The sequence below is a fragment of the Ixodes scapularis genome, unplaced genomic scaffold, assembly GCF_016920785.2.
Source record: "Ixodes scapularis isolate PalLabHiFi unplaced genomic scaffold, ASM1692078v2 PGA_scaffold0__279_contigs__length_252992795, whole genome shotgun sequence".
Lineage (NCBI taxonomy): Eukaryota > Metazoa > Arthropoda > Arachnida > Ixodida > Ixodidae > Ixodes > Ixodes scapularis.
The window spans coordinates 98,489,875-98,561,963 of record NW_024609835.1 but is presented as its reverse complement, the minus strand read 5'-3'; the positions used below and the strand labels follow the sequence as shown (position 1 = coordinate 98,561,963).

General features: G+C 47.8%; 3 protein-coding genes across 3 annotated transcripts; all 3 read left to right on the top strand.

Annotated features, from left to right (window-relative positions):
• The first annotated feature begins 25,925 nt into the window (after positions 1-25,925).
• On the top strand, positions 25,926-26,873 carry LOC115316785 (sulfotransferase ssu-1-like). The gene has a single exon (XM_029976280.2). The coding sequence runs from the start codon at positions 25,926-25,928 to the stop codon at positions 26,871-26,873; it is 948 nt and encodes a 315-aa protein (XP_029832140.2).
• A 3,153-nt stretch (positions 26,874-30,026) lies between these two features.
• LOC115331630 (sulfotransferase ssu-1) lies at positions 30,027-30,974 on the top strand. Its single transcript, XM_029993746.2, has one exon. It carries the CDS (start codon positions 30,027-30,029, stop codon positions 30,972-30,974), a length of 948 nt encoding a protein of 315 aa, XP_029849606.2.
• A 2,601-nt stretch (positions 30,975-33,575) lies between these two features.
• On the top strand, positions 33,576-46,058 carry LOC120846499 (sulfotransferase 1E1). Its single transcript, XM_040218279.1, has 3 exons — positions 33,576-33,608; positions 33,759-33,878; positions 44,934-46,058. Exons 1-3 carry the CDS (start codon positions 33,576-33,578, stop codon positions 45,894-45,896), a joined length of 1,116 nt encoding a protein of 371 aa, XP_040074213.1. The 3' UTR covers positions 45,897-46,058.
• Positions 46,059-72,089: the final 26,031 nt, after the last annotated feature.

Below are 72,089 nucleotides of genomic sequence, written 5' to 3'. Positions count from 1 at the left end.
TTCATTTTTTATAGAAACGCTGAGAGGCATTCACGATGCTTGATTTCCTGATCAATATCGTTTGCACCCAGCACCGTGATGTAGGCGAATAATCATGCAGAAAAGAGTGACCTTCATACTCAGATCGGATCTTGTCTAAAATAGCGCGTACCGAAGTAAACATTTTCGACGTAGCTTGGTGTTTGAAATTTGTTCTTGACAAAATGCCGGTCAGTTGAATTTGCAAATAAGCGTCACCCATTCTCATTTTTATTTTGTTAAGTAGAACAAAGTAGTATTTCATACTCTACTCGACATTGCAGCTACTTAATTTGTCACTTTCTGACGGTCTGCTTGCGCAATCGTCATAGTTCCACCACGTGCCACTGTGTTCTTTGTTTTCATCCAGCCCACAGACACATAAAATTGTTGTTCATCACAGAAAAGAGGCAGCTGACTAATACATATGTGAGAAGTTGAATATGCGTCAGAAACTCATATGTTATTTAAATCAGCTTGAAAAAAATTTTTTTTCAGGTTCTCCCAAATCACTTACAAACGTGCCTATATAAGACAGAAATGCCGTAAAAGATTTGCCGACCATATTTCAGGTAATTCGTCGGGCAATTATTTATGATGTATATCTTGACGGTGATCGGCCCATTATTTATGTTGAGAAGTCTTCTGGCAGTAATAAAATATTTTTTTTTATTGACATCACTACCTTTGAGTGTGTGAAGTTCACATAACCACTTGAGACCGACACGGGAGGACGATACTCGAAAGTACACCATCTGTTGAATCTGCGGAAATGTGTGTTTTTGTTCGCTCTTTGTCAGTGTCAAACACCGGGTCGTGGGGTATGCCAAAAAGGACAGTGTGCTCACAATATAGATCTGAAGGCAAATACATGAAATGTGTAGAAAGAGAGATAATAAATGATATTCTTCTAAATAATGCCATACACGACATTTTTCTGCAAAAATAACTATATATTTATTTTTGCAGTAATACAGACCATCACGAACCAAGTCGTCAACAGTTAAAAACCTGAAGCTTCAATAAGTCGGGTAAAATAGGGCGACAGGCACTTAACCATCGGCGTATGTCAACGGACTAAGGCACTTGAAGACGAAAAACTGAGTGATATAAACGACACACCGTAGATGGAAAAGAAACTGCTGCTCTCCACGTGAAAATGGTCGCCCCTGATGAAAAAAACCGAATCGGTTTTGAAACGTCGGGCTCCTGTTTAGGACTTGGTTGGTATTTCTCTAATATGTTGTATTTCTGTAATAGAGATGCGTAGAATGATGTTCTTAATTAAACATAAATATCGCAAGGAGCAGACGATACATTTCCAATTTAAATCACATTTTGGAATCGGCTTGCAGGAGCTCGAAACATTGCAGGAAATTATCTCGGGTGGCTAAAGTTTTTTTTTTTATTTTATTAAAGCTTGTTCACACATACAGCGGAGCGCTATGTTAGCGCTACGTGAGCGCTCCAAAGAGCGCTCCCATCTGCCTGTTTGGACGCGATTGAGCACTGCATCGGTGTCTGGTCGTGAACCTCTATAGCAGCGGTTCTCAAATAGGGATCCGCGAAGGCATTCTAGGGGTCCGGGAAGCTCTGCCTCGTTCATGAAGCCCGTCAATGAAAGTTGTTTTTTATCCGATGGAGAAGAAGCGTTCCACTTTTCGGTGAGTTTTTTCGTGTATATATTAATAAGTTTACTTCAGTCCAGCCCTCAATTATAGCCACTTATCAAATCATTATCATAATTAACCTATAACGTTCCCTTCCCCTCGGCACGAACGGAGTCCTCCATCATCTCCGCCAATCAACAAGGGGTCCGCGAAACATCGATGGTTCAGAACCACTGCTCTATAGGGTCGAACAAAAAACAAGCAACGAAACGAAGCTAGATTTTTCGGCCGGGATAAACAAACTATTCATCCCAGAAATCTTAAGTTCCCTGTGAACGTGACTATGACAGAGCACGAACGTTTTAGAAATAGAGCTTTAAATACAATGTTTCCCTTCCAACACAATTTACAGTATTTATTTCGGCGCAAAAACAAAGTACACATCCCTGAACGCTCATTTGCCGCCTAAATGTTGCACGAGCGGTCCGAACTAGATGCCAAAGCTTCAAGACTAACCGTTATCTTAATAAAAAATTAAATGATAAAAAAAAAAAACAACAGGCGAAAAAATGGGGCTCGTTTTTGCCCGCTCTGGGTAATTGTCACCTTTCAGCTCCATATGTTCAAGAGCTGCGTCGGCCGCCTTTTTCCCAATACAAATTTCAGAAAATCACTGATAACTTTTTAATCAAATACCGGTTAGTTCCAAAACTTTGGTATCCGGTTCGGACCACTAGCCTGCATTTGAGCGGAGAACGAGCTTTCGGCGTTGCGTAACTCAGTTTATTTTCAAGGTGAAAACAACACTTAGGCCCCACGGTCTGATCCCAACCATACAGCCCATTTTTTTTCCGCAGAGAGTGACATTGCGCGCACTTGTGAGGTTAATATCAGCAAAAATTACTTGCCAACAAGTTACTTCCTTGATTAGAAATTTATTTGAAGTAAATGTCACAAACACCTTTACTGGCATTCTTTGGATGGAAGAAGAATGCAGTATCGTCAGGAATGCTCTTCAAATAATAAATTAAAACGACAACGCAGCGTCACGGACATAACAAAGGTCACTAAATGACACACGTAAACCTATTTGAAAATCAAGCACTTTATGTGTACTATTACGTAAAAAAAAACTAACAGATGTGACTGATCGTGTTTCGTTAGTTTCATGCTATTGGCATTCGACGCGCTCGTGTTCGATACTTGACACTGTAACACTTACTAAACCCCAATTCTTGCCACTTGAGGCTTATGCCAATTTGTGCTAAATTACATAAAATTATTCGCGTATGATTTAGGCCTTTTCGACCATAAAATTGTTCAGACACCTCTCTAGGCAACCCCACTCAGTGATTGGTCGACTTGCTGATAAAGTGTGCAGAAAATTTAACACCCAGGCCACGTATATACCCTTATCTCCTTTTCGGTCAGATACCACACTTAAGAATAACGGATGCTATTACTGAAATTACCAGAAATTAAGCGGTGACTTGTAGGTTACAGAAACTAGAGGATGAACTGAACTCCTCTCCTAGATGAGAGACCCGCAGACTGAATTCATGCATGCAATTAAGTTTCTGTTTACAAGTATCTCAGCAGCGACACACAAACATCTCATATTTTCCCATATGAAGTTGAGATCGCTGGACAATTAAAGTTCGGTGTATTGTAAAGAGCTTCACATTGCGCGATTTCTGTAAGTCACCAACAAATTCAGACAAAAAAAAATCTTAACCGGAACAGTAGTACTAACACATTTCTCCATGACAACTCACCTTACAGAAGGCAAGCAATGTTTGTTCATTTATGTGGTACCTACATCACCGGGTGGAGATTAATAATTATACAAAAGCGAACATATAGCGGAACAAACAAAAAAAAAAAAACATACAGGAAAAACATGCCCATATATACTACAATCTTATGAGAACACGACAAACAGCAAGCACGTGTCGTACAAAGTAAACCATCAAAACAAACTATAATAACATAATTTTATAAAAAAAAAGGATTGAACGTTAGGAAGCTCTACCAGTGAGTCCGGCAGGACGTTTCAGTCACTAATTGTTTCGGGGAAAAAAATGAACATTTTTGAACATCAGTAAGAGCGAAAAATTCTCTTATCTTTTTCTCTTGCTAGTCCGAAGAGCCACAAAATGAAGTGCCAAATGGAATCTTGATATATCTATCCCGATGCTACCGTAATATAGGTTAGTGATGAACTTGACACTGAGGCACTTTCGATTAGTTGTAAAGGCTTCCATTCGAGCTGGAGCTTTAATCGAGAAATACGACCGGGAAAATTATAGTTATTTAGCACGTGTATCGTAACCGTATTTTGAATGTTCTTATTTGCGTGTGCGGGTCCCAAATAATACAAGTATAGTCCAAAAGTGGAAGGACGTAATAAATGCAGAGGATTTCTTTCAACTGAGCTAAACCTTTTCTGAGATTGCGACCTAAAAAGTGCAGCATGCCGCTGATATTAGAGCACAATTTGCCTCACGAGATTATTCCATCTTAAATTAGCGGTTGTGCGGACCCCGATATATTTGCCTCAGTACTTTTACAATTTTACGTTTCTAGCGAATTGAACATGAACACATTTGGATACATTAAGATACATTTTCCATTTATCACACCACACTGTTATCTTATTTAGCGCACCCTGTAGAATCTGAACGTCGTCGTCGTCGGACACTTCTCTGTACAAAACGCAGTCGTCTGCACACAACCTGATACTCGATGTAACTCCATGCGTGATATCATTATTAAAGATTAGAAAAAATGAAAGACGTTTACAAATCTCTAATGCAAAATTACAGCGGAGCTATTGAGGAGGACGTCGGGAGGATACGGAGGGGAGGGGCTGCCCCTCCTTCTCCTCCGTACCCTCCTCTCCTTTTCCTTCCCTCCTCTTCCTCTCATCTTCTTCTTCTCCCGTCCTCCTTCCATCCTCCCCCCTCCTCCTATCCTCCTCCTCTCCTTCTCGCGTTAAATTTCCCCGCTAAATTTTTCTCTAAATTTAGCAAAACGTTCCCCAGGAAACTTAGCGAGCTAAGTTTTCCCACAAAATTTATTGGGGAAATGACGTCACGTTACCTCAACCCCAATTTTGTTTCCCCGCTAAATTTAGCTAAGAAAACGACGTCAGATGACTTCGTGTCACGTTACGCATGAACAAATTCAGTTTCTCCGCTAGATTTAACGGGAAAATTGACGTCACGTGACCCCAACACCAATTCAATCTCCCGCTAAATTTAGCGGGGCGTTTATGCCGATGGCGACGGCAGCACCGCGAAACGCTGAAACGGGTGCCTAAGAGATACGCTCTAAAAGAAGTGGGCCGAAAACAGAGCCTTTTGGAACACTTGAAGTTACTTCTACATATGATGAATGCACTCGTAGTTCTCATTGAACGTTGATTGGGATTGGTTATTAACGTCATTGTGAAATTCCTCTCATATATTATATCATAACCATAAAAATGAGATCTCAGACGCCCTGACCGAATCAATTCATCTGCATGAACTACCATATGCTTGAGCGGACGTGGCATATCTCGATCAACCACCCATTTAAATCCCATCTCCAAACAAAAAGGGTGGCTTCTGCAGCTTATTTGCTCCAACTGCGCATTTCAAAATTGACCAAATGACCTAAATATATGCGTTAAACTATATTTTTTAAAGTTGCAGTTACTTCTTGGAACATTTGTAAAGATTAAAAAAGTTATACAGACTGCTTAACAGCCAAACTTATGCAATTACCTCGCACTTACTTTGCTATTACTTCCCACACTAACGCAATAGCGAGGAAGCCTATTTGCACAGCGTGCAGCATCTAAAAGCTTTGTAAGATGGCTAGTTTACGATTTTCACTTCAGAAATGCCAAAATCAAACGTGCTGAATATTTGCCTCAGTGGACACGGAAAACAATATAAAGGGGCCGTGGAACGATACTCGCTTGGAATATTTTTCACTTTATGTGAGCTTACTGGCAGTAGTTGGACCGAAGCACACTCGCACACAACGCCAATGACCAAGAAACGTCTTAGTTGCGGTGTCATGTCAAGGAAAAACGCCGAGCGTTTCTTTTCCATTTCTCCTTCGCTCAAATTGATGACGTAGCTGGTGGACCGCAGTACCCACAGTGACGATATTTAAACGCGAGTTTTAAATAGGCCCTGATCATTGCGGGAGTACTCCAATTTTGCTGGTGATAATCAATAGCTCGACAAGCATTCGGTTAGGGGCCGTGTCAAATCACTGCAGTCACAACAATAGTCGAACCCTAACAATGCCAATGGGCTCCAAATCACGTGGCCGATTTCTCTGGCTGTGAGATTAAGGGGTGAGCGGCGGTCGTTTTTTTTTTAAATATTTTCTGTAACTTCTATTGCGTGTGGTGAAAAACGAAAACGTGTTGTGTAGATCATTAATATTAGAGATTCGTTCTGAACGGTATTTGCGCTAAGTACGAAAATTGTTGCATCGCCCATTTGAGTATGTTTCGACTATATCTGATAAAATCGGAGACGCAAAAAACGTGTGCTCGGATGAGCTGGGTAGATGCTGTCCATGTGTCACGTTACGCGGTGAAAAAAGAAGAGGAGGCAAGAAGTGGTGTCAGGCTAGGCGGCAAAAAGTGAAGAGGAAAAAAAGAAGAAGCTCGAGGAGGTTCTTCTTTTTTTCCTCTTCACTTTTTACTCGAGCAGCAGACGGATTCGACGATGCCCCGAGAACGCTGCATACCTCGGCCGTGAACCGCAGATGCAAGCCAGCTGCACCGTAACTCGGACCCGCAGCCCTCTACAGGGATCTAAAGTATCAAGGCGGTGACGAACCCTTGTACCCAGCGGATAATTTCTCGGCATAACCTGGGCCACCTCCAAAAAAGCCCGGAGATACCTCGGCAGCGATCCCCGGTAAAAAGCAACCGACTTCGTCGAGAACACATCATCAAGTTTCAACGGACACCGGTTACCCCAACGCTTGATGTCATCAACCTGAAGAGGGACGTGAGAATTCAAAACAATTCAACCTTGAATTCGAGAGAATTCAAGGATCGGTGGCCGAGTGGTCTAGCGCACACCAGCTCGGAGCACGTGGCGCGAAAGCTAGTGCTGCAGAACCCAGGGATCCTAGGTTCAATCCCCACCCCTGCCCGTTTCGATCTGGACGAGCATCGTACCGGCGTGCGGTCGTGTATCACTACTGCGTGGTGCACGTTAAAGACCCGAGGCTAGCAGTTGTACTGCACTGGCTAAATTGCTCATCTACAGCGACTGACTCGTCGCAAATTTAGATGGCTGACCAACTACACGCTGTATAAATATCCCCACAACCACAATTGTTATTACTACATGCGGTACCTCAAACAATTTAGACAAAAATGACCAAGTTTAGTACATAATTGACGGTAGATGGATGTTTGGATATTTCTTCGAAACTCGTCTTGAACAACAATAATCATATCTTAATACGACACTTACCTAGGCTATACATAGATTATTCTTAAAAAAGTTTAACATCTCTACCATAAATAGCTTCGGCCATAGCGCGCTTCAAATATGGCATAAACGACAATTGTCGAAAACTCGTCGTCCTTCTTCGCTCCTTCGGGAATTTATTTCTTTAAAACCAAGCATGCCAGATGACTGAAATGAACGGCATTGTCTTTCACAAGGAATGCGACACCGCATGTAAAAATGCGAAAAAGAAAATTACGAATGTACCTCACTGCTTGAATCCAAATGAAATCACCGGCCCGTCTTTCGAAGTTCGACAAACTTCAAACTTTTACTCTAAAAGTGCGAAGTTCGTCGAACTTTTGATTTTTAAGGAATCAAAAGTTTACAATTTTTGAATCCTTTAGATTAATAGGTTCGAAAGTTCGAAAATTATCGAATTTCTTAGCGTAGAAAGTTGGAAAGTTCGAAAAGCTACGAACGTTTAGTGCAAAAAGGTCGAAAGTTAAAAAATCATGGAATCTTTTTGTCTATCAACTTCAAACATTCGACAAGCATCGAATTTTGGAGCGTAATAAGTTTGAAATTCCGAAAAGCGCCGAACTTCTTAGTTTAAGAAGTTCGAAAATTCGACTTCCGTCGAATTTCTCAGTACGGAATTCTCGAAAAATCGCAATCTTTCGAACCTTTCGATCACTTCATTCGATCATCGAACCTTCGGTTCGAAAGAAGTTCGCGGCATTCCTACACGAGATGTGATGTCAGCGGAAAACTGATCTATTCTGCGAACCCCTGCCCGACGGGTTGGCGTTTCCTCAAAGTGTTATTGCGGCGAAGCACCCTTGCGGGTCGCGTTCCGTCTCGTGCGGGTTTTTGTAGAAATCGTTGGTCCCAGACTTGTACAAGTAACAAAAAAAAAAAGAAGTAAGGATTTACATTGACAATTATTCGAGGCTAAAATGTAACTAACTACTGTTACAATTACTTTTCATAAAAGTAAGTGACTGTTACTTCAAACAAAAAAAAAAAGAAAGCCGTTTACAATTCCCTGTAACGCCGGTTAGAGCGCAGCTCTTGAGGAGGAAGATGGAAGCATACTGAGGGATAGGTGACTCCTTGAGGTCACGTGACCTCAGGGGCTCACGTGACCTTTGGGGGTCACGTGACCTTGGAGGTCACGTTACCTGAAGGGGTCACATGACCTCAAGGGGGTCACGTGACCTAGGAGTGTCACGTGACCTGGGTGGCTCACGTGACCTCCTTAGGTCACGTGACCCCCAGAAGTCACGTGAACCCCTGAGGTCACGTGACCTTAGGGGGTCACGTGACCTCAAGGGGGTCACGTGACCTCAGGGGATTACGTGACTTCTGGGGGTCACGTGACCTCGGGGGGTCACGTGACCTAGGGGTGTCACGTGACCTGGGGGGTCACGCGACCTCAGGGGGTTACGCGACCTCTGGGGTCACGTGACCTAGGGGTGTCACGTTACCTGGGTGGGTCACGTGACCTCGCGGTTACGCCGACGGCGACGGCGACGCCGCTCAAGCCGGAAACAGGCCCCTAAGAGCTGCGCTCTAAAACGTAACCCGTTACTTTCGCGGCGTTACATCAACTTCAACTCCAAGGGTAGACATATATTAGAATGCAAATATGCAGACCAAAACGCATATAGCGCGGGTCGACCGTACCACAGCGCATCGTTTCTAGCTAGATGCAAGGTAAGGGAACGGCAGCGCATCGTTTCTAGCTAGATGCAAGGTAAGGGAACGGCGGCGCAGCGTCCCTTCACTGCGACAGCCAACGACAGTGAAGTCGGGAATTTACTACTTTACAATGTTAAAAAAAAGCTGAAATCAGTTATTTATTCTTATTACATGATTTAAGGAATCTAAGAATCACACAACATGTTCATCGTCAAAATACGAATTCTACCGACAATACTGTAGCAAAGAACAATACAACCATTACCACTTTAAACACGGTCTCAAAAAGCTATCGCATGAAAAGGATTTCCGGGATGTGGGCAACCTGCAGCGTTTAGAAGAATAGGTGAAAAACAGCGCACACTCGAATAAACTTTTAGAGCGCAGCTCTTAGGGGCCCGTTTCCAGCCTGAGCGGCGTCGGCGTCGCCGTCGCCGTCGCCGTCGGCGTAACCGCGCGTTGCATGCAACAGGTTGCATGCAACCTGTTGCATTTTGTGCAGTTTGTTGCATGCAGCTCAGAGAAGATGCAACAGGTTACATGCAACAGGTTGCGTACAACCTGTTGCATCCTGCGCAACCTGTTGCATGCAGCTCAGTGAAGATGCAGCAGGTTGCATGCAACCTGTTGCATCTCGCAAAAAACGCCGCAACGTCGGCGTTGGCGTAACCGTCACCCCAAGGTCACGTGACCCTCAAGATCACCACAAGGTCACGTGACCCCAAGGACACCCCAAAGTCACGTGACCCCCAAGGTCACCCCAATGTCACGTGACCCCGAAGGTCACCCCAAGGCCACCTGATTTCCCGAGGTCACGTGACCCCTCCCCCAGGGTCACGTGATCCCCAAGGTCACGTGACAACCAAAGTCACGTGACTCTCCAAGTCACGTGACCCCCCTGAGGTCACGTGACCCCCATGACGGCATCAGTGACGTCAGTGATGACGTGACCGGCATCCGCATCGTCATCGTCATCATCACTGATGACGTCACCGGCATCCGCATCGTCATCCTCATCGTCACTGATGACGTCATCAGTGACGTCACTGATAACGTCATCGGTATCCGCATCGTCATTGTTACTGATGACGTCATCGGCATCGTCGTCGTCACGTGACCTCCCAGGTCCCCCCCCCCCCCAAGGTCACTTGACCCCCCCAGTACCCTTCCCTCCTCCTCCTCAAGAGCTGCGCTCTAATTCGGCGTTACAGGGAGTTGTAAACGGCTTTCACTTTTTTTTATTTCCAAACAATGAGAGGTGCTCTAATATTTGGAGAAGCATGCCAATTACTGTCACATCCTTTTCAGTCGATTTACTTGTCAAATTTTATTTCAGCGGAACAGGGAGCCGTCCGCTCCTGTTGTGATATTATATTAACTGTCGTAGTCACTACAACCGAAGAGTGCAGTGTTAATTGACTCGAGCTTTTGGAACTCCGGAAATAGTTTGATGTCCTCCTCTCCGCGTCTTGCAAAGAAAGAGTGAGGGGACAAAAAGAATAAGCGCGCACTGATCCGCTTTCCAAAATTGCGTGCCCTTCAACAGACTTTTTTTTTTGGTTAGAAGTGAACATATTGACGTTGGGAGTTCGCCTAATATTGCTTGAACCTTGAGTTTAATTTTTTTTATATCAGTGTGTTTCCCCGTTAGTTGTGGGCAAGAATGCTGCAAAATGCAAACAACCCAGTCCCAAAAAGAAAGGGAGTAATAGAGGTGTTAGGCGATGTGAAAAAAATATTTGAGCATCTGAACACTGCTAGGTTCTGCGTTTTGTAAGTGCAAGTGAGATTATGATTCCAATAAAGCTCAGCTTACACACACAAAAAAAGTTTTTTTTAATGATTTTTGTTTGTTTTTTAAAATTCCCCATTTTTTTCTGTGAATGAAAACGAAAATGTAACAGATTAACAGTCATTCTCTCACCTACATAGATAAGTAAATTACTTTAAAATTACATCGTGCAGTATGTAAATATTCCCTTACGAAATTACTGATCAATGTAACGAATTACAATTGATTTCTTTACTTATAACGGATTACGTACAAGTCTGGTCAATCCTCATACTTCAGAGGAGATATCACTACCCCACCGCTCGCCCACATTTAAAGTAAAATTTCGCGTTTCCCCCTCCCCTTCTTGCCGGCTTTGATATCGACTGGAATTGAATCGCTGCTGCAACCCCAACAGCGTACAGCGTATAGAACTTCTTGACTTCCTCATTTACAACTTCGTGATGCCCGTGAACAAATAAAGTCTGTTTTTGGGGTGTTTTGCTGCAGAGTACATAAAAATGCGATAGCATTTTGATGTTTTTTTTTTTTTTTAAGGACATATTTTGTTGCTAAAATTGAAGCGAACCTCACTCCATCAATCAGTTCTTGGTCGTAGCAGAGCAATCATACCTATCTTCTCTGCCCCTGGCTAAATGCTGCTGTATTTTTTCCAGCGTCTCGGATTAGCACTACGAACCAGAGTGTCGAACCGATATTTTTATTGGTTCGGTTCGGGTTCACGGCTTTCGGTTCAGTTCCGGTTCAGTTCCGGGGTGCAAAAAATAACGGTTCAAACCGGTTCGAACCGGTTCGAACCGGTTTGAACCGCTAAATTGAGAATATATTTTCCGCGTTGTTCTGTCAATAGGCGCTATTTAGGCCGTGAAACTAACTGCTGTAAACGATCTGATTTTTGCGAGGACCTATTTTTGAGAATTTCGCGAATCGCCTACAATTCGCGAAAAATGGGTCCCGCGAACAATTTCGGTAAAATGTAAACAGATTGAAATTTATATTGAGATTCCACCGCGTTGAGAAAATTACAACCCGCGAATTATTCCAAAACTTCAGCTTTGACCTAAATCGCGAAATATTGAGCCCACGAAAAATAGTCGTTTACAGTATATAGTTTTTTTTTATTGTTTGTTCAATTCAGTTTTATTCTCAGGTACCAAAATGATAAAATTCTGTTATTTATTCCTACACAACAAGAAAGGAAAATCTACATTAACATACAAAACGTCGTGTTTATACGACTCAACATCCCTTCGTTTACCAGAGTCACATATATTGTACCTGAATCGAAATGTTTTTGGAAGTGAAGTAGGTTGCCTAAAATACCCGTGATTGGTACAACTTTGTATCGCAGTATTAGATGTTGAATCGTGGTTTTGCCCTTGAACTAAGGAATTAATTACAGTGAATACAATCATGAAATGGGCACCTCGTCGCCATATATATCATGACGTGTGTTTTACGGAATACGTTTCACAATATATATATATGATGACGAGACGACTGAGCTTAAGGGAATATAATTTTCAAAATGTCACGAAAGTCACGGGACAAGTCCTTCCAGTCTAAATTTTATAGGAACACTAAGCGATAATCGCAATGCTTGTTTTTCTAACTAGCATATTGTTTGCTCTCAGCACCATGATGCGGGCGACGAATCATGCGAAAAGGAGTGGCTGAAATTGTTCACTCTAACCTATGAGCACCTTAGTACTGAGATCGAATCTGACCTGAAACAGTGCTTACCCATGTGAACATTTTCTTATATTGAATAAACTGGCATAGCCTGGATGTTGAGGTTTGCTCTTGACAAAATGCAGGTCAATTTAATTTGCAAATAAGCATCACCCTCGCTAATTGATGATTTTTGTTAAATAGAACAAAGTGGTATTTCATGCTCTACTCAATTCGGAAGCTACCTAATTGGACACTTTCTGAGAGTTTAAGTGTGCAATCGTCATAGTTCCACCACTCGTTCCAGTAAAAAAAGGCGATAGTAAAAACACATAAAAAACGCGATAATAAACTTCTATATATTTGAGAAGTTATATATGCGTGAGGAACACATATAGTTATTTAAATTAGCTTCAAAATAAAAAAAAATAAAAACATTATTTATATCTTTTCAAAATCACCTATAACGTGTCTATAGAGGATAAAAGCGCCGAAAAATATTTGCCGAACATCTTTCAGATAATTTAAAGGCGCATTTACTTATATATCTTGGAGGTGAGAATCTTCTATTTATGCTGCCAAATCTTCAGACAGGAATTAAGTATATTTTTATTATCATCGATAAATTTGACTTTATGAAGTTCACATAACCGCCTGAGACCGACACGGAAGGACGATACTCGAAAATACGCCAGCTGTTGTGTCTTCGGCAACGTGCTTTTGTTAGCTGTTTTGCAGTGTAAAATAGTGGGTTGCAGGGCATGCCAAAAAACACTGTGGTCACATGATATATTGGAAGGCAAATACACGAAATGTGCAGAAATAAGGAGATGACACGCAATTTTTTTCTAAATAATCCCTTACACAACGCTTTACTGAAAAAGAAATGCATAGAAATGCATAAAATGATATTCCTAATTAAACATAGATTCCGCGCAGGGCAAACAAAGATTTTTTAGAATCCTAATATAAATCACTTTTGGGCATCAGCTTGCCTCAGCTCGAAACGTCGCGGGATACTACCTCGGGAGGCTAATGTTATCTTAGGTTTTACGTGCACTTGTTTTGAGACCTTACTTCATGACTCTGTTCTTTATCAGTCATGTGCTCCAACATTTCATTAGGCTGCCGTATATCATCGCGAGACTACTATAAATACTACACAACTTTACACATTGGACGTCTAGTGCTGGTGTTGCGAACGTCGCACTTCACCAGAAAGCTGAAGTATTTAACATGGTTTGCACGTGACGTAATCGCACTAGATACTGGTTGTCATTGCGAGTTGTTCTTGCTGAGAAAATCAAATCCGGTTTGGCAAAATGCACGCTGCAAAAGTTTCGCGCTCAGTGCAAGCTATGTATTTGAGAGGCACACATTTTTCTTGTTGGTACATCGTCGTTAGGCACGCCGCGAGTGTCTGGCACGACGAAAACGTGCTTTCTGGCAAGAGTGTTTTTACAAATAAAAGTTGTACCAACTACCCATCTGTCACTATCATTTCCAGGCCACGCTTTCTAGTCTGCGCCGAAAATGTGGGGCAGAGGAATCTTTACGACACAGTATGCTTTAAAACTACCCTCCTCCCCACTCCCTTTTTTTTTAGTGTCTCCTCAAGATACTTTTTATTCCTCAGGGATTGCCTGCTCCGTATTGAGTGGTGTTCACTCGACAATTATATTTGTGTCACTTGTTAACAGTAGGTCTTCCTTGCTTTAACTTTGCACCAAACTGTGAAGGTTAAACAAAATACAGGGCGGTCGAAACTTGGAGAACTTGAGAGCGACACTCGTGTGAGACTTAGAGCGGCTGCCGACGTTCGGCTATCCCCGTGAGGCCACTAGGATCTTTCTTTTCAGGTGTCCCTCCCGTACACACTAATAGTTCCATGTAACGTCCGACTAATACGTCACATTTAGACCCTTTAACACTTCTATTCTCGGGACAACTTTCTGAGGCAGTTCAGCAATAACGAAAACATGTTTGGGAGCCTCAATGGTGTGCATACATGTAAAATGGGTCGTGCAGCATCTTTTTTTTTTACCTTAAGTTCAATAAATACCGCTAAGTTGTAATCCTTGACGTTGATAACTTGCAAAAGCATCCATTAGTTTGCCCCTCCGCGAAATGGCAGACAGTCGAAAGAAAGAAATGAAACAGCTTTCCCCTCCTCAACCCACAATTAGAACTATCAGCCACGTGATCTGATCCTAATATATACACTGTCAGTGTTTATCATAGTCATACGCAGGGTTGGCAAAGCATAGAGCATGGGCTGATCTTCAGATATAGCTTTAGTTGGGCTATAATGCCCGAGCCCCACTAAAGCGACAAACAGAAACAAACGAGAGCGGCTAGCCTTAAAGGGGCAGTCAAGTGGTTTTTGAGTTCGTGTTTTGATAATGACAGCTGAATTTAGACGCCTTAAGTATCCCTAAAAACCAAAAAGTATAGTCATACGGTGATTATTTCTTCAATAAAAATGTAATTGAAGGCCACCAAACCTCGGATCCATCCGAAAATGAAACCACTCTCATTGGTCGTCGCACGCTTATCAAAAGGATCTCGGGCCAATGGCGTTGAACGACGTTCCGTCGCGCAGTGATCCCGAGGTAGCCGCATCGGCCGAACCTCTTTGTCATTCGAGCTTCGATCATGGCGGAGTTCTCTACGCTCGAGGACCTGACGCCGTTAGAGGTTGAAGTTCTTCGGCGGACAGCCGACCTGGGAATGATTTCCTATGACGCCACTCCGACGTGCGATGTGGACGATAGCAGCGCTTCGGAGTCATGTTCGGGTTCCGAGGACGGCGAAACGCAGACCTTTTCGGGCGTTCTTCGATTTGCGGTTGGGGCAAGTCGTAACCAAACCAACGTTTGACATCGCAGCGTTACCTCTGGTACGTGATGTCAAACGATGTCGCCACGTTGACTTTCGCCTCGGGAGAACGGGGGCGAAGGCTGGTTCAGACATGTGGAACGAGCGCGTACCTACGACTGCGTCCGTTGCAACCGGAACGACAGCACTGCGCCGCGCGTACACACACCTGTAACCACTACAACAAGCGCAGCGGGTCGTCAGCACGGCGACCGCTTCTGTACGCCGCCGTCAGCTGTGTCAGCGGCCCCTCTAAAAAAGGGGACGCACTGCTACTCAATGCCGTAACAGAATATAGACAGACAGTTTTCTAGTCTAAAGCTTTATTATTTTTTTCTTGATAGGCTTGCAGGGTACAGCGAATGAAAATGATTTCGTGATCAGATAGACGTTGCGAGCGTTCAGGATTGCTAACACTAATCACTTTTCTCCGGTGATGAAAACGCGTGAAAATTCGTATCCTTTATACGGTACGCGCCAGTAATACCTTGAACTTGAGCACACGCATGAAATGCGCCAAATCAGAAATCCGGGCGATGTTCGAGGACACAAATGCTTAGGAAGCACCACTGTAGTCGAAGTAAACAAACACGACGGCACGGGCGTTTCTGCTGTCTTGAGAGTGCCGCCACGACATCGCCGCAGGAGTAGGTGGATGTTCCCTTCTAGTACGTGCTGGGTTATCATAGCGAAACACGACGAAAATTCACAGTCAAGGATAGCGCTTTTACGCGGAACGATGAGCTTTCACCAGGCCGTCCATTCCGACGATCACCACCGACGCCACGTTTGCGGATAGAAGGAGCCGGCCGGCCCGCGACCGGCACGACCGGCCTGCAACGCGCGGATACATGCGCTTCCGCGCATCCCTGGGGAACGGGAAATTCACCCCCCGCGGAGGAAGGCAAATAGAAAACGTAGTCCCTTGTTTGTGAAACGATAATTGCGCTATCGCGTATTCTAAACTAGAAATATTTTACGTCTTGTGAAATTATCATGCACAACATATTTAAATGAACTGAAAATTGTTTTTTTAGCGAAACTTTAAAAAGACCGCCAAAATTTTCAAACATACGATAATTTCATTGGTCCTCGCAAGTACAGAAAAGAGTCCGCACGTATTTTATTCCTGCGTGATTAATAGGCGTTTCTGCCTTCTAAAACTGAAGATACTGATTCAGTGACACTTCCTTAACACCATCGCACCAAAAAGTAGCTTCTCCAAAAACCGCTTGAGTGTCCCTTTAAACCAGAGTATTTCGCGATTTGACAGACTTTGTAGAATAAAGAAGGCTATGCTCAAACACGAGTATCATGCACACGATTTTACCATTTGCAGGCTTGTAAACACTCGTGCTAACTTCGCGAGCACCGAACAACTCAAAGCCGTATAAGGGTACCATCGCGAATATGCTGCATGTGTCTGAGGCTTGTCGCTTTCGTTTGTTTCTGTTTCTAGCTCTAGTGGGACTCGGGCCCATCATAATCTTTGAGTTGAACACGAGCGTTACCCGAATGTTTGGCGATACTGGTTGTCATGAACCAGAGCACTTGACTCGGGATAATGACAATCGGGTACATCATGGTGTCACGTGACTCTCAGTGTGAAGTTGTGATGTCATGTGACGTCACGGTATCAACAACGTTAATAGATCTAGCGACGTCCTCAATTCGAATCGACTTAAAGCGGTGAGTCACGTGACGTCACGGGGTCACGTGATGTGACATTACTTGACAGCATGTCTTGACATCATGACGTCACGTGACATTGTGACACATGGCTAATCACAGTGCCAATAAGAGAGCGCCGCAAAAAACCAGGATTTATTTTACATTGCAATTCTGTATATGACGATTTGATCAATACTGTCACGGGTGGTGACCAAAAGAAAACAGGAAATAAACAAGAAGAAATAAACGTTTAATGTGGCGAACTTGTGCCAAAAATAAAAGAGTACAAAAGGTAATAATAGAGCGTCGCGGGCGTCGAAGTCCGCGTGGCAGCAGAGTCGAACGCTGGGGCGAGACTGACTCGACAAGGTCGCGGGCGGCCTCTTATCTAGAGTGCGCCGCTATCTCGAAGATTCGGCGAAAGCGGTGCGAGCGTCGCGTGATCGGGGCGAGAATGAACACGCACTTTCTAGAAAACAAAAGCAGGGATAAATGATTGAAGTTACGTGCGGTACATGAATAAACGGGAACTTTCTGGAGGACCGTGACCGAGCGTTGCTTTCTCAGCCTTGCGCGCGGCATTACTCCCCCCTTTAAAAGTGCATCGCCCCGATGCAGTGTAAAACAAATCAAAATAAAAAAGAACGATAAACTAAAGAGTCTTTTGGAGCACAAAAGGTCCACAGTCCTATCGAGCGTAGTACGGCTTCAGGCGCACGACGTGGACGACCTCAGGTCGTGGTGGGCGGCGTGACGATGTTCGTGTTCCGTCGGGCATCACCTCGTAGTTCAGCTCGCCGAGGCGGCGAAGTACCTTGTATGGTCCAAAGTACCGTTTCAGCAGTTTCTCACTGAGGCCGCGGCGACGGATGGGCGTCCATACCCACACCCTATCTCCGGGCTGGAAGTGGACGTCCCTGCGACGAAGGTTGTAGCGGCCGGCGTCGACGCGTTGCTGGTCTTGAATCAGGAGTCGGGCGAGCTGGCGAACTTCTTCGGCGCGTTGAGCAACCGCCTGGGCGTCGTCGCTCTCGTTGTCAGATGGCTCATGGGGCAGCATGGCGTCCAGCATGGTCGTTACCTTCCGACCATGTACCAGCTGGAAAGGGGTGAATCCAGTGGTCTCTTGAACCGCCGTATTGTAGGCGAACGTGACGTAGGGCAGCACCTCGTCCCACGTCTTGTGCTCTACGTCGACGTACATAGAGATCATATCGGCGATTGTCTTGTTGAGTCGCTCGGTCAGCCCGTTGGTCTGCGGGTGGTATGCAGTGGTTCGACGATGGCCGGTGCCACTGAGACGAAGGATCTCTTGCGTCAGCTGGGCCATGAACGAAGATCCGCGATCTGTAATCAGAACCTCGGGAGCGCCGTGCCGGAGGACGATGGACTCGATGAAAAACTTGGCGACTTCCACAGCAGTCCCTGAAGGAAGAGCTTTCGTTTCGGCGTACCGCGTGAGATAATCTGTGGCGACGATGATCCAGCGGTTCCCCGACGTCGAAGGCGGAAAAGGACCAAGTAGATCCATTCCGATCTGCTGGAAGGGTGTAGTTGGAGGAGAAATGGGCTGCAGAAGTCCGGCCGGCCTCGTCGGCGGTTTCTTGCGTCGCTGGCACTCGTGGCATGATCGTGTGTATAGGTGGACGGTCTTGGGGAGCTTCGGCCAGTAATACTTTTCACGAATACGGGCCAGTGTCCGGCTGTAACCAAGGTGTCCGGATGTCGGGTCGTCGTGGCAGGCTTGGAAGATCTCCTCTCGAAGGTCACTCGGGATTACCAGCAACCAAGGTGTGTTGTTGTTGCCGAAGTTCTCTTTGTAGAGTACACCTTGTCGGATGGCGAAGGTCGGCAGTACTCGTGAGAAGACACGTGGCACGGTACTCCTGCCCCCTTCCAGGTGCTCGATTAATGCGCGCAGCTCAGGATCGTCCCGTTGACGTCGTGCCATATCGTCGGTGTTCACTGCTCCTAGAAAGTACTCGTCGTCATTGTCGTCGCTGCAGCCGGAAGGGGTTTCGACGGGGGCTCTGGACAGGCAGTCGGCGTCGCTGTGCTTGCGGCCTGACTTATAGACCACTGTCATGTTGAACTCTTGTAGTCGAAGACTCCATCGAGCGAGGCGTCCTGACGGGTCCTTCAGCTTCGCAAGCCAGCAGAGCGAGTGGTGGTCCGTGACTACACGGAACGGGCTGCCGTACAAGTACGGACGAAACTTCGTTATTGCCAAGACGACCGCAAGGCATTCTTTCTCAGTTGTGGAGTAATTTTTCTCCGCCTTGGACAATGTCCGACTTGCGTAGGCGATGACTCGCTCGATGCCTTCTTGCACTTGGACTAGTACTGCGCCCAGTCCCGCGTTACTTGCGTCCGTGTGAATTTCTGTTTCCGCATCCTGGTCGAAATGTCCAAGCACAGGAGGAGTCTGGAGTCGTCGTTTCAGTTCGTCGAATGCCTGCTGTTGCTCCTCGGCCCATTCGAACTTCTTGGCGTCCTTCGTGAGAGTCGTAAGTGGTGCGGAAATCCTTGCGAAATCCCGAACGAAGCGTCGATAATAGGCACAAAGTCCAAGGAATCTTCGCACGGCCTTCTTATCTGTCGGTGCTGGAAATGCCGCGACGGCGCGAGTCTTCTCGGGGTCTGGGCGGACGCCTTCGTTACTAACCACGTGGCCAAGGAACTTCAGTTCGTCATAGGCGAACCGGCACTTTGACGGCTTGAGTGTGAGTCCGGCGGTCTGAATGGCTTGAAGAACAGCTCGGAGTCGTCTCAAGTGCTCGTCGAAGTCAGCTGAAAATACTACGACGTCGTCAAGGTAGACGAGACAACTCTGCCACTTCAGCCCTGCCAGTACCGTGTCCATGACACGCTGGAAAGTTGCTGGCGCTGTGCATAGTCCGAAGGGCATCACCTTGAACTCGTACAGTCCATCCGGCGTGACGAAGGCTGTCTTCTCTCGGTCCCGTTCGTCGACCTCGATTTGCCAGTAGCCGCTCTTCAGGTCCATCGATGAAAAGTATCGAGAGTGGCGCAGCCGGTCTAGAGTGTCGTCGATGCGGGGGAGTGGGTAGACGTCTTTCTTCGTAACCGTGTTGAGCTGCCGGTAGTCCACGCAGAACCGAAGAGTTCCGTCCTTCTTCTTAACCAGCACGACTGGAGAGGCCCATGGACTGCTTGAAGGTTGGATTATGTCGTCATTCAGCATCTCTTGAACTTGCTGATGGATCACCTCCCTTTCCTTAGCGGAGACTCTGTACGGCGATCGATGCACAGGGCGCGCGTCGTCCTCAGTAACGATGCGGTGCTTGGCAACCGCGGTCTGGCGCACCTTCGACGACGTCGCAAAGCAGTCGCGGTATTCGGCGAGGAGGTTAACCAGCTGACGCCGTTCAGGGTCCGGAAGCTTAGGGTCAATGTCGAGCTGCGCTGGCGACGTACTGTCTTGCTGGGGCGGCGAGGATTCGTCAGTGATCGCAGTGATTTCGGCGGGGTTTTGGAGTTTCTCGACGTGGCCCACGGCTGCACCTTTCGTGAGGTGTTGCGTTTCGTTTCGGAAGTTCGTCACGAGGGCCACAGTCCGCCCATCCTGAAGTTCAGCTACTCCCCTTGCGACGCCTATGCCTCTTCCCAGGAGCAATTGGAGGCTTCCCTCGAGAAGAACTTCGCCACAGGAAGCTTCATCGATCCCGACAAGTACGAGAACACTCGACCGCGGTGGTAGGTTTACGTGGTTTGCGAGGACTCGGACCGTGGGTGACGTCGCTTGGGGTTCCTCCGCTGGTGGAGCAGGTTTTCGTAGCGTCAGCCGGTTTGTTCCGAGGTCGATGACGGCGCCATACTCGCAGAGAAAGTCCATTCCGAGGATAACGTCCCTCGAACAGTCTTGCAGAACGACGAACTTGACAGGGCACGTTTCACCGTGGATCTCGACGCGAGCAGTGCATCTCCCGACTGGTGTGATGAGATGTCCTCCGGCGGTTCGTATTTGGGGTCCTTCCCACGGCGTCATGACTTTTCGAAGGCGGCGGGAGAGCCTCCCACTCAAGACTGAGTAGTCTGCTCCGGTGTCCACGAGTGCCGATGCGTCGTGACCGTCGATGACGACGTTTAGGTTGTTGGACACCGTTGCAGGGGCGTCGTAGCGATGCGTGGCGTCGGGAGAGTGGGAGCGCTCCGGCGTTCTTGGAGGCTCTTTACGTCGGTCGTCTTCGGCAACTCCACCTCCAGGGGTTGCCGCGCCTAGTTTCCCCGGCGAGGAGCGAGGGGCGACAGGCTTTCACGTCGGGGTCGGTGCATCGGCGAAGCTGGACGTCGTGGTGACGGCGACCGGAACTCTCGGCGTGACGCAGGCTCGGGGGACTGGGGTCGTCGCAGGTACTCGTCGATCTCCCGAGGGCGTTCACCATACCGGGGGCGCGGGTCGCTTGGATGGAATCCGCGCAGCCCGAGTCGTCGGTATGGGCATCGGCGGTACACATGGTCAGCTTCCCCGCAGTGGTAACACAGCGGGCGTCGGTCGGCCGTCCTCCAGACGTCTGTCTTCCTCGGCGCAGGTCGCTCTGGGGGAACGTGCGCCTGATCTTCCGGCCGTCGGGGGTACTGCGGCGTTGGGGCGTCTCTTCGGGGTGGCGCCGTGGCTTGGCGGGAAGCTTGCGGCGGTCGTCGGGCCATGGCGGCGTAGCTCAACGTCGGTTCCTCCGGTGTTACCCTGGTGACGGGAACCTCTGGTTGGAGCGCGCGATGCACTTCTTCTCGGACAGCCTCGGCGATGGAAATGGTTGGCGGACGGCTGGTGGTTGGCAGCAACCTTCGCAGTTCCTCCCGGACAACCTCCCGGATAATTTCGCGGATGTCCGTACCAGGCACGTTTTCACCGCTAAGCAGCGCGGTTGCAGTGACGCTTGGCTGCCGCTGGTAGTGGGAAGCGCGCGCTTGGAGGGCGCGCTCGATGTTTGTCGCCTCGCTGACGAAGGCGTCGACGGTTGCCGGCGGGTTGCGGACGAGGCCTCCGAAGATGTCGTCCTTCACGCCCCGCATCAAAATGCGCAGCTTCTTTCCCTCGGTGGCCTGAGGATCGGCGCGGGAGCTCAGGCGGAGCACGTCTTCCACAAAGCTCGTGACGCTTTCATTGGGGCCCTGGGTCCTGGTTCGCAGTAGGTCCTCGGCTCTCTCTCGGCGGTGGTGGTTGACGAACGTAGCCTTCAGGTCGGTCTTGAGGATGTCCCACGACGTCAAAGAGGACTCATGGTTCTCGTACCAGTGCTTGGCGGTTCCCTCAAGCGAGAAGTAAACGTTGTGCAGGCGTTGCTCGTCAGTCCAGCCATTGTGGCGGGCAACGCGTTCATACTGGTCAATCCAGTCTTCGACGTCTTCGTAGAGTTCACCGTGGAAGGGGGCAGCCGTCCGCGGTGCGACGGGCATGTAGACGACGGGAGAAGCGGCGGGGGCTTGCGACTGGTTGGCCATCGTCGTCTTCTGCGGCTTGGGCTTGTCCAGGAGCAAACCGTGCTCAGGATCCTCTCCCTTGGTGCGGCGGCTGGTCCGAATTTCAGGTTCTGCGGTGAGTGGTCTTCTCACCGAGCCGGGAATCGGACTTGCACTGCGGTCCCTTGGAGGAGAACGCTGCACGGGCATGCGGTACCCAGCACCTCCACCAAAATGTCACGGGTGGTGACCAAAAGAAAACAGGAAATAAACAAGAAGAAATAAACGTTTAATGTGGCGAACTTGTGCCAAAAATAAAAGAGTACAAAAGATAATAATAGAGCGTCGCGGGCGTCGAAGTCGGCGTGGCAGCAGAGTCGAACGCTGGGGCGAGACTGACTCGACAAGGTCGCGGGCGGCCTCTTATCTAGAGTGCGCCGCTATCTCGAAGATTCGGCGAAAGCGGTGCGAGCGTCGCGTGATCGGGGCGAGAATGAACACGCACTTTCTAGAAAACAAAAGCAGGGATAAATGATAGAAGTTACGTGCGGTACATGAATAAACGGGAACTTTCTGGAGGACCGTGACCGAGCGTTGCTTTCTCAGCCTTGCGCGCGGCAATACGTAGAGGAATACACGTGCCAATAATAATAAATTTGTAATACTAACAAAAAAAATACCGTGAACCGTTTTGAACCGGTTACCGTTATATTTTTTCCGGTTCAGTTCCGGTTCAGTTCCAAGATGGCGGCGAAGATTTCGGTTCGGTTCAGTTCCGGTTCGGCTAAAAATAACGGTTCTGTTCCGGTTTTCGGTTCGGTTCCGGTTCGACACCCTGCTGTGAACAGTTGTTTTGGGGATCTCGAAGAAAGTCGCCTCCGGGAGGGAATCGAAAAGCTGGAGAAAGGCTAGACCAAGTGTGTCCAGCTTCGGGGGAATTATGTCGAAAAATAAAGAAATAAAGTATGACTTAAATAATAAATATATTGTTTTCATTTTCATTCCGGAGACATTTCAATCTACCCTCGTATTTTAAGCAAATCTGAATATGAAAACAACCAAACCAGCCTTACAGAGAACCATGCCTATTTCCTCCAGCAGATAATTTAAAAAAAATATAGATCAGTTGTTAGAATGCTATCTGAGAAAACCAAGAACGCGTGAAGGGAATTCTCTGAAATTTTATCGTAATCAAGTGGTATTAAAAAAAAAAAAAACTGCTGGCGTTGCACTTTTAATCTTTTTTAATGCTTTGTTCCTATGTTTACCAGGAGCATGCCATTAAATGTCGTCGGTGCGTTATGATGTGAAACCGAGTTGCGACACTTCAAATTCCTATAAAAATGACACTTTTTGAATAAATATAAAAAAAAAAAACATGAGTGTACTAATTAAGAAAGAAACGTAAGTACAGAACCATACAAGTCCTTCATCCATTCATTAAAAAGCATAAGAACGCGACTTGCATCCATTACAAGTTCAGAAAATTAGAACGCGTAGAGGCTTTGAAAATATCAAGACTTGCGCTTTTTGGTTTTTTATTCTGCGTGAAGTTTTTACAAACGCACGTAACATTCTGCACTAAGACACTGATGATGAATTGGCAATTTATTTGTAAGAAGAACGAAATACGTGCCACGAGCACAGACACATTTGCACCGCAAACAGGAGCATTGGCACAGCTGGCACCTGTATTATGGTTGGGGCGTCCTCCGACTTTTTTGTAGCCTCACTTTGAAAGAAATAATGGCTGCGTATTCATTCAAACTTTTCTTAAACTTTATAGTTTGTCAGAAAGCTAAAAGTTTAGAATTTGTTTTACAACAAAATTCTAGACTGCCCCATAATAGAATACCTTACATTAAAAGAAAACTTGCATACGAACAAATAACACAATTCATTTTAGAAATTTTTTGAAGAAAAAAAGTTGTTGAGGTTTAAAGTGTCAAGGTGCGTCAAACAACTCCCATCAGGCATCACAGGTGCTCACAAAAACATAAACAGGATAACAATTATCCAGGATTCCTGGTATGTTTACAACAAGAAGGTCATTTTTGCAGGTTTTTACCAGTTCATATTCCACACGCGCATTTTCATATGCAAAGTCAACGCAAATTAAGCCTTAGGCAACTACATACTTTGAGATCGGGCTGCAATAATAGTACGGTAATTCTGGTTCAAGCTCCATATGTCAGCATCTACTTCCGGAATGCAACGCGGCATTCCAATGATGCCTCGCGCGAAACTGGATTCAATTCCCAAGCTTTTGGCGAGATCTTCATTCGACTTGACGATCTCAAACAACCGACTTCTAGCGAATCGGATCGTAACTGATTCGATGCGCATGACTTCCCATATGCTCGATTTAATGCGCCACGGCCGCATCCATATAAACGCAGCAATAGTAGATTAGTCCCAGATGATGTGTAAATATCCTGTAGTTAGCACACGCTCTTAAAAAAAGGCAAGGCCTTGATCGTCTAGGGCTGTAAACCATATCAGTCACACAAACAAAGCACGGAAACAAATCGTTCCTCCGAGACGTCCTCGCATCCTAGGTTAATTGTTATCTACATTTCGAAAGAGAAACCTCTGTCCTCACTGTCACGGCCAATCGAGTCATAAAATACCGAGTCACAAGGAAGTCAGTTGGTGAAGTCATATTTGGAACGGCGACACCCGAACCACTTGATGGAGAACGGACAGGAACGTAAGTTGAATAGTTTAAATTGACGTAGTTCTCAAAGATGTCCTTTTTCGAGATTTTGGCCGTGAAGGCAGTCGAGCTCAGCGAACTCTGGAGCACAATATTTGTGGACTTCGTTGTAAATACTTTAACTCACGTTTTTTTTTAGATGATTCGGCTACACTCTCAGACGCTATATTACACCGTGGTACACTCAACACACATATTATTGGTTTTATGAGTGCCTAAACAGATAACGCCTCGATGGAAAGTGACTACAGTAATAGAAAACTAAACCATAACTTCACAATTCAAGTCACGCCCTGCTTCTTTTGTGCTGTCAATGACCATACTTTATTGCCGGAGCTTCGTGGCCAGTAATTTTATAACCGGAAATAGTGAAATACTTTTGACCTCGAAATATGAAAGCGTTGCTTAAAACATTTCATTTGGCAAAAACGCCTCCACTGCTTCGTTGTCCGATACGACATACCTCCAAATGTCGAGTGTGCAAGAGAAAACAATGCGTGTTGTTTAATTTCGGAAACAGTTTTTTAACCAGAAAGCAACGTCGTTACCCAACTTCCCTTATAAAAGATTTGCAATTTCAGAGGGTACCATGGCAAAAAGCGTTGATAAAATAAAAAAAAAAGCCTCGAAAAGCCCCTTCCTCGCCGTCCCCCCTCTCAAAAAAAAAAAAAAAAAAAAGAATGAGCACGGCGGGTTAGTAATTAAACGTTTTTAGGTACAGATTCCAATTCCGCAAGCAGTCATATTTTGTTGCTTCCGTTCTAAAATTACGGGCCACAGAAATTCTGATAAAACGAATTAAAATCACCCTGTGGAAGGCAGAGAACATGGGCTAACTCCTGACTGATCACAGGAATTTATGGTGTCAAAATTATTATTTTTTTTCAAAATCCGCTAACTTGTGCCAATTGGAGGGCCGGGAACCTTAATATTTCTACCTGTGTCTCGTAGAAAACAAAGCCCCAAGGAACATGCCATTCGGAGGGTGCAAAGACGTGGACGGGGTGCTGGTCAACTCCTTCTTTTCCGAAGAGAACTTGCGGTCAGCGCTGACCTACAGACCAAGACCTGGTGACATATTTGTGGCCACATACCCGAAGTGCGGGACGACATGGATGCAGTACATCGTATACTGCATCATCAACAAGGGTGTCCCACCCAGAAACCACGCTGAGTTCATGCTGCGATCGCCTTTCCTCGAACTGCTCGGTGCTGAGGCGGCCGAAAGAATGCAGAAGCCAGGAGCCATCAAGACACACATGCCATTCGAAAGGCTGCAGACCTGCGCTCACGCAAAGTACATCTACGTAGCGAGGAACCCTTACGATTGCTGCGTGTCGTACTACTACCACAAGAACGTTGCGCCTAACCCAGAGTGCCAAAAAGCTTCGTTCGATTACTTCTTGCGCATGTTCCTCGAAGGACGAGTGACCTTCGGACATTATTTTCACAACTTAGTGTCCTGGTACGAACATCGCCATGACCCGAATGTGCTCTTTCTGACCTTTGAGGACCTCAAGAAGGACACAGCGTCCTGCGTGCTCAAGATTGCAGATTTCTTGGGAAAAGAGCACGGGAGGGCGCTCCGTGAGGATGATGGACTGCTAAGGAAGGTGCTGGAGATGACGCAAGTGGAGAACATGAAGAAGGTCTTGAATCAGGACCCGAAGTCGCTATTCAGAGAACTTCTCTCTCTACCTCCTGACAAGGCTCTTGCCTCCGCGGAGGTGTACAGACATATTTTGAAAGATGAGCCCGAAACTCGTCGTCTCAGGGGAGATTTCATCCGTAAGGGCGTGGTGGGAGACTACAAGAGCCACTTTTCGGCGGAACAACTGCGCTTCATGAAGGACTGGATTGCCGAGAACACTCAAGGCAGCGATGTCATGTGTCTCTGGAAGGATCTCGACCTTCCATGAAGAGCACAGCATAGAAGACGTTGAGACACCGTAAACGACAGTAGATCTTCGAGAACACAGCCACAGATGACATGCGTGTTTAGCCACGCCGCAAAATATTAGACGAGCTTAGAATATTTGAGCAACCACGTTGACCTAACGAGTAGAACTTGAAGGAAAGGAGGAGATGAAAGCGAGCGGGGACATCGGAACACCGAGCTCTGGTTATAGAACAATTAGAGGGTAGACGTAAAGCTAGCTGCCTGTTTCTACACGCTTTTCGAACGCCTTTGCAGATTGAGTAGGGATAAAAGTAGCTCCAGCTGGATTTGCATCTACCCAATAATCATTTCAGCCATGTGTCGGTGTTCTGACGTCCCCTGCGCTCTCGCCTCCTCCTCTCCCCCAGTTTCTACCCGCGTAGGTCGAGACACTCGGAGCTTCTGCCCTAAAGATAAGGACTGTTTCTTCCAGTATCCCGGCGTAGCTTTCGACACTTCGTACAGTAGAAGTAGTTTCTTCTAGAAAATTATCATGTTATGCATGTAGCTTTCTTTTGTATAGTTTCTGTAGCTGATGCTATTATCGAATGAATAAAAGAAATAAGCAACCTGCCAAAGAGAGTTTCCTGGATGTGATATATATATACGTACCAACAAACGCGAGATTAAGTTAAAGAACGGGTTCAAAGAGCAGATAGTTTGCATCGCCGTAGCTTGGCTCCGACCAAAGTTTAATCTGATTCGTTCTCTTACGGTGGGCGAGCGAGGAAATAGCTCGACCACTGGAGTGTGGGCAAACGCTTTTATTTATCCATTGTGTGCTCTAGCTTGCGTGACTATCCTCTCGCGTTGACAACGCGAGCGGTGTCAACACGACCGCAGGGGAGACGGGGGTTGGCAACCCTGAAATCCCTTTTACCGCATCTGTTTCGGCGACGATATTGCCGATTAAAGCCGAAATAGAAGAGTAACAGTTTACGCTATCGAATACGATACTCTGAACCAGTTCAAACAGCTGTGCAGTTTCCTTAGTGGCAGAGGCGGGAGAAGTGGCGGCGTTGCGATCGCCGATAGTTAGGTTCCTGTCTACGGATCGGTGACACGTCTTCGGAGAATGTTCCATGGCAGTATACTGAGTTTTAGTAGCGTTGGCTGTACTACTGTTCCGCGATGAGGTGCCCGCAACGTTGCCAAAAGGCTGCCCAGCTGTTTTCTAATTGTTGCGGGACAAGTGAGGAACACCCGCAAAACTATGCCACGCAGCTGCGGCATAACTGACTCTGGCAACAAAAGCAAGACATTGTTGCCCCGATCATGGGGAAGCACTGTCGCGAGGAGCGCTGCCTCGTCATGCAGTGCAAATGTTGAGAAGATGCATGCGGCAACAGTTGGCAAAAACTGATGTACAGCTGCAGTCCCGTTGTTGCGCGCAACGTTTGCCGAATAGGTTTGAGCAACAGTCAACCAACAATGGTGCCCAGTGTTTCCGCAACAATTCCTCGAAACATATGTTCCATCCTAGCGCAAAACTGTTGTGTCGTACGGTTAGAACACATCTGGAAAGCAATGTTTGGCGACTGCATTCTGGCAGTATAAATGCAAACTGTTTTTGAATCTGCCACGGGAACAGTTTGCTGACTGTAAAAACGGACGTTGCGTTGACTGTAAACTTTGTTTTCCGAAAGCAAAAAAAAAAAAAAAAGTTGCGTTGCCACAATATTTTGGAATCAAAGGGCCCGGCGCTAACCGCAACATCAGTCGAATAGTAGCAAAACAGCAGCTCTGCACTCTCGCAAATGCAAACGTGACGTTGTTGGCGGAGCTGGTGTTTAGTGATAATGTTTCGCCTACAGCTGCGCTGGTCTTTTCCAGAATGTTTAGCAACATCAGGACAGCACTCATTTTGCTGGGTAAAAGCAATGTTCCGGTAACTGTTGCGAGCATGAAACAGTCAACGGTTGACAGACACAGCTGCCGCAGTGCTTTGGCAGCGGACACTTCTGCAGTCTTATGACTGCTGCTACAACATTGTAGCGCGATTGCAATAGAACTGTTTTCATGTTGCGAAACTTTGTTGCGCCGACTGTCTCCACAACATAAACTGTTACCTGGGGAAGTCAGTTGGTGAAGTCATAGTTGGAACGGCGACACCCGAACCACTTGATGGAGAACGGACAGGAACGTAAGTTGAATAGTTCGAATTGACGGAGTTGTCAAAGATGTCCTTTTTCGAGATTTGGGCCGTGAAGGCAGTCGAGCTCCGCGAACCCTGGAGCACAATGTTTGTGGACTTCATTGTAAATACTTTAACTGATACTTTTTTTAGATGATTCGGCTACACTCTCAGACGCCTGTGGTTGTATACTGCACCGTGGTGAATTCAACAGACATATTATTGGTGTTATGAGTGCGTGCAGGCAATTGCCTTGATGAAAAATGACTACAATATACAAAACTAAACCATAACTTCACAGTTCAAGTCACGCCCTGCGTTTTTTACGCTGTCAATGACCATACTTTATTGTCCGAGTTTCATGGCCAGTGATTTTCTAACCGGAAATAATAAAATACACTTGCGTTCGATATATGGAAGTGTTGCTTAAAACGTTTCATTTGGCAAAAAACGTCTCCACTGCTTCGTTGTCCGGTAGAAAAGATACGACATAGCTCCAAATGTTGAGTGTACAAGAGAAACCAATGCGTGCAGTTTAATTTCGGAAACCGGCTTTCACCAGAAAGCAACGTCGTTACCCGACTTAGCTTATAAAAGATTTGCAATTTCAAAGGGCACAGTCGCAAAAAGTATTGATAAAATACCAAAAAAAAAAACGTTTTCTTAAAAGGCCCCCCCCCTCCCCCTCCCCCCTAAAAAAATTAACACGGCGGTGCAGTAATAAACGTTTTGAGGTACAGATTCAAATTCCGCAAACAGTAATATTTTCTTGTTTTAGGTTCAAAAACTACGGGCAACAGGAATTTTGATAAAACAAATTGAAATCCCCCTGTGGAAAGCAGGGCACGTGGGCTAACTACTGACTGGGCACACAAATTCATTGTGTCAAAATTATTATTGTTTTTTTTTTTTTCAAAATATGATAACTTGTGGCGATTGGAGGGCCGAAGATCTTAATATTTCTACCTGTCTCTCGTAGAAAACAAACCCCCAAGTAACATGTCATTCGGAGGATCCAAAGACGTGGACGGGATGCTGGTCAGCTCATTCTATTCCGAAGAGAACTTACGGTCAGCGTTGACCTACAGACCAAAACCCGATGACATATTTGTGGCCACATACCCGAAGTGCGGGACGACATGGATGCAATACATCGTATACTGCATCATCAACAAGGGTGTCCCACCCAGAAACCACGCTGAGTTCATGCTGCGATCGCCTTTCCTTGAACTGCTCGGTGCTGAGGCGGCCGAAAGAATGCAGAAGCCAGGAGCCATCAAGACACACATGCCATTCGAAAGGCTGCAGACCTGCGCTCACGCAAAGTACATCTACGTAGCGAGGAACCCGTATGATTGCTGCGTGTCGTACTACTACCACAAGAACGTTGCGCCTAACCCAGAGTACGAAGAAGCTTCGTTCGATTACTTCTTGCGCATGTTCCTCGAAGGACGAGTGAACTTCGGACACTATTTTCACAACTTGGTGCCCTGGTACGAACATCGCCATGACCCGAATGTGCTCTTCCTGACCTTTGAGAACCTCAAGAAGGACACAGCGTCCTGCGTGCTCAAGATTGCAGATTTCTTGGGAAAAGAGCACGGGAGGGCACTCCGCGAGGATGATGGACTGCTCAGGAAGGTGCTGGAGATGACGCAAATTGAGAACATGAAGAAGGTCTTGAATCAGAACCCGAAGTCGTTATTCAGAGAACTTCTCTCTTTACCTCCTGACAAGGTTCTTGCCTCAGCGGAGGCGTACAGACATTTTTTGAAAGATGAGCCCGAAACTCGTCGTCTCAGGGGAGATGTCATCCGTAAGGGCGTGGTGGGAGACTACAAGAGCCACTTTTCGGCGGAACAACTGCGCTTCATGAAGGACTGGATTGCCGAGAGCACTCGAGGCAGCGATGTCATGTGTCTCTGGAAGGACCTCGACCTTCCATGAAGAGCACAGCATAGAAAACGTTGCGACCCCGTAAACGACAGCAGATCTTCGAGAACACAGCCACAGATGGCATGCGTGCTTAGCCACGCCGCAAAATATTAGACGAGCTTAGAATATTTGCGCAACCACGTTGACCTAACGGGTAGAACTTGAAGGAAAGGAGGAGATGAAAGCGAGCGGGGACATCGGAACACCGAGCTCTGGTTAGAACGATTAGAGGGTAGACGTAAAGCTAGCAGCCTGTTTCTACACGCTGTTCGAACGCGTTTAAAGATTGTGTAGGGACAAAAGTAGCTTAAGCTGGCTTTGCATCTACCCAATAATCATTTTAGCCATATCTCGTTGATCTGACGTCCACTGCGCTCTCGCCTCGTCCTCTCCCCCAGTTTCTATCCGCGTAGGTCGAGACACTCGGAGCTTCTGCCCTAAAGATAAGGACTGTTTCTTCCAGTTTCCCGGCGTAGCTTTCGAAACTCCGTATAGTAGAAGTAGTTTCTTCTACAAAATTATCATTTTATGCATGTAGCTTTCTGTTTGGAGAGTTTCTTTAGCTGATGCTCTTATCGAATGAATAAAATAAATAAACAACCAACAAAAGAGAGCTTCCTGGCTGTGATATATATATATATATATATATATATATATATATATATATATATATATACGTACCAAAAAACGCGAGATTAGCCTAAAGTACTGGTTCAAAGAGCAGGTAGTTTGCATTGCCGCAGTTAGGCTCCGACCTAAGTTTAATGTGATTTGTTCTCTTACGGTGGGCGAGCGAACAAATAGGGAGTTTTAGTAGACCGTGTTTCCCCCTCCGCGAGGCCTCCGCTACGAGGAAACCGCCACTGCGCCTGCGCGCCGATGGCCTTGGCTGTTGGGTTCCGGGTAGCGGAGGGGCCTTAGCGGGGCGGGAAACACGGTCTACTAAAACTCGCTAGTAGCTCGCGCATTAGAGTGTAGGCAAGCGCTTTTTTTATCCATTGTGTGCTCTAGCTTGCGTGACTATGCTCTCGCGTTGAATCCACGAGCGAAAGTCCTGCGTCAAAATGCAGACACAAAACACATTGCTACCTTTTAGATTTTGAATTCGTTTCACTGCGAGGGCTAGTACGCATCATCAGTGTAATCCGATGCTTGGACCCTGGCTCTCGTTGGTTCCACCGTGCTTCGAGTCAAATTGGATCGAATCTTTATTTAACATCGCACTGATGATTGAGGGAGGGGAGGGGGGGGGCAAATAAAAATGCACATTAGAGATTCGCTACAGATGAACATGGAGAGTGGCAACATCCACTCTGGAATTTACATAGGCTGTGTTTACATGGATGCGACTGTAGCGCATCGAATCGATATTTGACTATTTTGATTGGTAGCAAACGGGTAGAAGAGGGAGAATTATGAAAACAGGCTGCGTGAGATTGGGTTCTGCTCGATTCGATGAGCTACGATCGCATTCGTGTAAACGTATCCATAGACGCGTGGTTGAAGCCGTTTCTCCTCTCGACTGGGCTACATCCACGCGCGTGGACGTAGCCTCTACAATGATGGAAATCATAGCAGCTGTTAGGAATGCAGAGCAAACAGACAGAAGGCAACACACCGTAGAGTTTTTATAATGTACGCTAGAGGTTCAACTGGTGCTACTGTCTATGCGACTTTCGGGATGCAAATTGAAGCAGATAGCAACCACCCTACTCTTGCGGTGCTCCTGTGCATTCCTATATAGAAAAACACGCGTGCATTTTGTCCCTTCGCCGGAAAATAACATGGATCACTTTTGTTATTTCGGTCGAACCAAAGAGTAAGTACTTTTATTATCATTGTAGAAGTGTAATTGCTTTAGTTAGAGTATTTTTCTTCGCCAGTGAGGGATGTTAAACTTCGCTATATGTAAGGCCCAAACCTCTGTTCCATAGCAGGTGTGTATAAACGAGCGACGATTCTAAGCCAAATAACAATCGAAAGGAATGTAGAGTGTTCGCAAGATACGCCAGCATTCCGGTGGCGCCTATACATTGCTAATATGCCCGTCCCATCAGTAAATGAAAATGACCGCGTCGTGCATGTTTACATCTTTACGGGTTATGATAGGTGCTTATTTTTATTATTTCCTATTCCGGGCAGCTTTTATCGGGCACTTGTTCTCTGGCGTCTTCCTATTTTCAAAGATTTCCCCTCGCGGGCGATGCTTTGAACGCAGAACAAAAGAACACACACACACACACACGCACACACAAACACACACACACACAAACACACACACACACACACGCTGGAGGCACTTGCACCCAGCATGGCGCCGCGCAAGTGCTAACGTACAACGTCTTATCTTGTGCGGTTAAACGGCAGATGCGCCGTCTCCATTTTTGTACGGCCGAGCTGGCCGGCAGTCCGATTAAGATAAAATGTAGCCCTCCTTGCGAGCTCTTATCTGAGACAACGCCGAAAAAGCCCAAGTTGTTGCTGTCGAAACGTGATAGTGAAGCAGAATGGACTCGTTGGCCGAGGTCACTTGGAGCCGTTGACGGACCCAACGATGTTCCTCTTCTGAAGCAAAAAACGAGCACCGAAAGCTTTCGTCATGACTGCAGCGAAATGTCTACGGCAGCCAAGTCCGAAGGAGCCGACGTACGTATGGCATTGATGAACGCTGTATCGATATAGATTGATGGATGGATGAATCCGGCTGAGCCCTTTGGATCTGGCGGTAGCTTACGCCACCTAGCCATTTTGTTTTACCATTTAAGCTTAGAATATTTAAATGTGAAAACTATATTCACTCCGCACTGCACAGCAAAGCAAGCAAACCCCTTTCGAAAGACTGCCCTCTGTTGGCAACTGTGGAATCCCCGGTCACGGTGGTTGGATTGGAAGGCAAAACCACACCGACAGCAAAAGGTGATGAGGGCAGTGACGTTGCACTTTCGACGCTGTTTGATTGGCTCGTCGGCTCCCAGCGTTGGCCGCCCTCCGACCTTCTTTATCGTATGGAATGACTTGCACGTTCCACGATGACAGTTGTTGCGCCTTCGTGCAGTGGTTTGGACCTTCTAATAATCGGTACGTGACTTTCGAAAGGAGTTCATGAGGATGTTATGTGACAGTTCTTGACGGCAATTCAGGTCGAACGAAGGAAGTAGAGGAATTCATACTTCTTGCTGTGTTCCGCAAGGGAATGTCCTTGGCCCTCTTTTTTTTCAATTTTTATTCATGACCTCGCTTTTTATACAGATAAAAGCGTGAGTATTCGTTTATTTGCGAACGACTGTCTATTGTTCAAGGATATTAACTCTACTAGGGACAACGAGGTAGAGGGCCTTAGAGCGATAAACCGGGGTTCCGGTCTGCACTCGAAAGTGACCCCCATAAGGCGGCTGCCATTGTACGCAAATTTGACCACGCGTCACATGACCAAACCAAATACGTGACGTCACAGAAAAGATGGCAGCGCCCATGCAGCGGCTGGCCCCAACTGGGCCGGAGCTTGTCGGATGCTTTGTTGGTTGTCGTTCGCCTCAGCGAGTTGATTTCAGACGCGGAAGCCGTCATATGAGGCCGGTCGAAAGCGAGTTCAGAGTTCAGCGTGGTGCTTGACGTAGGTATAACGTGAAAATACGGAGGAACGGTGTTCATTTCGCTGGTGAGCGACTGGGATATTGCCACGGAAGAGACAATCTGACCTACGTTGCTCGGACCTCGGATTGATTCGGATACCGCTAGGATAAAATTTAAGGTGACGTTTCTGTGCTCTCGTTGACCATCGTAATCTTCGAGGTTTGCAGTGAAGCGTGTGCAATATATTTGGATCCACAGTTTAGCGACGGATATTGCGTGAGTCGTGCTTGGCGGTGTGCAATCGTGGTGCAGCTTCGGTCAAATGACCGAGGCCTCACTTTGGTTGTGCGGCCCACCGGAAGGCTGCCTTGAAGCTGGTGGTTCCCGTGCCGTGCTGAATGATGCTGTGCTGCTTCCGAAATTGTTCCGGCGTAGACGTGCACTTTCACGGAGCCTAGGTGTTGTAGTTGGTATTGATCCCGCTAGTCTGTCGCACGTTTCGTCAACACAAACGTTTCATCCACACTCTGCAGTGGCTCATTAACAAAAAAGTGGTCCTACATCCATTTCAGTTCATTTCGTCCACGGCAGTCGCCAAACCCCGAAGGAGAGGATTTATTCGGACAGAATACCACTAAAGCAATGCAGCTTCTTCAGTGGTCAGGATAGACTCTCTTCTGCGAGTTTTGTTATATTGTCACGGATCCTTGTTCCAGTCCTATCATCTATCAATATTCACTATTCTGAAACACTGCAGGTCATGCTTGGCTGTCATCGTATGTTCTGGTGGAGGTGCTGGGTACTTTACCCATAGCCCTTCACTCTGTGTGAACCCGGCGGCTCCTCAGCCGAGTTGCCCGAATATGAGACACGGGTGGCTGACTATCCTCCGTCTTATACCCCCGGCGAGCCGTAAGCAAAGTCCTAACCCGAGCCTGGCAGAACAACCGCAAGACGAGCGAGTACCACAAGGAGTAACCTCGGTAATACACTTTGAAGCACCTGAAATCCGAGCCAGTTGCTGCTACCAGGAAAAACCACCGGAATTCGGTCTCCTGCCAGAAAATCCGAAGCTGACTAAGCCAACAATGACAACCCTGAAGCAGCAAACTGCATCCCCTCCCACCATTGTTTGCATGCCCGTCGCAAATCACACTCCGACGCTTTTTCACGCAAGGTGTATGAAGACGTCAAGGGCTGGATTGAACAATATGACAGTGTCGCCCGCCACATTGGGTGGACAGACAACCAGCTCCTGCAGAACTTATACTTCTCGTGGAAGAAACTGCCGGCGCTAGTCAGAGAGCCATGGGTCCTCCTTAACATCATGGGAAGTTTGCAAGATCGAGCTGAAGCGCGCATTCGTCAGCCAATATCGAAGGGAGAGAGCCGCATTCTTGATTCTGTCCAGGACACTGCCCCAACAAGAGCGCCACGGCACTCGTGGAGGGTGTTTTGGGCTTGATCGAGCGCCCACGCCCACGCCGACCTTGATGCTACAGAAGACAAGAACCTAAGAATCCCATGCCCCTCATGTAAGGGACAACACCTTCGGCAGCCTTGTCCGCAACCCCCCAACAACAGTCGAAGTTTTCGTATCACCGAGGCTTCCAACATTGAATGTGCACTGCATGCCCGAGCCTGTCACTATGAACAACGTCCCGGCGTCTCGACACTCGAGTTGTCCAGCTGCTACTTCGACGCCAGCCTCCCAGGCAGCCACGACATCATCCACGACGTTGTCTGGGAGGAGATCAGGAAGCTATTTCCTGCCATCAGTTGCCCGGCTTTTATTTTGACTGCCGAGATTGTTTCGGAACAAGTTTGACAGGTATTTCAACCGAGACTTCTGCGAGCGAAGCGGCATCTGACAAACCAAGGACAACTTACCCCACAATGGCACAACGACCGCCACCGGCTGCCCCTTAGTATTTAATGCCAATTCAGTGAGACACTCCAATGCCGAAGCATTCCCGACATCGTGTGTAGGTCTGTGCTCAACAAAGTACACCGAGGAAAACGTAGGTGATGCGAATGGCCGACCGAAAACCACTTTGCTACCACTGCATGAAGCCGACCATATCTACCAAAGCTGCCCGTACTAATGGATGGGTCTGCGAGGGTTCGTGCCGAACGACCCTCAATCACGTCTCGAGGAGCGACCACGGGAGATTGAGGATTACCTTCGGCGACCTTTGTCCCTGATGACGAAGGTGCTGAATCGAAGATGCTGAATGCCTGATTACCCCTAAGCTCCTGATGTTCATGACCTCAACGAGATGTAAGCACGACAAAGAAGGTGAGCGGCAATGCAGTGACAGTGGATTTTTGGTGTCCGTTGTCGTCCAAGGACAATACCTAAAAATTTGCTGACACCAATTATCTGTGTCCACTCCACGAAGCACACAATTTCCAACTTTGAGAGAGAATTAATGAATGGGTCATACCAGACTGGCAGACTTCTTGCATGGGGTTGCACTCGTTCAACCTTTCCTGAACATGTGGTGCGTCCGAAAACCAACTCCAGTGATGTAAAAATGTTATTTATTGATTTATTCCCTCCAGGGTCCTTCATTGGCAATGCAGAGAGGATACTTAAAACTACACACATGATAATAACATTAAAGCACACTGCTGTAACTTGTTAATTTGAAAAACAAACGCACCTCTAAGCATATAGTTTAATAGTATGTAGTATGTGTTGATGCATTGGTATATAGCATGTCACTTCCTATATGTATGACACAACAGACCATTTGCAGAATCCCATCAAGCAACACAACTGTCACCATTTTTTTCGGCGTAAAGCACACGAATGGGCCCCAGTTCACGTCGAACGCTAATGCAGCATTCGAGTCCAATAGGTGCTGAGCCGAATTCACAGGGATGGCGGACATAACATTCTTGTCGAACAAATGCCCAAAGTATGAAAGCTTGGGGTAATTAGAGTAGTAGCTATTGTAATTTGTTTCAGCAGAATTTGGCAGATGGCAAAGGCTACCGTCTCGGTGAGTCAATACACACGTTGGAGAGAGGCACATGACAACATGTCATCAGAGTGCTCGTCTGCACAGATTTGTCACACACCTTCGCTCCGTCTCTCTGATTGGCTCGAGAGGGGCTGTGGCGGTTGGCCTTTTCCAAGTTACGGTGATACGAAGTATAGGCAGCCGACATTTTTGAAAAGAGTCTATTGAAGAGACCGAAAGGAATGGTAGTCGACATATTTCAACAAGACTGCTCTCCAGGCAAGGGTGAAGACAAATATGAATCACAATATCCAGGTAATTAGAACAAGTAAATAATTGACCGACTAATACAATGCACTCGTGATGGAAAAGAGTATTTCTGCAATAAATCCTACGAAAGAGAAAAAGTGCGCAGTTAATCTATGCACGCACCAAAACAGTTGTTCTTACAGCAAGTCGAATAGCTTTGAAGCAGGTGCCTGCAACGATTTAATCTTCTTCACACTCAATAAAACGTCATCCTCGTAGCTGAAAATAAGTGCACTTCGTACTCACACACACAAAAAAAGGAAGAAAAGCGATCGAATGAAAAATTGTGGATTAGCACAAAAGGTAAAAATCGCAGGAGCTTCCTCGCTAAAAGTTGCTATGGTTGTTCGGTGACGGAGGGCTGAAACAACTTCCCCTAGGCCCTAACGCGACGTATACATTTCGCGTAGATTCTCAAATATTTCAAGGTTAAAACAAAACTAAGAGAATGCGAAAATTTCATGTTAAAAGCACTCAAAAGTTCTATCGATCCTCGATCACATCCCGGAATTCGAGCACCGGTACGGCGATGCAGAGCTGATGCTGTCTCACAGGCGTTAATATCCAGATGATCCAGAGCGATCTTGCGTAAAAACGGTATAAAGTCTCATTCCTTCATATTTTCTTATTATACCCTGCGTCAGCCAACACGAAGAAGCCCGAAGTCGTCGGAAAGCAGCTGCACATCACGGCTACCGCGAACCGAACAAACTCGCATCCGCCAGCTATGGGTGCTGCCATCTTACTTGTGACGTCACGGCTCTTCGGAGGTCACGTGACGAGTGGTCACATTTGCGTACAACATGGCGGCAACCGGGGGGGGGGGGGGTGCCACTTCCGAACTTCCGGTTTATCACTCTAAGCCCCTTAACCTCGTTGACTAGGGACCAAGTTGTTCTGAACGAAAGTCTTAATGCAGTTTCTAGCTGGTGCGATCGTTGGGAGATGAAGCTTAACCAAGAAACGTCCTTGTACATGCGCATCACTAACAAAAACTCCTCTCATCAGTGTGAATACTTTATTGGTGATAACTACATCTTATCTTGGTCCTCACACATTGAACACGTTTGTGCAGCTGCCCGTCGAAAACTGGGTATGATAAGGCACAAGCTTAAGCACGTGCCTTCTCATGTGAAACTTTTAGCCTATAACCAATAAGAACGAAGTTAGAATACGCCTGTACAGTCTGGGGTCCATTCACAAACAATATATCAAGATACTGGAAGATGTTCAAAAGCAAGCAGCTCGTTTTTTATTTAATCGCTACCACCCGCATGACTCACCTGCTGCCTTAATTCAAAGTAACAACATCATCTCTCTTGAATCACGAAGGAAGCTAGCTAGACTAAAATTTCTTTATCAACTCTGGTTTAAAAAACTCCGGCTTGAAGCGTCGTCCTTTTTTCACCCATCCTCGACTAGGTGCACAAGGCATGACCATCCGTATAAAATAACTCCAGTATTCGCTCGAAGAAATGCATTTAAATACTCCTTTTTTCCCAGAACCATAACAGAATGGAACAACCTACCTCATCACATATTTATATCTGACAATGTTTTGGAGCCGATTGAGCGTTTGTTTGATGTGTAACTCTTCGCAATGTGTTGTATTTTCCTGTTCCCCACTACCGCCACCCCTCCCAACTTTGTTGTTAGCCATTACATGTGCTTTATTACAATTTTTGCATAATTTTCCCCTGTTCCCCTCTCCCATTTTACGGATCACCTGGTGTTGCGCTTTTTTGACTCTCAAAAACCCCAATCCTGCTCTCCAAGCAGGATTGGGGTTTTTGACCCAAATCCTGCTTGGGCCGCCAATTGGCCTGCAGTATTCCTAAATAAAATTTTAAAAAAATTGCATTTATATGGCCAAACGTGTTCATACGTTTGGAATACAGCTTCGTTGGTGACATCACGCGGATGGCGTCGCGGTATTCGCGCGACTCGTTCAAATTTTATATGGTTCACCTTAACTTCATCGCGGTGTTCATAACACTATGACGTCACGCGACATTGTGACGTCACGGCGTCACTTGACGTAACAGCATGGCACGTCACGTGATACCGTGACGACAGGTGGCACCATAACGTGCAAGAGAACCTATAAGGGCTATGCAATTGGAGCGCTTTCAGGATATACCAAAAGGAAAAAGCTTTTTTTTTTTTTTCAGTGATGTAATACAACTTTTGTTGGGTAATACTGGAGTTTTGTACTGTTCCGTAGGCCTGGCATTTGTACTCTTGCCTATAGGGGGAGAGATGAAATTCTGCTAGAATCATAACCTTGCTGCCACTTACATGCAAACCATTTGGGGTTTTCGTTACCGCACGTTGCCTGCAAAAACATGGCCACACAAATATTTCGCTTTCTCGAATTTTATAAATCCGTTTGTGTTTTAGTACATAGCGTTTCACGCAATTTTATATTTTCGAGTTTCTTTTTTTTTTTTTTTTGTATAACTACTAAGAATATCGAAAACAGTTCAACAACGTTAGGCAATGAAATGGCAATCCAACGAAAGCGACGCGTTCCCCTAGGAAACTCTCCAGACTCAGATTAGGAAACAAAGTGCATTACAGACCACTTACGAAAGTCACGTGCCGATTATCAGAAGGTTAGAACCACACGCATTATGTCGGAACAACTGCACAGTAAAACGCGCAAGTCATTCCATGGATAGCGAACGTCGTAGCGCGGCCAAAGATAGGAGCCTACGAGTCTATCAAACTCAAGTCCCCCGATGCAACAAGTGACGACGACTAAACGAATGACGAAGCACATTTCGTAGAAACAAAATGACGTCATTCAGTTCAGTCGTCTGCTGTGCGCCGCCATTCGCTTCCTAAAATCTGCACCGGCACGCAGTCGGCGCTTCAAAGAATGTCGCTACTTCTAGAAACCTGTTACAAAGGAACTTTATATTAAACAACTTCGAAAGTGCAACATCCTTGCGCTCATCGCCTTTTTGTGTGTGTGTGGGTGAGTTTTTGCGATTAACAATAAACGACAGAGGTTCAGGTGGAGCTAGTGTGCTGTTGCATATTGAAGCAGACAACAACCATTCTAAATTTGACTTCCGGTAATGCATTCCTATGGGAAAACGCAAATGCAATTTCTCTTCGCGCTCGATTATAAGAGCAAATATCATTTAGTGTTGTGACAGAATAAAAAGTTTGGAACGTTTTACAATCGGATGTACAAAAATATGTGCCACTTAGAGCGCTTTTCTTTAGATTTCATGGCGTCGAACACTGCGCTAAAGGAGCCCAATTCACATGTATAATACGTGTTGACGTTACAGACTGCTGTTATAGAGCACGTATTTACGCCTATAATAAATTCTATATGAAGCACACAAAATGAATAAGCTTGAAAAAACACCGAAACGGTGCTCATATATACCAAATCCAACAATCAAAACAGACGACAAGAACGAAGCATGGAGTTATGGGACGAAGAACATGTACTGGTTCAGTACGTGTTCTATTCCAGCTCGAATGCTATTACAGTTTGAATTAACCCTACACACTTTTTAACTGTTCATCTTGCTCGAATTGATAGCTTGTATTGACATATCATGCTTTACAACACAGACCTGGGCCTCATTTTTTGCCAAATTAAACATCATTCAGTAATAAAAAAATCAATTAACTAAATCAATCGCACTTTTATAATGCGAATAAAACGACATAGTACACTTTACAAGTAAAAAAACTATAGCTGATTTCTAATATTCCCTGGTGAAAAGAAAACTATCACGTACGTTTTCCCGTAGGAATGCAGAGGAAGACTGGGAAAGTAAGACTGGTTGCTGTCTGCTTCAATTTGTAACCGGAAGTTTCGTAGACACTAGCGCCAGCTGAGCCTCTAGCGTCTATTGCAATGACCTTATGCTTTTCTGTGTGCGTGATTAGCTCAACCGGTGACGGCAAACGCAAAAAAGAGCAAAACAAAACAAAAACAAAACAAGCGCTGTGACGATGCATTATTGAGCGCTGCTTGATTGTGTCCGTCGTGCCGTACCGTCGCTGCGCCCGGACTTCAGCTGAAACGAAGAAAATAAAGAAGAAAAAAAATGACCTCCATTTCTTTCTTCTCGCCGGGATACTGCGCTCCGGGCAGATAAAAACGACCTTTTCCATCTGCCGCTGACGTGCGAAAATGACGGCCTCCGACGAACTACAGTTTCGTGACCGCTATCCCGAACTTTCTCCCGTTTGCCCGAACACAGCAAGGAGGAAGACTCGTGGCAGCCCTTTCCCGCTTTCTCTCTCTCTCTCCCTCTTTCGGTAATACGGTCTATTGGCGACGTGCGCGATCGAAAGCGTCGCTGTGGTCAGCCTTCCGCCGTTGGCCGAATGCTGACTACGACGTCAGTAAAGGATTTCTCTTCGACGGAAATAAGAGAAATGGAAGAACTTCAATTTCGACGGTGCTGGTAGTGTTTTTTTAAGAGCGCGATGGTTTCAAGCTTCCACCATGCTCCTTACAAACACCATCCAACTTGTCGTTCGCAAGGTAATGACGTCACGAAAGGTAACCATAGGAGGGCGCCACTAAAACATCTCGCCATTAATATAATGAAACTTTCGTGACCTTGTCTTGTACCGCTGGAAAGGCTACAAGCGCGAGCACCTCGCTCTAGGGTACATCTCGGCGGCACAAGCTCTCGGGCACCAAGGGCAGCTGCCAACCACTGATCTCCATTGTAGTGGATCGCGAATGGGGAGCCCGCCGGTGTCGCCGCCGGCGGCCCTTGCTTGACACCAGGCAATTCACGCAAAAAAAAGTAAGAATATTGAAGCATGCACGCTGTGCTAAGAGGCGGGTATTTTATGGTGCGCTGCGATCCTTATGTCGGGTGTTTGCAGATCGAATCGGTATTTGTCAAACGTTCGAACGCCGATGAAAAAAATCAAACGTACTGGAGCACCTACGGCTGAGCCGGCAAGCTTCCTCTCGTATTGGAGTAAACAAAGGAACTTGCCGTCAATGAGACCGTCCTCGGGGAAGCCCAGAAGTTGATAAATGACAAAGAAGTTCCACCTCGGCAGCGGCTTCCGCGTAGCAAAGCCTTCGAGCTTGTCGTCTGCTAAACCCAACTCAACGAAACCGCCACCGACTCCACGGTAACTCTAGGTAACTCTCGTCTCAGTGAGCTGCACTAGAGCGGAGTCACTCTCGACCACAAAATATTTATTTATAAGAACTGCGCGAGGGTTGCCAGTTTTATTATTTGTACGCAAGCTATTTGACCGGCTTATCAAAAAGTCTCCGAAACGTTTCAGTGCCGACAACAACTTAGAAACGGGGGAAACGTCACTTTTTCTAGTTCTTCCCATAGAGTCCCACGCATTGGCTGGTGTCAATCAATGGCCGCCGGTGGCGACACTCGGCCCCAGCTGCCGAAGACGCGGTCCGCGATCCAGCCTACTACAATAGAGATCAGTGCTGCCAACGCTATGGGCTCGCGCTTCTAGCCTTCACTGCGGTACAACATAAGGCGAAACGGAGTATAGTTGGTACTAAAATCCCTAGATAAGAGCTTTCTACAAGCAGGCGACATTCTTCGAAGCGCCGACTGCGTGGCAGTGCAGGTCTTAGGAAGCGAATGGCGGTGCACAGCAGAGGTTTGAACTGAATGCCGCCTTTTTGCTCCAGATGAATGTGCTTTGTCATATGTATTGGTTGTTACTTGTAAACGAAGTATCAAAGGACTTTAGTTGGTACGCGTGTACACGTCCTTGTCGCACGTGTCTACGTTTTCGTCCTGTTTCCACTCGCGCCTTTTAACCTTCCCTAAGCTGAGACTGCAGGGAAAGCCACGAGCACGTTGGACCAGTCATACGTCGATCCTTCGTGACGTGATCACGCTCTCGCCCACTGCCTCGCGCGCAGAGCTGGGTCAGGTGATGAAAGGGAGGCGTTTGATTGGTCTGGCGAGAGCGTATCTCCCACCGCAGTGTGTCTGCTTAGGGGTGAACGGGGTGTAGTGGTGTGGACTGCAAAGGGAGACGGGGGTGGTGTCGTGACCTACCCCAGGATTTGTAACGAGGCTCTGAAAAAAGTGCGCTTGAAAACCAAATGGAGAAGAAAAAGAAATACTGAGGAGCATTTGCTACGATTCAACTGAATGTCCAGCAGACAATATATCAGAAAACTTCGTATAATGAAGATTCAGGATTTTTATGAATCTTGAATTTGCGTGCTAGGTATAAAACTGGTAGATGAACAATCGCTATAAAAAATGAACGAATTTAACAGAAAAAGATTATATATGCAACATGATCATATGTGACCTTGGGAAGGACCATTTATTGGAACAAATTATGGCCATCGCACATTAACATACACTCTTCCGACCATTCTCAACCAGCTTAGCGTCATACATATTGAAATTAACAATACATCGATGGGCAGGGGTATCTTTATTTAACGTGTGTTAACTATGAAACTTATGTTGGAAGATTATTTTTCTTGTTTTGTTTACGTGTGTATGTAGTGTGCACTTTTCAAATGTGAAGGTTTTTGTCCCACCTCAAGAGGACACTCTAACCGCTCATTCAAACTGGAAGCGGATCCGCGTTCGCAAAGCGGTTGCGAACGCGGTTGTATAAAGATCCAGTGCAATTGCACGCGCACTCGATGACATCAAGTGCGCGTGCAATTGTACTGGATCTTTATACAACCGCGTTCGCCACCGCTTTGCGAACGCGGATCCGCTTCCAGTGTGAATGAGCGGTAAGGCTTCGTCCAATGACGCTAGTGGAAAGTGATTTTAGCACCCCTCCCCCGGCAACAAAAGAAAACGTACTAAAGCGAACCGGAAGCAGGGTGGAAACCTTCGTTTCCGTTAAGCTAATAGTGTGCAAAGCAAACAGCGTGTCCTGTTGTGTTGACAGCCCTTAACCCGGAAGCTGACATCTTTGTTGTTTTGTATACATTGCGCACTGACTCCCCTACTTCAGAAGACCCTGTCTTTGCTGCCGCGCTGAGCTATATACTCGTCCACTTTGACTGACTGGAAGTTGCCCCCGCAGTGTTGTTTCCTTACACAGTTCCCCATAATGTTCTCTTGTCGAACTTATGGTGCTAATTCTACAATTTCTGTTGCTGAAGGGTCAAGACAAGCTTGGAGTAACATCGCCGTTCTACAAGGAAGTAGATGGTATCTACATCAGCTCTTTCTTCAAAGAGGACAACCTCCGATCGGCGTTCGCTTACAAACCACGGCCGGACGACGTCTTCGTCGCTTCCTACCCAAAGTGCGGTACCACCTGGATGCAGTGCATCGTCCACTGCATCCTCAACGATGCCGTGCTACCAGACAACTCCGTAGATTTTATGCTGGCGTCGCCTTTCATCGACTTTACCGGCGCCGAAGGTCCGGATAGAATGTCTCGACCGGGGGCCATCAAGACGCACCTCCCTTTCGACAAGGTACCGTACTCTCCTCAGGCAAAGTACATCTACGTCACCAGGAATCCTTACGACTGTTGCGTCTCGTACTACCATCATATACTGAGTACACCTCTCAATCGGCCCGAAGACGGGGACTTCGGACAGTTCCTCGAAAGATTCATGAGGGGTCGGGTAAATTGGGGGGACTACTTTTACCACCTACTCTCCTGGTACGACCATAGACACGACCCCAACGTCTTGTTCGTGACTTTCGAAGAGCTCAAGAGGGACACGTCTTCGGGGATTCTCAAGGTCGCCGACTTCCTCGGAAAGCATTACGGTTGTAAGTTGAGGCAGGATGAAGCTCTGCTTCGGAGGATACTCGAGGTAGTCGAGGTGCGGGAGATGAGGAAGATATTTAATGATGACATGTTAGGCATGATGTCACGGTTTTTGTCGCTGCCCCCCGAGAAGGCTCTACGCTCGCTTGAGGTTTGCAAGGCTCCGCTTGGTGCAGTTCAAGACGAGCGGAAGAAGGAAGAGTTTATTCGAAAGGGCGTCGTCGGCGATTACAAGCTTCACTTCACGACTGATCAGGCAAGCAGAATGAAGGACTGGATCACTACTAAGACAAAGAATAGTGACGTCATGCTGTTGTGGAAAGATATTGACCTTCCGTGATTGCGTTTTCAGCTAGGTACCCAGAGACATTTAAGTCTATGGGTACCTTTAAGTGCTTCATTCCCAAACGTGGTTTTTGTACAGCGTGTAATATAGCTCAAAGGCGTATCGGTCTGTGTTAATTCAATTGATCTGCATTCACTATAAAAACAAAATTAAGCGTTATCTTGATTCTCGTAGTGCTCTTTACACGACGCGCACTCACTACATTAAAACTGTATTAAGTTAATGTGTTTAACACGCATGACATAACGAACGTTGGTGACGTAACACAAGTGTTTATTTTATATATAATGCCGCGCCCAGGGCTGAGAAAGCAACGCTCAGTCACGGACCTCCAGAAAGTTCTCGTTTATTCATGTACCGCATGTAACTTCTATCATTTATTCCTGCTTTTGTTTTCTAGAAAGTGCGTGTTCATTCTCGCCCGATCACGCGACGCTCGAGCCGCTTTCGCCGAATCTTCGAGATAGCGACGCACTCTAGATAAGAGGCCGCCCGCGACCTTGTCGAGTCAGTTTCGCCTCAGCGTTCGACCTTGCTGCTTCGCCGCCTTCGACGCCCGCGATGCTCTGTTGTTATTTTTCTATTTCCTTTTATTTTTGGCACAAGTTCGCCACATTAAACGTCTATTTCTTTCTGTGTATTTATTGTTTCTTTTGGTCACCACCCGTGACATTTTGGTGGAGGTGCGGGGTACCGCATGCCCCTGCCGCGTACCCCTCCGAGGGCCCGCAGTCCAAGTCCGACGCCTAGCCCACGAAGAACCAACGAAAGCACTTCCGAGATCCGGTTCAGCCGTCGCACCCAAGGCCTACACCCGGAATTCGGACCTCTGCCGCCCAAGACTAAGCAGCCAACGAGACCAACGATGGACAGCCAGTCGTCGCAGAACCCGTCCACCGCCAGCGTCGTCATCCTGCCCGTCGCACCCCGGACTCCGACGCCTTTCCACGGGGAGATCCACGAAGACATCGAAGACTGGCTGCGACACTACGAACGTGTAGCCCGCCACAACGGATGGACGACCGAGCAGTGCCTCCACAACCTTTACTTCTCGCTTGAAGGCACTGCGAGGCACTGGTTTGAAAACCACGAAGCCTCCTTCCCCACATGGGAGTCCTGCGTCGCCGAACTCAAACGAACATTCATTAACCACCATCGTCGCCAGCGAGCAGAGGACCTGCTTCAAACAAGGGTGCAGGGCCCCAATGAAAGCCTGACCAGCTTTGTAGAGGATGTTCTGCGTCTAAGTGCCCGAGCAGACCCGCAGGCCGCTGAGGAAAAGAAACTTCGAATCCTCATGCGAGGCGTCAAGGCAGAAATTTTTGGAGGCCTGGTTCGCAATCCCCCGACGACCGTCGATGCATTTGTGAGTGAAGCCACGAACATCGAGCGCGCACTGACGGCCCGAGCAAGCCACTACCACCGACTCGCCGGCGCGCCTACTTCTCCAACCGTCGCAGCTACACTTCCGGACCTGAACACCACCGGTGTCGACAGCCTTCGGGATATCGTCCGGGATATCGTCCGGGAAGAGCTCCGGAAGATTCTACCTGCTGCAGATCGCCCAGCCTCACTGTCACTCGCCGACGTCGTCCGAGAGGAAGTTCACCGAGCTTTCCATCCCGAGGTTGCCGTCACCGCAGCAGCACAGCAGGAGCCAGCCGTAAGCTACGCCGAAATGCTCCGCCGAGCACCATCAGCACCGCGTCCGTACATGGCGCCTCCCCGACGTGTGCTTCCAGAGCCGCAGCATTCCCGACGCCAGGAAGATCGGGCACACGTTCGTCCAGAACAAGTTGCGCCAAGGAAGACCGACGTGTGGAGGACGGCTGATCGACGCCCGTTGTGCTACCACTGCGGGGAAGCCGACCATATCTACCGACGATGCCCCTACCGCCAGCTCGGCCTACGAGGGTTCGCGCCCAACGACCCTCGACCACGTCTTGGAGAGCGACCTCGGGACATCGAGGACTACCTCCGCCGCTCTTCAACTCCTGAGTCGTCTCCCCGCCGAGTATTCCGTTCGCCATCTCCCCGACGCTCGCCATCGCCCTTCCGCCGGTCTCGCCGAGACAGCCTGTCACCCATTGCGTCCCGTCGGGAAAACTAGGCGCGGCAATGCCGGGAGGTGGTGTTGCCAAAGACGAACGATGCCAAGATCCTCCAAGATCGTCGGAGCTCTCCCACTCTAACGCCGCAACGCCCCGAAACGACGTTTCTGTAACAGTGTCGAATAACCTCAACGTTATCATCGACGGCCACGACGCGACAGCACTCGTCGACACCGGAGCGGATTACTCCGTTTTGAGTGGGAGACTCTCTCGTCGCCTTCGGAAAGTTACGACGTCGTGGGATGGACCACAGATACGAACCGCCGGCGGACACCTCATCACGCCTGTCGGCAGGTGCACTGCTCGCGTTGAGATCCATGGTGAAACCTGCCCTGTCAAGTTCGTCGTTCTGCAAGACTGTTCGAGAGACGTCATTCTCGGAATGGACTTTTTGTGTGAGTACGGCGCCATCATCGACCTTGGGGAGAACAAGCTGACGCTTCGGAAACCTGTTCCCTCGGCGGAAGATCCCAAAGCGACGTTAGCTGCAGTGCGAGTCCTTACCAGCCACGTAAACCTGCCGCCGCTGTCCAGTGTCTTTGTCCCCGTCGGGACCGACGAAGCCACCTGCGGGATAGCACTGTTGGAAGGAAGCGTCCAACTTCTCCTTGGACGAGGGATTGGTATTGCAAGAGGCGTAACCGAGCTCCAGGACGGGCGTACCGTAGCCCTTGTCACCAACTTCCGGCAAGAGTCGCAGCACCTTACAAAGGGTACAGCTGTGGGCTACGTCGAGGAAATTCAGGACTCGGCCGCCATCGCCGTGATCTCAGAAGACGCCTCTCCGACGCACCACAAGGGAACCACGCCGTCAAAGCTCGACATCGACCCATCCCTCCCAGGCCCACAACGACGACAGCTGACTGACGTTCTCGCTGAGTTCAGTGAGTGCTTCGCCACATCGTCAAGGCTACGCCAAACAGCGGTTGCGAAGCATCGAATTGTTACTGACGATGACGTGCCCCCTATTCATCAGTCGCCGTAGCGAGTTTCGGTGAAGGAGAGGGAAACCATCCAGAAACAAGTTCAAGAAATGCTTGACGACGATATTATTCAGCCTTCAAGCAGTCCGTGGGCCTCTCCAGTCGTGCTGGTGAAGAAGAAAGACGGAACCCTTAGGTTCTGCGTGGACTACAGGCGGCTGAACGCTGTTACAAAGAAAGATGTCTATCCGCTTCCCCGCATAGATGACACCCTCGACCGTTTACGCCACACCCGGTACTTTTCGTCGATGGACTTGAAGAGTGGCTACTGGCAGATTGAGGTCGATGAACGGGACCGCGAGAAGACTGCCTTTGTCACGCCCGATGGACTTTACGAGTTCAAGGTGATGCCCTTCGGACTCTGTACGGCGCCGGCGACTTTCCAGCGGGTCATGGATACTGTACTAACGGGACTGAAGTGGCAGCCCTACCGAAAAATCCGGTATAACTTTTCACTATCCGGATTATGGAACCGGAAATTTGTTACTGGAAACCCGAAATCCAGATTGCAGACAAAGGAATAATTTCTGAAAACCTAAATTCCAGATAGAGTCCAGATAGAATCCAGATAGATTTCCGGTTCCATAATCCGGATAGCGAAAAGTTATACCGGATTTTTCGGTAGGGAGAGCTGCCTCGTTTACCTGGATGACGTCGTCGTTTTTTCGCACGACTTCGACGAGCACTTGAAACGGCTTAGGGCCGTGCTCCAAGCCATCAAGACCGCAGGGCTCACACTCAAGCCAACGAAGTGCCGCTTCGCCTACGCCGAACTTAAGTTCCTTGGTCATGTCGTTAGTAGCGAAGGAGTACGCCCTGACCCCGCGAAGACATCCGCCGTAGCCGAATTCCCTCGACCATCGGACAAGAAGGCCATCCGCAGATTCCTGGGGCTGTGCGCGTACTACAGGCGCTTCGTTCAAGATTTCGCAAAAATTTCGGCGCCCCTCACACATCTTACGAAAGACGCCGTGAAGTTTCACTGGGCAGAAGAACAAGAACGGGCGTTCGACGAACTGAAACAAAGACTTCAGACACCTCCGATCCTCGGACATTTCGACCAGCACGCCGAAACCGAAATTCACACGGACGCAAGTAACTCCGGCCTTGGTGCGGTATTGGTACAGCTACAGGAAGGCACGGAGCGAGTTATTGCCTACGCAAGTCGGACACTGTCAAAAGCGGAGAAAAATTACTCCACGACGGAAAAAGAATGCCTCGCGGTTGTATGGGCGATCACAAAGTTTCGTCCGTACATATACGGGAACCCGTTCCGGGTGGTCACAGACCACCACTCGCTCTGTTGGCTTGCAAACCTCAAAGACCCTTCAGGACGCCTGGCTCGATGGAGTCTTCGACTGCAAGAATTTGACATGACCGTAGTCTACAAGTCAGGACGGAAACATAGCGACGCCGACTGCTTGTCCAGAGCCCCCGTCGAAACGCCAGACTGTACCGACGTGGATGATGACGAGTGTTTCCTAGGTGCCGTGGACACCAACGACATGGCAGGACTTCAACGAGACGATCCGGAGCTCCGCGCCCTGATTGAGCATCTAGAAGGACGAGGAAGTACCGTTTCTCGTGTCTTTTCACGAGTCCTGCCGACCTTCGCTATTCGAAGAGGTGTACTTTATAAGAAAAATTTTGGAACCAGTAATTCGTCGTGGCTTCTGGTAGTCCCCACCAGCCTTCGAGAAGAGATTCTTCAAGCCTGCCACGACGACCCAACTTCAGGACACCTCGGTTACAGCCGAACACTAGCCCGAATACGTGAAAAATACTACTGGCCCAAGCTGCCGAAAACCGTCCATCTCTACACGCGATCGTGCCATGAGTGCCAGCGACGCAAGAAACCGCCGTCAAAGCCAGCAGGTCGCCTTCAGCCGATTCCCCCTCCAACCAAACCGTTCCAGCAAATTGGAATGGATTTGCTGGGCCCTTTTCCACCGTCGACCCTGGGAAACCGCTGGATAATCGTCGCCACAGATTATCTTACGCGTTACGCCGAGGCGAAAGCCCTTCCTTCGGGGACTGCTGTCGAAGTCGCGAAGTTCTTCATCGAGTCCATCGTCCTCCGGCATGGCGCCCCCGAAGTCCTGATCACAGACCGAGGGTCATCGTTCATGGCGCAGTTAACCCAGGAGATCCTTCGTCTAAGCCAGACGGACCACCGTCGGACAACTGCATACCATCCGCAGACAAACGGGTTGACGGAGCGGCTCAACAAGACCATCGCCGACATGATCTCCATGTACGTCGACGTGGAGCACAAGACATGGGACGAGGTATTGCCATACGTCACATTTGCCTACAATACGGCCGTACAAGAGACCACAAGAGTGACGCCCTTCCAGCTGGTGTATGGCCGGAAGGTGACGACTATGCTAGACTCTATGTTGCCGCACGATCCAGTCGACGACGGAAGCGACGACGCCCAGGTGGTTGCTCAACGGGCAGAAGAGGTCCGCCAACTGGCAAGACTACGAATTCAAGACCAGCAACATGTCGACGCCGGCCGATACAATCTTCGCCGGCGTGACGCCCACTATCAACCCGGAGACCGGGTATGGGTGTGGACACCAATACGGCGCCGCGGTCTCAGCGAAAAACTTCTCAAGCGCTACTTTGGACCCTACAAGGTGCTTCGCCGTCTCGGGGACTTAAACTACGAAGTCCTTCCCGACGGAACCCGCCCATCTGCAAGACGTCAGCCGCGACCCGAGGTAGTGCACGTCGTCCGGCTGAAGCCGTATTACGAACGATAGGACTCTCCACTCTCGTCGACGAGTGAACTGTGGACTGTGAACTCCGGCTAGCAATTCTGCTGTCCTTTTGTTTTTTTGTTTTCCGTTTTTGTGCTGCATCGGGACGATGCACTTTTAAAGGGGGGGATAATGCCGCGCCCAGGGCTGAGAAAGCAACGCTCAGTCACGGACCTCCAGAAAGTTCTCGTTTATTCATGTACCGCATGTAACTTCTATCATTTATTCCTGCTTTTGTTTTCTAGAAAGTGCGTGTTCATTCTCGCCCGATCACGCGACGCTCGAGCCGCTTTCGCCGAATCTTCGAGATAGCGACGCACTCTAGATAAGAGGCCGCCCGCGACCTTGTCGAGTCAGTTTCGCCTCAGCGTTCGACCTTGCTGCTTCGCCGCCTTCGACGCCCGCGACGCTCTGTTGTTATTTTTCTATTTCCTTTTATTTTTGGCACAAGTTCGCCACATTAAACGTCTATTTCTTTCTGTGTATTTATTGTTTCTTTTGGTCACCACCCGTGACAATACGAATATAGCATAAAGCGAGCATATACAACTGTTATTAATAGTTGACGGAGCAGTGGCACGCAACACGTCGCAAACCAGGTTGCTTCTACGGGACTGGCATATATTAAAATTTATTATATATTTTACCAATTCACATGATGTACTTCACCAGTTTGAACAATATATTTAGAATATGCATTAAAATGGCTAATGCATTCAGTTGGCTTTACCTTATCTTAAACTTAACACGCCAAAATAACGAGTACAAAGCACACGACGACAACGCCGTGTCTTGTCCTCGTTTTTTATTTACGTATTACGCTAAATATGAACGATACGCAAGTAGAATATAAGGAGTACGAGGTATATTGTTCTAGGTATTTGTGGGCCTTGGCAGAAACATTTAAATTAAGGTGCCTTGTTTTACAGCTTAATAATAGAGCTTAATCGAGGCGCTGCCTCCACTTTCGCAGTCCCTTCTACTTTGTCTTCAAGTTTCCTTCCCAGTCCCAGGGTTGGTACATCATGATTAATTCCCACCAACTCGCCCGCACTTTGACAATCTTGTTTTGTTAATTATATGTGCTGGTATATTCTAGACCAGTGGTTCTCAGCCACTGACTGATGTTTTGCGGGCCCCTTGTGGATCGGCGGAGACGATGGAGGACCCCGTTCGTGGTGAGTTGAAGGCAAAGGCATGCTTTAAATATGATAATAATTTAATAAGTGTGTCTAACTAAGCGCTACTGTGAAGCAGACTTCTCTCACTGGCGTATACACGAGAAAGCTCACCTGAAAATTGAAACGTTTCTTCTCAATCTGGAAAAAGTAAAAACAATCACATCTCCACGTGGTGAATGATGTTGATTGGGGCGAAGCTCTGGTGGTGCTTGTCTGCGTAGACGCTGAGCTGCAGCATGCCGAGCCTTTCGTTCGTTTTCATCCATATCACGCTGCGGTCAAATGCTCAAATTCGTATATAACCACGTTCCATACCACACATTCCTTTTCTGACATGGATGAAAACGAACGAAAGGCTCGGCATGCTGCGGCTCACCGTCTACGCAGGCAAGCACCACCAGAGCCTCGCCCCAATCAACATCATTCATCACGTAAAGATGCGGTTTTTTTTTTGGTTTTTTTTCTGCCCTACACGAGCAAGGGAGCGCGTGCTCACGTGCTCATGAGCACGTGAGCTCGCGAGCAGGAGCACGTCCACCCGACGCGAACGGACATACAGACATGGCTAGCCCCCACGGTGTAAAGCCTGGTTCAGAAAGTTGCGTTTGACTGCGTTTGACTGCGTTGCGGCAGCGAGAAACCAGGACATCCCTGCTGCTTATATCGCGTGCCAAGATGATTCCTTGAATTGGATTACACGCTTCATACTAAGCACAGATGTGCCGGTGACTCGCTTTCGGTTCTCGACGCAACGCAGTCATACGCACTCAAACGCAAGTGTCTGAACCGGCTTTAAGATAATACTCTTCAGGTGAGGACAGCGCGCTCCTCGCGCAGTGCAGATAAAGTTCGCTTTTCACTCTCTCTCTCTTTCTCTCTCTCACTATGGTTTCAAGCGGCGCCGGCAGATGACTCGTCGACCCGTGGGCACGGCAAAGACGGCTCGTGCCGCCTCATGCTCCACACGCGTAGAGATCCAGCGAGGTTGTCGCTCGTGCAGAAAGACCACGGTGCACCGGGGTGTCGTGGCAACGAGATCATTTTTTTCGCTCTCACATAGTTTCGCCGATTCGCCGCCGGCGACACTGTCAGCCGCGTGCACGTAAAGCCCCTCGATATGTTTGCGTTTGCCGCGCAAGTAGCGTCAAATGCGCGAGTGCACGAGACCCCGGTCTCGAGCGGCCCTTGGAAGCGAATGGCGGCGCAGCACTGAAATGAGCGGCCCTAGGAAGCGAATGGCGGCGGAGCTCCCGTTCGTGGCACGTGTCTCGCGCGGTTCCACAACAATCGTTGGCGGTACTTGTAAAAAACGCCTGTATCAAGGGGCTTTACGTGCACGGTGACCGCGGAATAATGCAGCCTCTCGGATGCCCATCGAACGAACACTACCTGATTCCTCGCGTCGCGCGTTCAGCCCCGCTGTGTCCTCACCTAAAGAGTGTATCTTACACCGTGCTAGCCCCTAAAGGTGTATCCACACGACGGACCAAATTGCTGTTTTGGTCCGCGGGCCGCGCATCACGTGATCTTACGTCACCGGTTTGCGAGGTCCGCCGGCGGTCCGCGGCCCGCGCTTGTGAGAAATGCCAAGCTCTTTTCTAGCCCGGACCTTGGCGGCGGACCGCAGCGTTTTTAGTATAATTGAAGTGCTAAGTCTGGCAACAAGCTGACTTTTGTTGTTTGGATTGGAATCCAAATCCCAAGTCGTGTTCTTTTGGCGCCAACTGTTGAAGACGAAAAAGACGAACCTTTTGTTGTGCGACGATGGCGGCATGGTGCGACGATGCAACTGTTTACTGCATCGCGCTCGTGGAGCAATTCCCCGCTCTGTGGGACAATAGATGCATGCCCTTTTCGATTCACTTAAGTCCTCCTCGTCCTCAATAGTCAACGCCAGGGCCACCGCGGCCAAAAGTCTCTTTCCTTCAACCTCCATCTTGGCTCCTTACAAATAGCCTCAAAGCAGTTCGCTGCATGCGTTTGGCGGAGCTGTGAGGTCGAGGGTTTGACCGGCCCGTTCACTCTGTCGTCTGCTCTTTGGTCCGCCGTGTGGATGCTCATTGCAGCCGGGCGGCCCGCAGGCCGCGCATCACGTGATCAATCGGTCCGCGGCCCGGTCCGTCGTGTGGATACACCTTAAGAAGCTTCGCCCCTAAAAAAAAAAAAAAGGCAAATTTTATTGCCGGGCTTGACTGATGAGGCAGGGCTTCGCGTACCCCTATAGAATGCCTGCGTTGACCCCACAGGGTTCGCATTTTAGAAGCACTGTCCTGGACAATGTCGGAAATATTTTTTTATAACCTTTGGAGATAAAAACAGAATCCCTGGAACGATTTTGGCGCGTATCCGAATGATAAGACGATTCAAGGTAAACAATACAAACATTTCGTCGATAGCACGCCGAGGCTTCTGAACCCTGTGCACTGTCGACACCATCTAGATTAACCGAGGCTTGCCAACATCCTCCTTTCCCTCTATGGAACCTGATCACGGTCGGATGGCGGCAACTCAGCGATTGGACACGAGCCCGAAGCCGAGAGTTCTACGACGCGCTGATTGGTCACGAGGAAATGAGATCGAGCGTCCTCGTCTGATCTCAGTGTGGTGACGTAAAACTTCTAGATCAAAGGCTGTGACTCGATTCGCGTTTCCAGCCGGTTGCTCACCCTCCCGCGGCGGAAACGGGAAACGCTCGAGCGAGGGTCCCCCGATTCTTCTGCCTAGCGGGCACAGCGGAACTGCTCGTGATCATGGCTCGCCAAATGTAATTTCCGAATGCAAACAACACTCTTCACAGCGCCAATGTAGTGCTGCAGCCAGTATGGGATTGAACTACTTATTAGAGAGTTTTAGTATTGCATACAGAAGCAAACGCAAGCTCTGTGGCTTTGTATTGCAGTTGCGGCCTTGGGTTGGCGGATGGCGTTATCGCCATGCGCCAACCCAATGCCGCAATTTTCGGGCTCCGCACACGCGCGGTGTTAAATGCGCAAAGCTAACGCAAACACACAGCACTTGCGTTTGCTCGTAGACGACATATTAAAACTCACGACTGTTTCACCGAAATCCAACGCCTACCAAACGTGCTGCAGTGAGCAGACGCGCATGCATGTAGGCGTTTCTTCGAACTGGAAAGGTTGGTAAAACAATAAAGTGTAAAAATTAAAAAAAAAAATGTTCTAAAAAGTTTGGTAATAAAAAATTAAAAAAAAACGGAATTCGTTATCTTTTTTATTAATTTTGGGTTATTTGGTTTGGAAGGATATTGGAGGCGACTTTGGATATTTTGCCGATTGTCAAAAGTCGCGACTTTGAGGGCCTTTACCCACAATTAATATAATTTTACATGGATTCCTCAAATTACCTAGAATGTAGGCATTGATTTAGACTATTTTTATTTTACAACTTGTTAATTAAAATTCAGCAATTGGCACCAGTGATGATAATTTTCACACTTTTGATTGTCATACTTATTGTTAGCGCGCTTGAAATTAGTTCATAAGCAACAAATAATATAACAGCTCGAAAAACTATGCATTAAAATACCTTATTTGATCATTAATGATAATAATACCAATTGCGGCAATGTAGGCCTCTAATAAACGCCACGATCACAAAAATAGATCATGGAACCATAATAGTGTTTCCAGAAAGGTTTACCATTTCTTTAGAAGACCTGAGACTGGGTGGAAGAAACTCGACGACGTCTCAGAAAGTACAGTTCGCACGGAAAGAATAAAAACACAGAAAATATACGAGGGACAGACACGCACAGTTCTTTCAACGAGCCACTGCATTTAAATGATGCCCATTACACTATGATGAACCACTTTGGTCACAGAGAAAATTAAGTGAGGACGAAAATACTAAAAGATACTAGAAAAAGATAAAAGTGAAGATAGCTGAATTTAACTTCCTGAAAAGGAAGAAGAAGAAGAAGCTGGAGGAGATGTTTTCTATGACAAACTCCGGCGCTAGGAAATCCATCTCTGATGTCGATAACGACATCAGAGATAGATACCCGCCTTCTCCAAGCCGGGTATCCAGCAGACCTCCTCCGTACTACCCTTCAGCATCTCATTACAGGCCCCAACAGTCGATGATCTAACAACAAAGGACACAGCCACACACGCCCGGCTTGTATTCCATATGTGCATAATACTGCCGATCGCCTCATGAGTCTCGCTGCCCGCTTCGTCACGAAGGTGGTATTCACACGTCGGATGAAGCTACAACAAATGTGCCAACGGGTAAATAACGAAAGTCGTCCACCAGAATGCACCATCAAACACGTCAACAAATACGTCAAATGCCCAAGAGAAGCCAATTTATTCTATTCCGCTCAGTTGTGGCAGCCAATACATCGGCCAGACGGGACGATGCCTGAACGTTCGCCTTAGGGAACACTTTCTCGAAGTCAAAAGGCGTCATCCGACTCCTACCATCCGATTGTTGTCCATGCCCGCACCTGCCAAGATTGCTCCCCTAGCTATGAAAACACTACCGTGCTAGGGCCTCACAAGGACAAGTATGGCCGAGAGATAATCTAAGCATTTAGGATTAAAACGGCCACAGACAATGTTTCCGAGCCCTCGATGTCATTATCGACATCAGAGATGGATTTCCTAGCGCCGGGGTTGTCATAGAAAACATCTCCTCTAGTTTCTTCTTCTTCTTCCTTCTCAGGAAGTTAAGTTCAGCTAACTTTACTTTTATCTTTTTCTAGTATCTTCTAGTATTTTCGTCTTCACTTAATTTTCTCTGTGACCAAAGCGGTTCATCCTAGTGTAATGGGCATCATTTAAATGTAGTTGCTCGTTGAAAGAACTGTGTGTGTCTGTTCCTCGTATATTTTCTATGTTTTTATCCTTTCCGTGTGAACTGTAGTCCATCCAACGCGCTCTGCTACGTATATCTCAGAAAGGTCTCATTTTGGTTTCTTTTTGGCATATTAAAACCTCTGACATCGTTATCAAGATAGACAAACCGCCAAACACTGGATGTAATATAAAATACTATGCGTCACGCGTTGCTTAAAAAAACAAACACACAATTCAGCTCTCTGATTCGGACTCTGTCTTTGGTTTTTTGTAGTGAGAACAGCGTTTCTTAATTTATGCGTTTTGTAAACATAGTGTTAACATTGGATTGATTTTGTTATTTTTATGCCGGGAATAATGTTAAAGTAATTAATCATTCAAATACCGCAAAACCCACTAAAAGGCCCACAGTTTATTATTTCACACGGAAATTACCTGAGCGAGAAAACGAAGTAAGAACACAGCAATATCAGCACTGATTCGTTTAAAAAACACAATATTGTATGTTACATTAAAGAGACACTAAAATCTCCAAAATATCTTGAAGTGAATGGATCGGACACGGATGCCACAAAATAAAGTTTCCGCGAACAACTTTTTTAGCTCAATAATTACGCTGTAAGGCACATCTTAAGTTAAAAAAAATTCGAAATTGACACCTATATCAATAAATTAAATCCAAAATGGATGTTAGTTTCGGTCACGTTCCAGAATTGAAACGTGCCTCTTGGCGTAAATATTACGCTAAACCCCATTTTTGTTTTCAGAATAAAGAGATGACCTGCGCTCATAGCACTCTAGCTTCCTCGTATTACCAGAAATAATTTGTGTCGCTCAGTGAAGACAACAAAATAGGCAGGCACAGCAGAGGCACACACCAGGGACCCTCATTATAACCGCAATCTGGGAAAACCAGTGGCGCCACCTATAGTGAATTGGAGTCGCGAATAGGTGGTGTTTTCTAGGGGGGTACTTAACGGGGTCTCTAACCGCCGAATTCAGAAACCTCACTCAAACTATACTCAAACTGAAGGGTCCCTTCACTTCCTCGAGGAAGGCGCGAGGGCCGGCGCTGGCCAATCGCGACGGCGGATCCGTCCTCGCGATTGGCCAGCGCCGGCCATCGCGCCTTCCTCGAGGAAGTGAAGGGGCCCTTCAGTTTGAGTGTAGTTTGAGTGAGGTTTCTGAATTCGGCGGTAAGCTCTTCAAACACAAAGTTCGGGCCGAAGGTAAAGGAGCGCACCGATTGGCCTATCGCAACGACGACTTCACGCTTTTTTCACCAACGTCAAATCAAAGTCAAAGTCAAATTGGATGTTTGAGTGATTTATACAGCGTAAGGTTGGTCTGCCAGTAGGGGCGACACTGGTTTACACTGTAGATGAGCAATTTAGCCAGTGCAGTACAACCGCTAGCCTGGGGTCTTTAACGTGCACCACGCAGTAGTGATACACGACCGCACGCCGGTAGGATGCTCATCCAGATCGAAACGGGCGGGGGGTGGGGCTCGAACCCAAGATCCCTGGGTTCTGCAGCGCGAGCTTTCGCTCCACGCGCGTCGAGCTGGGTGTGCGCTTCAGCCCACTCGGCCACCGATCCCCCCGCCAACGTCCAATCGGGAACTTTCGGGGCCAACTTTGTGTTTGACGAGTTTACGAAGTGACTCCACAAGCTCCCTCTCGGGTAAGTTGCTATACTCCGTTTCACAATAACTTGGCGGCGTGCAAGCACTCGTGACCGAATAAGAATGTTGAAGAGAGGCACGTGACACCACGTCACGGGAGCATTTGTGTTGACCGTGGATTCGTCACGTGCCTTCCTCTGATGCTTTTATTGGGTCGCGGGAGCCGCAGCCTCTACAGTTCGCCAAGTTATCGTGAAACGAAGTGTATACGCCTCGCGAGTGGGCTCCTTTTCGTCTTCTGCGCATGAGAAAGGAAGTAGCGGTGACGTCAGAACGCCGAGCCGTGATTGGCTGATCGCGACCCCGTATCTGAGCGTCGTCTGCTCCTTTGCAACGTCGTCTGCTCGCAACGTCGTCTGCGTCTGTCTTACCTTTCCTGCGACTTTCGGAAGTCGAGCGAGCTCGACTTCGCCTTTCAGAGAGGGCAGACGAAATAACTCGAGCGGTACGTTGTTTTTGTCTAACAACTAGCAGACGCTCATCAAGGAGGGAAGTCAAAGGACTCACTGGCGAGATGTCCCAAGGCGCCGAGGTTTGTTTGCTAAGAACCGAGAGGTGGGGGTGGTTATACTTTGTTTCAGCTTCGGTCCGAGCGCGGCCGATGTTGTGAGCCGAAGGGCCAATCGAAGAGCGCAAAAAGCGCAGCGTCATGGCGTGCTCTCTGCGTTGGATAGGACTAGCTGGCAGAGGAGCGCGCACAGAGAGACGGCGAATACCGGCTATTCCTATCAACTGCAGAGAGCACGCCCTGTCTTTGTGCCTCTTTCGCTGTTTGATTGGAACTTCGGCTCATAACATTCTTCGCATAACATCTTTGCACCTCACTCTTTAACGGCGTCGGCGGGTTGGCGCAGTTAACATCGTCTGCTTTACGTCTGCTAGACAAAACGATGGCTGCTTTACCTTTCCTGAGTCTGTCGGAGATTCACCGCTTTTTTACCGGCGAGAGTCACCGTTGCCTCGGAAAACAAGGAGATGACAAGAGGAAGAGATTGACCTCTTAATCTAAAATTGAGGTCAGCGATCAAAATATAAGACGTGAAGGGTTCACAAGGGTCGCGCGGGCATATGCCTTTCAGCACGCCAGCCGGTCGTGGGCAGACTTTCGCCGAGTCGGAGTGCCTGCTAGGCCTATCTGCCGTGCTTGCTTGGTCGTTGTCGGTGGAATAGTGGCCGTTGGAGCTTTTCCCAGGTGTTTGTGGATCCAGCGTTCCTGTTCATCGTGGTCTGTTTCAAGTACTTTTTACTTTTTTCTTGCTGCTTGAAGTCGGGACGCGTGAGAAGCGCACGTAGAAAAATAAGCATCCGTTGGTCGTCGCAACCGCGACGCTGTCGGCCATGCTGATTTGATCGCAAGAAGTGCGTAAGACAGGTTCGGAGCTGTCGTAGGATTTCGTCGTAACCTGCGCAAAACCTACGAAAATTTCGTTTCGTGAATACAAATTTGTTCTCAAGTTTTTGTCTTACGCATATTTTTGGCGTAAGATCGTTTTGTGAACCTGGCCTCTGGCCTCTGCACTTCCGAAAGTCGCAGGAAAGGTAAGACAGACGCAGACGACGTTGCGAGCAGACGACGTTGCAAAGGAGCAGACGACGCTCAGATACGGGGTCGCGAACAGCCAATCACGGCTCGGCGTTCTGACGTCACCGCTACCCCCCTGCGCTAGAAGCAGACGAACTTGCCCTCCGCATAGAAACAGCGTCCCAGCTGAGACTGGTGTAGCCTCCTCTATTGGCGACGTGCGCGATCGAAAGCGTCGCTGTGGTCGGCTTTCGTCGATTGGCCGAATGCTGACTATGTCGTCAGCAAAGATTGATCATCGACGGAAATAAGAGAAAATGTAAGAACTTCAATTTTGACGGTGTTCGCAGTGTTGCTTTGAGGGCGCAATGATTTCAAGCTTGCACCGTGCTAATTACAAACACCATCGAACTTGTTGTTTGCAATATAATGACGTCACGAGAGGGAACCTTGGGAGGGCGCCACCAAAACATCTCGCCGCTAATACTTAAGGTACGTTTATACTCCAACGTAACGTCGACGGGCGCGGCGTAGCGCAACGCGCACAGATTCTGATTGGACGCAGATGTCGAGTTCCTGGTTGCCGGCCAATGAAAGGCGCGCGTTCTGCGCTACGCTGCGTTCACTGCGCTCAACGTCGGAGTATAAACGGCCCTTTACAAAGCCTGGCAGATCGCCGCAAGACGCGGCCGCTGAAATTGAAAAGGTAGAGCGGCAGACAACGGATGAGGAGAGCCTTGGCGCGCGGCACGTGCCTCGAGCACTTCTACAACAATGAATGGCGCCACTTTTCCTGCAGGTTCGAGGGGCTTTAGGAGAGCCTAGGGTGCCTACATGTCTGTCTGCCTCAGGGTGAAGACATCCATTGTTGCCCTGAATGTGCCAGCGCGTAATGCTCTCGCGCACTTGGTGCGTGACTTGGGCGGTAAAATGGTGTCTATGCATTAGCCAAAGCTACACGCTCGAGCTGAGCGACACCGGATTGCGCGCACTTCAAAATGCATAAAAAATGATTGGGCGGTAAAATGGCTGAGATGTCACCACTCAAGCGAAAGCGCGTGTGTGTATGAAGGCACTCTAGGAGAGCCAGGTGACGGGAGCCCCGCTGCGGCGAGACGCCGAAACACACTTGTCTCGAGCGATAGAAAGTCCGCTCGTGCTCCTCGCGTTCCTCGCCGCTGCTAAAGCTGTGCGCTCACGACCAGGTTTCCCAAGAAATGCTCTGTGCTACCAGATTTTCGCGCTTCAAATCTGCGACCGGCACTCTGTGGCTCTGTCGTTGAACTGCGAGGATTATGTTTATAAGACAGTTTATTTGTCCTCTTGGAACTCCGAATACAGCATCTTCACATTTTTGATTGATCAATACACAAAATGTTGCATCTGATGTCCCTTAGAAATTAGTACTAGCAGGCTTTTACCTTGCCGATTGGTATCAATACTTTACAGTAACCTCCAAGCGTATACGATCAGACTCCTCTTAGGTGGTTGTCTTCCATCATCCTTAGAATCTTTAAAAATAAAAATGCAGCCTCGCTTTTAGAGGTCCAGAGATACAACCGCACATATCATCAATTCGTTAAATGTAATACAACTCGGAAATAGAAGATTAACTGCACATTTCTCTCTTTCGTAGGATTTATTGCAGCAATATTTTTTTCATCAAGAGTGCATTGTATTAGTCGGTCAATTATTTGCTCGTTCTAATTGCCTCGACAAGATGACTCATATATGTGTTCATCCCTTGCCAGGAGAGCAGCCTTGTTGAAAAACGTTGACTACCATTCCTTTCAGTCTCAATTGACTTTTTTCAAAAGCGTGGGCTCTCTATACTTCGTTTCACCGTAACTTGGAAGAGGGCAACCGCCACAGCCCCGTCGAGCCAACCAGAGAGACGGAGTGAAGGTGTGTGACAAATCCGTGCAGATTAGCACTCTGATAATATGTTGTCATGTGCCTCTCTGCAACGTACATATTGGCTCACAGAGTCTGTAGCCTTTGCCGCCTGCCAAATTGTGATGAAACGAATTACAGTAGCCACTAATCTAATTACCGAGGGCCTTCTTACTTTGGGCATTTGTCCGACATGAATGTTATGTAAGCAATCATTTGTGAACTCGGCTCAGCGCCCATGGGACTCAAATACTGCATTAGCGTCCGACGTGAACTGGGGCCCATTCATGTGCTTTACGCCGAAAATTCTTTTTTTTTTTTTTACACATGTTGCCTGATGGGGTTTTGTAAAGGATTTATTGTGTCCTACGTATTAGCAGCGAGATGTTTTCGTGGCGCCCTCCTATAGTTCCCCCTTGTGACGTCATTAGCTTGCGAACAACAAGTTCGATGGTGTTTGTAAATCGCATGCTGGAAGCCTGAAATCATTGCGCTCTCAAAGCAACACTGCCAACACCGTCGAAATTAAAGTTCTTCAATTCCTCTTATTTCCGTCGATGGTACACCCTTTCCGACGTCATAGTCAGCTTCTGGGCCAATCGTGGAAGGCCGACCACAGCGACGCTTTCGGTCGCGCACGTCGCCAATAGGAAATGTCCTGCTGTTTAACAATGCATCGACACATACTATTAAACTAGATGCTCAGAGGTGTGTTTGTTTTTTGTAATTAACAAGGTACAGCAATATTTATTTCTTACGAGTGTAATATTTATTTTCGGTAGCTCCGTTTTGTGCTCATTAATGTCAGTCTTTAACGTACATCACGCAGTAGTGATACACGACCGCACGCCGGTACAATGCTCATCCAGATCGAAACGGGCAGGGGTGGAAATTGAACCCAGCAGCGCGAGCTTTCGCTCCACGTGCTGGTGTACACTATACTCTGTTTCACCTTATGATGTACCGCAGGAAAGGCTACAAGCGCGAGCTCCTTGCTCTAGGGCACATCTCGGCGGCACAAGCTCTCGTGCGTCAAGAGCAGCTCCCAACGCTATGAGCTCGCTCTTCTAGCCTTCGCTGCGGTACAACATAAGGTGACACGGAGTATAGCCCACTCGGCCACCGATCCCCCCCCCCCCCCCCCCCCCCCCCCCAACTTTTCTGGTAATGAGCCTTGCAGACTGTCGCCGCAAAGCGGCGTGAACGGGTGGGCTGGGTAAATAATACGCGCGACGAAATGTCCATGCAGCTTGGAAATCGCGTAACGAGTGTTGATGAAACTTTGGTGTCGACAAAACGTGCCACAGACCAGCGGAATTCATACCAATTGCAACACCTGTGCTCCGTGAAAGTGCACGTCTACGCCAGAACAATTTAGAAAGCAGCACAGCACCACGTAAAGCATGGTACAGGAACTACCAGCTTGAAGCCAGGGGGGCTATGTTGCGCTTTTTGCACTCCCAGGAGACTTGGAAGAGGGAAGTGACGTCAACAACGCAGCAAATGCAGATTGGATGTTGATTTTGTTTTCTCTGTCAACATCCAATCTGCGTTTGCGGTATCGTTGACGTCACTTCCCTCTTCCAAGTCTCCTGGGAGTGCAAAAAGCGCAGCATAGCCCCCTGCAGCTCTTCGGTGCGCCGCACACCTGTGCTCTGTGTAAGTGTGCGTCCACACCGGAACAATTTGGGAAGCAGCATAGCACCATCTAGCACGGTGCGGGAAGTACCAGCTTCAAGGCAGCTCTCCGGTGCGCCGCACAACCAAAGTGAGCCTTCGGTCATTTGAACGAAGCGGCACCACGATTGTACAGTGCCAAGCACGACTCACGCAATTTTCTTCGCTAAACTGTGTATCCAGATACACTGCACACGCTTCAATGCAGACCTCGAAGATTCCAATGGTCAACGAGAGCACAGAAACGTCGCCTTAAAATTTATCCTATAGCGAAATCCGAATCAATCTCAGGTCCGAGCAACGGAGGGCCGATTGTCTCTTTCATGGCAATATCCCCGTCGATCACCAGCGAAATGCACACCGTTCCTCCGTATTCTCACGTTATAACTACGTGAGACACTACGCCGAACTCTGAAGTCGCTTTCGACCGGCCTCATATGACGGCTTCCACATCTGAAATAGACTCACTGAGACGAACGACCACGAACAAAGCGGCCGACAAGCTCCGGCCAATGGTCCGGTCCAGCTGGGGCCAGCCGCTGCCGGGGCGTTGCCATCTTTCGTGTGACGTCACGTATTTGGTTTGGTCACGTGACGAGAGGTCATATTTGCGTACAATGGCAGTGGCCTTGTGGGGGTCACTTTCGAGTGCAAACCGGAACCCCGGTTTATCGCTCTAAGCCCCTCTACCTCGTTGCCCCATCGTATTTGCGCAAACGTGGGTTGTTGATTGCAGATGGCGCGTGTTATTAAAACTGTTTATTTCAACTTTTAAACATGTAGAGTACGCGGACTATAGCTCGGTAAATGCGGTACGTCTTTTCGTTTGCACATGCACTCTTGAGAGTTGAATAAACTCAAACTCTGCCAGGAGCACCCACTCAGCCTGGAATTTCGCAGTCACCGAGAAATGTATTCATTTCAGGAATTCGCACGTTGATTTAAACGACGCCCTCCTCCTCTCCTGTCAGAAAAGGACCAAGCTCTCTTCTGAGACGATGATTTAGATGGCAAGTCAATTTTTGATAATGTCTGATTTGCCCCCGAATTGGATCAACACATTAATAAACAAACCTGAACTAAAAATCGAAATCGCAAATGTCAATAACATTTTTTTCGCGCAGTTGTTGGTGAGCTAATTCTCGTTTTGACGTTAAAACCGTAGTGAAAAAAAACAAAAAAACTCCGGCTCCGATCGCGGAGCATTACTAATTTCCACTTTTATGTAGAGAATTCGGGTATATGCAGGTGTATCTTAGATTATATATATATATATATATATATATACAACACGGGCACTTCACGTCATCGTACGTGAAGTGCCCGTACACTGCACATATTCGTTCATATCCTCCTCGGAGACCACGTACGATGACGTGAAGTGCCCGTGTTGTATATTCAATAACGTGGCTCTTGATTCTCGCAGATGATGATGATACCGTGTCTCTAAAGCTCATAAACAAAGAATACTACTACATGTACACGGGGCGAGACAAACAGTGGGAGGATTTCTGGAGCACAAACGAGCACGTACCACGTGACACTAAGCGTCGTACCGCGTTCCACGCGGCGGCGTGTGTTTCCAGAACACCTCCGATTGGATACATTTCGTTTCTTGTGCATTAATAAGACAGGTAGGAAACGCCAGAAAGCCAAGGTGGAGTGGTGTAGTGGTTAGCACACCCGACCGGACATTGGGAGGCCCAGAGTTCAAATCCTGGCTCCGCCAATTTTTGGCTTTCGGCGGGTTCCTGAAAAACTTGGATTCTTTAATTCATTGGATTAAGTACGGTTCATTCATCTGCACATATTCGTTCATATCCTCCTCGGAGACCACGTACGATGACGTGAAGTGCCCGTGTTGTATATTCAATAACGTGGCTCTTGATTCTCGCAGATGATGATGATACCGTGTCTCTAAAGCTCATAAACAAAGAATACTACTACATGTACACGGGGCGAGACAAACAGTGGGAGGATTTCTGGAGCACAAACGAGCACGTACCACGTGACACTAAGCGTCGTACCGCGTTCCACGCGGCGGCGTGTGTTTCCAGAACACCTCCGATTGGATACATTTCGTTTCTTGTGCATTAATAAGACAGGTAGGAAACGCCAGAAAGCCAAGGTGGAGTGGTGTAGTGGTTAGCACACCCGACCGGACATTGGGAGGCCCAGAGTTCAAATCCTGGCTCCGCCAATTTTTGGCTTTCGGCGGGTTCCTGAAAAACTTGGATTCTTTAATTCATTGGATTAAGTACGGTTCATTCATCTGCACATATTCGTTCATATCCTCCTCGGAGACCACGTACGATGACGTGAAGTGCCCGTGTTGTATATTCAATAACGTGGCTCTTGATTCTCGCAGATGATGATGATACCGTGTCTCTAAAGCTCATAAACAAAGAATACTACTACATGTACACGGGGCGAGACAAACAGTGGGAGGATTTCTGGAGCACAAACGAGCACGTACCACGTGACACTAAGCGTCGTACCGCGTTCCACGCGGCGGCGTGTGTTTCCAGAACACCTCCGATTGGATACATTTCGTTTCTTGTGCATTAATAAGACAGGTAGGAAACGCCAGAAAGCCAAGGTGGAGTGGTGTAGTGGTTAGCACACCCGACCGGACATTGGGAGGCCCAGAGTTCAAATCCTGGCTCCGCCAATTTTTGGCTTTCGGCGGGTTCCTGAAAAACTTGGATTCTTTAATTCATTGGATTAAGTACGGTTCATTCATCTGCACATATTCGTTCATATCCTCCTCGGAGACCACGTACGATGACGTGAAGTGCCCGTGTTGTATATTCAATAACGTGGCTCTTGATTCTCGCAGATGATGATGATACCGTGTCTCTAAAGCTCATAAACAAAGAATACTACTACATGTACACGGGGCGAGACAAACAGTGGGAGGATTTCTGGAGCACAAACGAGCACGTACCACGTGACACTAAGCGTCGTACCGCGTTCCACGCGGCGGCGTGTGTTTCCAGAACACCTCCGATTGGATACATTTCGTTTCTTGTGCATTAATAAGACAGGTAGGAAACGCCAGAAAGCCAAGGTGGAGTGGTGTAGTGGTTAGCACACCCGACCGGACATTGGGAGGCCCAGAGTTCAAATCCTGGCTCCGCCAATTTTTGGCTTTCGGCGGGTTCCTGAAAAACTTGGATTCTTTAATTCATTGGATTAAGTACGGTTCATTCATCTGCACATATTCGTTCATATCCTCCTCGGAGACCACGTACGATGACGTGAAGTGCCCGTGTTGTATATTCAATAACGTGGCTCTTGATTCTCGCAGATGATGATGATACCGTGTCTCTAAAGCTCATAAACAAAGAATACTACTACATGTACACGGGGCGAGACAAACAGTGGGAGGATTTCTGGAGCACAAACGAGCACGTACCACGTGACACTAAGCGTCGTACCGCGTTCCACGCGGCGGCGTGTGTTTCCAGAACACCTCCGATTGGATACATTTCGTTTCTTGTGCATTAATAAGACAGGTAGGAAACGCCAGAAAGCCAAGGTGGAGTGGTGTAGTGGTTAGCACACCCGACCGGACATTGGGAGGCCCAGAGTTCAAATCCTGGCTCCGCCAATTTTTGGCTTTCGGCGGGTTCCTGAAAAACTTGGATTCTTTAATTCAATGGATTAAGTACGGTTCATTCATCTGCACATATTCGTTCATATCCTCCTCGGAGACCACGTACGATGACGTGAAGTGCCCGTGTTGTATATTCAATAACGTGGCTCTTGATTCTCGCAGATGATGATGATACCGTGTCTCTAAAGCTCATAAACAAAGAATACTACTACATGTACACGGGGCGAGACAAACAGTGGGAGGATTTCTGGAGCACAAACGAGCACGTACCACGTGACACTAAGCGTCGTACCGCGTTCCACGCGGCGGCGTGTGTTTCCAGAACACCTCCGATTGGATACATTTCGTTTCTTGTGCATTAATAAGACAGGTAGGAAACGCCAGAAAGCCAAGGTGGAGTGGTGTAGTGGTTAGCACACCCGACCGGACATTGGGAGGCCCAGAGTTCAAATCCTGGCTCCGCCAATTTTTGGCTTTCGGCGGGTTCCTGAAAAACTTGGATTCTTTAATTCATTGGATTAAGTACGGTTCATTCATCTGCACATATTCGTTCATATCCTCCTCGGAGACCACGTACGATGACGTGAAGTGCCCGTGTTGTATATTCAATAACGTGGCTCTTGATTCTCGCAGATGATGATGATACCGTGTCTCTAAAGCTCATAAACAAAGAATACTACTACATGTACACGGGGCGAGACAAACAGTGGGAGGATTTCTGGAGCACAAACGAGCACGTACCACGTGACACTAAGCGTCGTACCGCGTTCCACGCGGCGGCGTGTGTTTCCAGAACACCTCCGATTGGATACATTTCGTTTCTTGTGCATTAATAAGACAGGTAGGAAACGCCAGAAAGCCAAGGTGGAGTGGTGTAGTGGTTAGCACACCCGACCGGACATTGGGAGGCCCAGAGTTCAAATCCTGGCTCCGCCAATTTTTGGCTTTCGGCGGGTTCCTGAAAAACTTGGATTCTTTAATTCATTGGATTAAGTACGGTTCATTCATCTGCACATATTCGTTCATATCCTCCTCGGAGACCACGTACGATGACGTGAAGTGCCCGTGTTGTATATTCAATAACGTGGCTCTTGATTCTCGCAGATGATGATGATACCGTGTCTCTAAAGCTCATAAACAAAGAATACTACTACATGTACACGGGGCGAGACAAACAGTGGGAGGATTTCTGGAGCACAAACGAGCACGTACCACGTGACACTAAGCGTCGTACCGCGTTCCACGCGGCGGCGTGTGTTTCCAGAACACCTCCGATTGGATACATTTCGTTTCTTGTGCATTAATAAGACAGGTAGGAAACGCCAGAAAGCCAAGGTGGAGTGGTGTAGTGGTTAGCACACCCGACCGGACATTGGGAGGCCCAGAGTTCAAATCCTGGCTCCGCCAATTTTTGGCTTTCGGCGGGTTCCTGAAAAACTTGGATTCTTTAATTCATTGGATTAAGTACGGTTCATTCATCTGCACATATTCGTTCATATCCTCCTCGGAGACCACGTACGATGACGTGAAGTGCCCGTGTTGTATATTCAATAACGTGGCTCTTGATTCTCGCAGATGATGATGATACCGTGTCTCTAAAGCTCATAAACAAAGAATACTACTACATGTACACGGGGCGAGACAAACAGTGGGAGGATTTCTGGAGCACAAACGAGCACGTACCACGTGACACTAAGCGTCGTACCGCGTTCCACGCGGCGGCGTGTGTTTCCAGAACACCTCCGATTGGATACATTTCGTTTCTTGTGCATTAATAAGACAGGTAGGAAACGTCAGAAAGCCAAGGTGGAGTGGTGTAGTGGTTAGCACACCCGACCGGACATTGGGAGGCCCAGAGTTCAAATCCTGGCTCCGCCAATTTTTGGCTTTCGGCGGGTTCCTGAAAAACTTGGATTCTTTAATTCATTGGATTAAGTACGGTTCATTCATCTGCACATATTCGTTCATATCCTCCTCGGAGACCACGTACGATGACGTGAAGTGCCCGTGTTGTATATTCAATAACGTGGCTCTTGATTCTCGCAGATGATGATGATACCGTGTCTCTAAAGCTCATAAACAAAGAATACTACTACATGTACACGGGGCGAGACAAACAGTGGGAGGATTTCTGGAGCACAAACGAGCACGTACCACGTGACACTAAGCGTCGTACCGCGTTCCACGCGGCGGCGTGTGTTTCCAGAACACCTCCGATTGGATACATTTCGTTTCTTGTGCATTAATAAGACAGGTAGGAAACGCCAGAAAGCCAAGGTGGAGTGGTGTAGTGGTTAGCACACCCGACCGGACATTGGGAGGCCCAGAGTTCAAATCCTGGCTCCGCCAATTTTTGGCTTTCGGCGGGTTCCTGAAAAACTTGGATTCTTTAATTCATTGGATTAAGTACGGTTCATTCATCTGCACATATTCGTTCATATCCTCCTCGGAGACCACGTACGATGACGTGAAGTGCCCGTGTTGTATATTCAATAACGTGGCTCTTGATTCTCGCAGATGATGATGATACCGTGTCTCTAAAGCTCATAAACAAAGAATACTACTACATGTACACGGGGCGAGACAAACAGTGGGAGGATTTCTGGAGCACAAACGAGCACGTACCACGTGACACTAAGCGTCGTACCGCGTTCCACGCGGCGGCGTGTGTTTCCAGAACACCTCCGATTGGATACATTTCGTTTCTTGTGCATTAATAAGACAGGTAGGAAACGCCAGAAAGCCAAGGTGGAGTGGTGTAGTGGTTAGCACACCCGACCGGACATTGGGAGGCCCAGAGTTCAAATCCTGGCTCCGCCAATTTTTGGCTTTCGGCGGGTTCCTGAAAAACTTGGATTCTTTAATTCATTGGATTAAGTACGGTTCATTCATCTGCACATATTCGTTCATATCCTCCTCGGAGACCACGTACGATGACGTGAAGTGCCCGTGTTGTATATTCAATAACGTGGCTCTTGATTCTCGCAGATGATGATGATACCGTGTCTCTAAAGCTCATAAACAAAGAATACTACTACATGTACACGGGGCGAGACAAACAGTGGGAGGATTTCTGGAGCACAAACGAGCACGTACCACGTGACACTAAGCGTCGTACCGCGTTCCACGCGGCGGCGTGTGTTTCCAGAACACCTCCGATTGGATACATTTCGTTTCTTGTGCATTAATAAGACAGGTAGGAAACGCCAGAAAGCCAAGGTGGAGTGGTGTAGTGGTTAGCACACCCGACCGGACATTGGGAGGCCCAGAGTTCAAATCCTGGCTCCGCCAATTTTTGGCTTTCGGCGGGTTCCTGAAAAACTTGGATTCTTTAATTCATTGGATTAAGTACGGTTCATTCATCTGCACATATTCGTTCATATCCTCCTCGGAGACCACGTACGATGACGTGAAGTGCCCGTGTTGTATATTCAATAACGTGGCTCTTGATTCTCGCAGATGATGATGATACCGTGTCTCTAAAGCTCATAAACAAAGAATACTACTACATGTACACGGGGCGAGACAAACAGTGGGAGGATTTCTGGAGCACAAACGAGCACGTACCACGTGACACTAAGCGTCGTACCGCGTTCCACGCGGCGGCGTGTGTTTCCAGAACACCTCCGATTGGATACATTTCGTTTCTTGTGCATTAATAAGACAGGTAGGAAACGCCAGAAAGCCAAGGTGGAGTGGTGTAGTGGTTAGCACACCCGACCGGACATTGGGAGGCCCAGAGTTCAAATCCTGGCTCCGCCAATTTTTGGCTTTCGGCGGGTTCCTGAAAAACTTGGATTCTTTAATTCATTGGATTAAGTACGGTTCATTCATCTGCACATATTCGTTCATATCCTCCTCGGAGACCACGTACGATGACGTGAAGTGCCCGTGTTGTATATTCAATAACGTGGCTCTTGATTCTCGCAGAT

Excerpts from the sequence above, each read along its gene's own strand:
- LOC115331630 (XM_029993746.2), top strand. The coding sequence starts at position 30,027 with ATGTCATTCGGAGGATCCAAAGACGTGGACGGGATGCTGGTCAGCTCA.
- LOC120846499 (XM_040218279.1), top strand. The coding sequence starts at position 33,576 with ATGTCTACGGCAGCCAAGTCCGAAGGAGCCGAC. Across the intron at positions 33,609-33,758 it reads CCAAGTCCGAAGGAGCCGAC|ACTCCGCACTGCACAGCAAA; the intron begins GTACGTATGGCA and ends AAAACTATATTC. Across the intron at positions 33,879-44,933 it reads AACCACACCGACAGCAAAAG|GGTCAAGACAAGCTTGGAGT; the intron begins GTGATGAGGGCA and ends CTGTTGCTGAAG.
- LOC115316785 (XM_029976280.2), top strand. The coding sequence starts at position 25,926 with ATGCCATTCGGAGGGTGCAAAGACGTGGACGGGGTGCTGGTCAACTCC.